Source organism: Myxine glutinosa, chromosome 1, assembly GCF_964187855.1.
Source record: "Myxine glutinosa chromosome 1, kmMyxGlut1.1, whole genome shotgun sequence".
NCBI classification, from domain to species: domain Eukaryota; kingdom Metazoa; phylum Chordata; class Myxini; order Myxiniformes; family Myxinidae; genus Myxine; species Myxine glutinosa.
In genome coordinates this window covers 374,021,478-374,093,566 of record NC_136261.1, presented here as the reverse complement: position 1 = coordinate 374,093,566, position 72,089 = coordinate 374,021,478, and the positions used below count along the sequence as shown (strand labels likewise).

The 72,089-nt window shown below is 46.8% G+C and overlaps 2 protein-coding genes across 3 annotated transcripts in view; both read left to right on the top strand.

Moving 5' to 3' along the window:
• LOC137419374 (semaphorin-3A-like) overlaps nt 1–15,629 on the top strand; it is a 282,479-nt gene extending 266,850 nt beyond the window's left edge. The window contains exons 17-19 of the mRNA XM_078770189.1: nt 2,166–2,233; nt 7,737–7,879; nt 13,073–15,629. Coding sequence (XP_078626315.1) covers nt 2,166–2,233; nt 7,737–7,879; nt 13,073–13,615 — 754 coding nt within the window. The 3' untranslated portion in view covers nt 13,616–15,629. The remainder of the gene's footprint in view (nt 1–2,165; nt 2,234–7,736; nt 7,880–13,072) is intronic.
• Nucleotides 15,630–38,328: 22,699 nt separating this feature from the next.
• Nucleotides 38,329–71,505, top strand: PARP3 (poly(ADP-ribose) polymerase family member 3). Of its 2 annotated transcripts, XR_013621850.1 has the most exons (12): nt 38,329–40,185; nt 47,740–47,920; nt 50,137–50,262; nt 50,353–50,538; nt 51,768–51,900; nt 52,011–52,234; nt 52,336–52,494; nt 52,616–52,696; nt 53,607–53,784; nt 57,447–57,593; nt 70,179–70,774; nt 70,825–71,505. XR_013621850.1 is itself a non-coding variant. In XM_078770188.1 (11 exons), exons 1-11 carry the CDS (start codon nt 38,441–38,443, stop codon nt 70,346–70,348), a joined length of 3,330 nt encoding a protein of 1,109 aa, XP_078626314.1. In that variant the 5' UTR covers nt 38,329–38,440; the 3' UTR covers nt 70,349–71,505. The 2 variants fall into 2 exon arrangements, 1 of the variants encoding a protein (XP_078626314.1); XM_078770188.1 differs by having other exon boundaries at nt 70,179–71,505.
• The last annotated feature ends 584 nt before the right edge of the window (nt 71,506–72,089 follow it).

Genomic DNA, 72,089 nt, shown 5'->3' with positions numbered 1-72,089 from the left:
GCTCGCTGGTAATTCCCTGTGTGTTGCAAGAGGTGACTACCAGGGTTTGCGGCAGGAAGGGCATCCGGCCATAAAACATTCCTTCAAAAAGGGGACCACGGTGCCCAAAAAAGGCCAACCCCTCCTCTGCAGGGAAAAATGGCCTCTAAAAGGTGGTTCTTCTCGCAATCGCTTCAGGGAGATCACGCCTGTTGATTTTGGTGTCGCGTTCCAGTGTATCGATGTAGGTTGTAGCGGTCGAGAGGACCATGAGAAGGTTCCCAGAAAAGTACCATCTTGGCGACTCCGATACTCTGGGGATCTTTCCATACAGTTGCTTGTTAGTCCAGGGTGCTCTCCATCAATTATTGTTAAGTGATGCCCTCAGTAGTTTGGTGGATACACCATCGAGCCGTTTGGACAGAGTGTTGGTCATCGTCCAAGTTTCTGCTCTATACAGGAGAACACTCTCAACTGTGGTGCGGTTTTTGTAATTCGGCAGGCAGTTTCCTCCTTCGGTGTGTGTGTGTATATATATATGTATATATATATATATACACCACACACTACATGGCCAAAAGTATGCGGGCACCCCTTCTAATTAGTGGATTTTGATTGTTTCAGCCACACCCATTGCTAACGCGTATATATAATCAAGCACACAGCCATGCAATCTCCATAGACAAACATTGGTAGTAGAATGGGGCCGTACCTAAGAGCTCAGTGACTTTCAACGTGGCACCGTCATAGGATGCCACCTTTCCAACAAGTCAGTTCGTCAAATTTCTGCCCTGCTAGAACTGCCCCGGTCAACTGTAAGTGCTGTTATTGTAAAGTGGAAAAGTCTAGGAGCAACAACAGCTCAGCCGCAAAGTGGTAGGCCACACAAGCTCACAGAACGGGACAGCTGAGTGCTGAAGCGTGTAGCGCGTAAAAATCGTCTGTCCTCAGTTGCAACACTCACTACCGAGTTCCAAACTGCCTCTGGAAGCAACGTCAGCACAACAACTTCGTCGGGAGCTTCATGAAATGGGTTTCCATGGATGAGCAGCCGCACAGAAGCCTAAGATCACCATGTGCAATGCCAAGCGTCGGCTGGAGTGGAGTAAAGCTCGCCGACATTGAACTCTGGAGCAGAGGAAACACGTTCTCTGGAGTGATGAATCATGCTCCACCATCCGGCAGTCCGACGGACAGGTCTGGGTATGGCAGATGCCAGGAGAACACTGCCTGCCGGAATGCATTGTGCCAACTGTAAAGTTTTCTGAAGGAGGAATAATTGTCTGGGGCTGTTTTTCATGGTTCGGGCTAGGCCCGTTAGTTCCAGTGAAGGGAAATCTTAACGCTACAGCATACAATGACATTCTAGACGATTGTGTGCTTCCAACTTTGTGGCAACAATTTGGGGAAGGCCCTTTCCTGTTTTAGCTTAGGAATGCCGTCATGCACAAAGGGAGGTCCATACAGAAATGGTTTGTCGAGATCGGTTTGGAAGAACTTGACCTGACCTGCACTTTGCCCTGACCTCAACCCCATCGAACACCTTTGGGATGAATTGGAACGACGACTGCAAGCCAGGCCTAATCGCCCAACATCAGTGCACGACCTCACTAATGCTCTTGTGGCTGAATGGAAGCAAATCCCCACAGCAATGTTCTAACATCTAGTGGAAAGCCTTCCCAGAAGAGTGGAGGCTGTTATAGCAGCAAAGGTGGGCACCAACTCCATATTAATGCCCATGATTTTGGAATTAGATGTTTGATGTTCGATGTTCGGGTGTCCGCATACTTTTGGTCATGCCGTGTTTGTATATGTACATATATATGAGAACGCATCTGTTTGTTTGTTCCTTGTACGTTTCCAAACCCCTGCCACAATTTCCCCGAAATGTTCTGTACCGCATTATTTTCACATATTGAAGGTCAGCACCACATTGAAAGATTTCAATTGTTAATGAAATTTATGTTAAAACATGAAATAACAGCGCCATCAGCGACATCGCGGCATACATCACGTAACATATTCCAGCCCCTCATTCACTTTGGCTGTTCGGTGCTGCATCGCTCACTCGGCCGGGAAAGGTATAGAGATTGGATGCGTTTGCACGTTCGGCCGATCTGATGCTTTGCAAAAGTCTAAATGACCCGATCTTCAACTTATGGTTGCACCTCGTTTGTTGTTGTCAGGAGGCTGAGGAGGCAAGACGTTCGTAATGGTGACCCCCTCTCACAGTGCTCCGATCAGTACTTCTCCAGTAAGTTTTTCGGACTCCCCTAATGCACTTGGATTAATTACAGGAATGGAAAGCTGAGAGAAGTGCAAGCTGGCCCACGAATTGCACATTTGTCATTGAGATTGAGAAACTTTAATGTGCTTAAAAGCAACAATCAATACATTGGTCAAATGTAAACTATATTGTTTGGAGATTTACCTGGGGCAAATTCATTCTCTGTTTGGTTAGTATGGGGCCAATAGCAAAACCATAATCCTTTTCAATCCGCAGTGGCACCTGGTGGAAGTTGAGGATTTTGAGAATGTTTTCTCCTTTCTTTTTTTTTCAGGAATGTTTTTTTTTTTACCTGTCTGCCAGTATTTGCTGCTCGTGAACGTCAAATATCTGGTATCTCTCATGTAAAGTAAGTGATGGTTGCCTATGACCTGGACAATCCTGACCAAAGTTGCAGGGGTACCGCGCCTGCGGGCTGCGGCACAACCATGCCTCGGTAATGATGCAACAAGCAGACCCAATTCATAATCGGGCATTCACCAACATAATTGGGCATTCCTGCAATAATTTGCATTCACCAACAAAAACATCACACTTCAATTGGTTGTTGTCCTCAAATATTTCAGGATATCCATTGAAAGACAGTGGTCTTTTTCGTCATCGAATTCAAACCAACTACGTCTTCCATCTTGTCTCTATTCTCATCCACATATATCTGTGGGGGTAAAGGTGTCTCGTTGAAACATTCACTCAATGGTGTTCCTGTAAATCCCAATTGGTATTTGGCTTGTTGATTTGCCAGGATTGAATTTCCCTGGAGTGTGAGGTTGCTTCCACCCTTTCTAGGCATTCACATTACTCATGCTTACTGAGGCCTCCTCAGATGCTCACTCTTAAAATTCACTGTGCAGTGCATCAATTTCATTGATAAATAGTGTCCTTCTTGTTGGAAATAGAGATCTATGCACATTTTAATCAGAGTTACACTCTTAATCTCAACGTCTAACAACCCTGTCCAACCGTTCTGTTCTATTGATGGACGACCTTCAGTCAATATGTCCAGAAATGCATTCGACAGTTTCTCAATAACATTATATTGATATTGGGATGTAATGCTTGGCGTTTACATACAATCACTCATTAGACATCTGAAAACGAATTCAACTAGAACGGCACTCGGTAGAGACCATACCTACGCCTGGTTGGCCATATCACTCAAAAATTAAATAATTATCATATCCAAATCCATATTCAGATCTTCACCAAAATCGAATCGATTCTTCCTTGTCACACACACAACCTGTCCTCCAAGTTTCGTCCAAATCCGTCCACAACTTTTTGAAAAATCCTGCTATATATAGTTTTTTGCCTGATCAATCAATGGTGAAGAATCACTTAAAAATTCTCTGATCCGATTCCAGATTCGAATCTTCACGAAAATGGAAATAATTCTTCCTTGTCACACATCCAACTGGTCCACCAAGTTTCAGCTAAATTCGTCAACAAATTTTTGAGATATCATAGTATAGATCGTTTTTTTGTTTTTTTTTGCCCATTCACTCAATGGTGAAAAATCATTTAAAAAAATTCTCATAACCGGATTCGGATCTTCACCAAAATCTAATCAGTTCGACCTTGTCACATACGCAATCTGTCCACCAACTTTCGTCTGAATTTGTCTGTACCTTTTTGAGATCTCGTGCTATATATCGTTTTTTGATCTATCTCTCAATGGTGAAAAATCGCTAAAAAGTATTCTCGTATCTGCATCCGAAATCGAATCTTCCCAAAATTGAAAGAATTCGTCCTTGTCAAACATCCAACCTGTCCACCAAGTTTCAGCCGAATCCATCCACAACGTTTTGAGATATCGTGCTATATATTGTTTTTTTGCCCGATCTATCAATGGCAAATAATCACTTTAAAAATTCTCGTATCCAGATCCAGATTCGGATCTTCACCAAAATCGAATCAATGCGTCCTTGTCACATGTGCAAATCTGTCCATCAAGTTTCTGCCGAATTTGTCCATAACTTTTTGAAATATTGCGCTATATATCGTTTTTTTGCACTACCACTCAACGGTGAAGAATCACTTAAAAATTCTTGGATCCAGATCCAGATTCGGATCTTCACCAAAATCTAATAATTCCCTCCTTGTCACATACACAGCCTCTCAACCAAATTTCCTCTGAATCCGTTCACAACTTTTTGAGATATAATGTTCACAAACAGACAAACAAACAGAAGAAGGTGCCAGGTGGTAGGTAGCCTGACATATATGACGAAAATCGAGAGAACCTTGACCTTTGAGCATGGTAATTTTGACGATATCTTTCCCACCTGTGGCTCAGGAATGATTTATATCACTGCCAATCGGTAATCCCCTAACACAATATGACCACCGTCACATTTTACGCAAATTATGTCACCGTGACCTTGGTCTACACAGCTCAAAAACAACTGTTGCTAGGAATGTCCGTGTTCCGCAAAGGTTTGCAATTTGATACCTGTATCTTGAAGGGTTTCTGAGTTGTCTTTTTTATCCCTAAAAACCCCCTATACCTTAACATTGGCGACATGGAATCGACATTATACGTCAACGGATTGCCGCCATTTTGGAAATGCATCATCTGGCTCCCAGCCCCTACAGAAATTTTGCTTTTTAATAACGATCAGAATATCAAATCTGCTTGGAATTTGTAGGTCATGTTTTTCAACTCATTTGCGTCAGGTTTGAAGTCATGTACACACACAGCAATCTTGTCAGCTACCCTGTCGCTCACACGGGCCACCCTGTCGATCGATAATTTTTCTGCAGCAACATGGAGCTGGAGTTTCACACTGACCTGACATTGGTTCACGAATTATCAAACAGAGTGACCACTATATTCGTCATGGGTGTGTTTCTGTGTGTCTGTCTGTCCGCAGCATAACTACCCGATGATATCATCCGATCTTGATGAAACTTGGGTGGGAGGTTGATATCATGATCTAGTTGTGTCCTGCCTAGAGTGGGCGTATTGCGCCCATTGTGGGCGGAGCCACGCCCGAAAAAGATGTCTTTTTAGGGGGTAATCGAGTTCAAGCTACATCTTCTCCGAGGGAGTTGGTGGAATCTGACAGGGATTTATATATTTGGTTAGGCCAATGTCATGTGTCTAGCCCCACGGAGCTCGATTTTTCATTTTTGCCCCAAGGTTAAATCTCCACGCATGGCTGGCGGACTTCCTCTCGAGTCGTCGTCAACGTGTGGCCCTGAATGGGTTTCTCTCATCTCCTCTTCCTGTTCAGGCTGGAGTTCCCCAAGGCAGTGTTCTGGGCCCCGTGCTTTTTCTGGTCTTCATCAATGATCTCTCTGACTCTCTCGAAAATCCTCTCTATCTCTTTGCTGATGACTCCACTCTCTGCCGCTCCATTCCTCTTCCCTCAGATCGGCAGTCTGCTGCCTCCTCACTCTCTGAAGACCTGGACAAAATCACAGACTGGTCAAACAAGTGGAACATGTCTTTCAATCCTGACAAATCTCACACTCTTACTATGTCTCTCCGAAAAGATCGACTGGACAACCCTCCCATCTACTTTCTCAACAATCCTCTCCAAGAAGTTCTGTCGCTCAAGATTTTGGGTCTCACTATCTGCCATGATCTTTCTTGGGAAAACCACATTTCCAAGCTGGCCTCCAAAGCCAGTCGCCGACTGGGCATCCTCCGTCGTGCGAAGTCCTTCCTCGGCACACCTGAGCTCCTCACCACATACAAGGCTTTCATCCGCAGCTCAATGGAATACTGTTCTCCCCTATGGGCCGGTGCTCCTGCCTCACACCTAGCTCGGCTTCACGCTGTTGAAACCAAAGCTTTCAGAATTATTGGAATCTCCCGCGATGAAGCTATCTCTGAGGGCCTTTCACTCACTCACCGCAGGCAGGTAGGTGGTCTTTCTGTCTTCTACCGACTCCTCTCCGGCCTTGCACCCCCAGCTCTCTCTGTGCTCTGTCCCCCAAATATTCCTACAGGTCGCACAAGATCTGCCAGCAACCCTCTGATGGTTAAACTGCCGAAATCTCGGCTCTCTGCTCACCTTCACTCTTTCATTCCTCTTTTCTCCCGCCTCTGGAACAAACTCCCTCACTCCCTTCAATCCCACTCCTCCCTCCAGGTCTTTAAAACAGCTGTTCACCACCATCTCTTATCTTCCCCCATCCAAAACCTTGATCTTTTCTACCCCCGCTAATTCACCCCAGATCCACCTTGTTTGAAATTCCAACTTCTTTCCTGGAAGTCCTGGCAGTGTCCATATGTTTTATACCTCTCCCACCTCTCCCACCGCCCCCTTCCCACGCCCCCCCCCCCCCCCAAGCCCTCGCCCTCTCTCAGATCTCTCGATGTCTCCATGTCTCTCGGTCACTGCTCTCAAATGTTGTGTTTGTGTCCTTCCCCCTCTCTCCCCATCTTGTCTACCGCTCCCTATGTTATATGTTTTATGTGTCGGTTTGTCTTTCTGTGTGATTAATGTTCGCTCTTTCACGAGCCTCGACCTTGTATACAAAAAAAAAAAAAAAAAAAAAAAAAAAAAAAAAAAAAAAAAAAAAAAAAAAAAAAAAAAAAAAAGAAAAAAAAAAGGTCAAGGTCACAAGGTCACGAAATTTAGAAAAGTCGATTTTTGATGGTTTTATTACATTGTTCACTTCTTTATAGGATGAAATGTCGTACATGATCTTATATTATCACATACATCATGAAATACAAGTTTTCCAACAAATTTCAGAATCTTCGACCTTTGACCTTTGAAGGTCACAAAGGTCAAATTTTCAAAGTTGTCGGAATCGAACCGAATTTTCGGTATTGTGTAGCTAACTAACCTCATAACTGATTATACATTATTTTCTATCTCATTTCAAGGTCAGTAACCTTCGTTTTGACATTTCCGGGCCTGGCCTTTCTGGGCCTGGCCTGTCCGGGCCTGTTTCGGTTATAGTCCGTCCTTTGTCATTGAATACCACTCGCTCGTGAACCATCGTCGTCTCCCGACTTGTTTTTTTTTAAAGGTCCCATAAAGAAGTAACTCATTGAAATATGCAATAACTTGTAGTATGGTATCTAGCTCCTCAAGTGGGTCATTTATTTATTACGTATTTATGTCGGGAGTCGGGGTAAATTGAGAAAATCCAAATTGAGAAAGGGAAAGGTGGATGATAGGTGAGAAAATAGAGGGTCGGGTAGTGCAAGCTGGGAAGGATCACAGGGGAAGGAAATTTGGGGTTGTGTAAGGAAGGTGAAACACATCCAGTGTTTGTGCATGTAATAAATAGAGGGTCCCAAAAAAAAGATGTGCTGTGTATGAATGTTTATGCACACAGGGGGAATGTGTTGTGATGTGTTGTTTTTGTGTTGTTTATCATTTTGAAACATAGAGAAGCCTACAGTTCTATAAGCTCTGAATTTGAACTTCAAGCAGAACAACCTCACATAATGAAGGGGTTGAAGATGTATGTCTTGTTGAAAGCAATTAATCATTGTTCTTTCACCCAGTGGGAACAGAAATGGACAATGTGGAGGAGCGGCTCGTGTATGGTGTGGGAAACAGCACACTGCTCTTGGAGTGTGTGCCGAAGTCCTTACAAGCACATGTGGCCTGGATGTTCAGCCCGCCTAACGATGAGAACCGAGAGGAGGTGAGGCCTAGTTTCACCAAATGACTTTACAGGCAGTATGGCTGTGTCTCCATCAGAGGGACGACACACATTGATGATTCACCCAGTCTGTGAAACACCAGGATGATAGTGTATAGCTGGCCGAGATTCTAACCAAGACTAGACAGCTTGGAGGAGAGTGTGGGTACCTCGAGGTCATCCTGTCAGCCGAGATCGTACTATAACGCACTGTTAATAACCAAACTGTGATTCCATGTTGTATGTATTACTATTTACTATATGTTAACTAGAACGGCACTCTTCGACGTCACGGCATTGACTGATATGCCTCCGCCCACATCATTACATCATAATAATACTTGTACCAAGTTTGATTTAAATCCATTCAGCTGTTCTCAAGTTTACATTTCTACCTGGCATGACCTCTGACCTTTGACCTCTTGACCACAAAATTTAATCAGTTCATGTTTACATCATTATACACACCTGTACCAAGTTTTAATTTAAATCCCTTCAGCTGTTCATGAGTTATCACATTTTTACCTGACATGACCTCTGATCTTTGGCCTTGACCTTGGGGTCCCCAAAGTCAAAGCAGTTAATCTTTACATCATTATACATAACTGTACCAAGTTTGAATTCGATCACTTCAGCTGTTCTCAAGTTATAGAACTATAACAGACTTTGACCTTTGACCTCTTGCTCCCAAGTTATAATAAGTTAATCTTTACAACATTATACATACCTGTGCCAAGTTTGAATTAGATCACTTCAGCCGTTCTCAAATTATAGACATATTATTGACTTTGACCTTTGACCTCTTGAACCCCAAAATCTAATCCGTTCATCTTTACATCATTCTACTCATACATAAATGTACTAAATTTGGTCAGAATCCCATCACTGGTTCAAAAGTTATCGCAGTAACAGGATTTTTACCGAACATGACGTCTGACATTGGCATTTGACCTCGTGACCCAAAAATCTAATCATTTAATCTTTACATCATTATACGTACCTGTACCAAGTTTGAATTAGATCCCTTCAGCCGTTCTCAAGTTATAGACCTATTACAAACTTTGATCTTTGACCTTTGCTCCCAAAATCTAATCAGTTCATCTTTACCTCATTATACATACTTGCACCAAGTTTGACTTAGATCCCTTCAGCCGTTCTCAAGTTATCACGGCAACGAAAACCTATCAGGGATGGACGGAAGGACGGACAACCTGAAAACATAATGCCTCCGGCGACGAAATGTATAATAAAAGTAGAATCCTAATCCAAAAAGATAACCAATGTCGCTGGATGGTGTAAAAAAAAACAAACAGGCAATTACATACAATAATTATCTTTAAGAGTGAAAACTTTACCTCACGTCTTGTGGAGCCTATTATTCAATTTGTTTATTTATTTTAATCGCTTTTTCCTAATTTTTTTCCGATTTCCCTCTAGATTTCAACATAATTATTTAGATCATGAGTTCCGATCGTGAAATGTGTAATTCGATTTTGAATATCAGCTTTCCATAAGCCTTTGCCATACATTGTTCAATCTCGCCAGGAACCAATCACATTGCAAATAGCCTCACACAGCCAATCTGCGTACCGCTGACGGACGAACGGACAGCCATCTCTGATATATATATATATATATATATATATATATATATATATATATATATATATATATATATATATATATATATATATATATGTATATATATATATATATATATATATATATATACGTATATATATATATATATATATATATATATATATATTATATATATATATATATATATATATATATATATATATATATAGATAGATAGATATATATATATAGGATTTGAATCTGATTCTATCACAGTACGAGTTAGGGAAGTTCAGATATGAACTCCGACACCTGATCCAGGGCCTTTGAGCTTACTCTCATGGGTTAAATTATCGAGCCAACTATAAACTGTCGGATTGGTGTTTCACAGGCCTAGCGTTGTGTAACAGTGTGCCTTGCTCAAGTAGACATCAAACTGGGTGTCATCTTTTTTTGCAAAAGGCTGGATTCAGCATTGCTGAATTTTAAATACTAGCAAAGGTATCCGCCATACTAGCAAAGGCGGGGCTTCAATTGGGAGGCCAAAATGAAAACGCAAAATGTCAGAATTGAAGGCTTTTTTTTATTTTAAACCATTTGTATAAACATCCGTTAAATCATATCACACGCAAATCATCAAAATCTAAACAGTATTTGTAGAATTTCAATAAAAGCCACATCACTGTTCATATCGGTAAATATTATTCCATTGTTTGGAAAAATTAGAAAAATTGGAAATAGGAAAAATTGGGGGAAAATTGGAAAAACAATATAGCCTATTTTACTCCAGGGGGGTCCCAGAATTACCCACCCAAAATTTTGTTGCGATCGGTTCAGCCGTTTTTTCGGTACCTGGAAACAGACAGACAAACAGACAGACGGACGGACGGACATTTGGTGAATTATAGTAAGATTCCAGTGTTTCTCGTGAATAGTTCAGTTAAGTTGAACATCTTATGTCAAGGGGTTTGACAGCATAGGTCACATCTTTAAAAAGTCTTTTGTATAACTCGGCCGGTGTCAGAAATCGAACCGCCAACCACGAGACTCAGAGTGGATGCTCCAACCATATTATGAAGCTGGGTCAGGTTATGACTGAGTCTTTCCTATCTTTCCTGCAAGGTCTTACAAACATGGGAGTTAAAATCTGAACTGCAAAGACCTATTGCTGTAGAACTATTTACAGTCACGTGAAAAAGTAAGTACACCCCATGTAAAGTTTTGACTTTTTCAACATATTTCAACATTCAGCTATTTAATCTTCATTTCAACAATATTGATAGATAAAGGTGATATAATATAACAAATATCATGAAACATTTACATTTTGTAGTCCATTGTATAATTTAAATAAACATAAATGCAAATTTCGCATGTGGAAAAAGTAAGTACACCCTTGGCTCTAATAGGTAGTATTGCCCCCTTTGGCAGAAACAACCTCAAGTAGGCGTTTCTTATAACTGTCTACCAGTCTCTGACATCGACTGGGAGAAATTTTCCCCACTCCTCCATGCAGAATTCTTTCAGCTGTGCGATGTTTGAGGGGTTTCTTGCATGCACAGCTCGTTTCAAATCCCCCCACAACATCTCGATGGGATTTAGATCCGGGCTTTGACTTGGCCATTCCAGAACCTTCCATTTCTTTCTTTTCGGCCATTCCTTGGTGGATTTACTGGTATGTTTAGGGTCATTGTCATATTGCAAGGTCCACCTTCGGTTGAGCTTCAACTTTCCGACAGATGGCCTCACGTTATCCTCAAGCACCCTCTGGTACAATGAAGAATTAATAGTGGATTCTATGATGGTGAGCTGCCCAGGCCCTGATGCAGCAAAGCTGCCCCAAACTATATTACTTCCACCACCATGCTTTACAGTTGATATCAGGTTATTGTGGTCAAATGCTGTCTTTGTTTTTTGCCAAACATGTCTTCTGCTACTGTGGCCAAATAGCTCTACCTTTGACTCATCTGTCCAGAGCACATTGTTCCAGAAGTGCTGGTCTTTGCCTAGGTGTTCATTGGCAAACTTTAGTCTTGGCCTGATGTTCTTTCTGGACAGCAAAGGTTTCCTCCTGGCACACCTCCCATGAAGATCAAATTTGTGCTGCCTCTTTCTAATGGTAGACGCGTGCACTTTGACATCAACAGTGGCAAGAGCTACCTGTAGGTCCCATGATGACATTCTGGGGTTCTTAGAGACTTCTTTCAGCATCTTGCGGTCTGCTCTCAGGCTGAACTTGCTGGAGCGGCCTGGCCTGAACAAGTTGGCAGTTGTTTGGAATCTTCTCCACTTGTAGATGATCTTCCGGACAGTCGAATGATTGATTTCATATTTTTTGGAGATCTTTTAAAATCACTTCCTAGACTCATAGGCATCTATAACCTTCTTTCTGAAGGCCTCAGAGAGCTCTTTTGATCTCGGCATGGTGACGCCGCACACTTCAACAACAAAGAGCAAACCAAACTAAATGTCTGAGGTTTAAATAAGACAGGTTCCTCCAAGATCCTCTCTAACGATATTCTAATCATTTTCACCTGAGCTGGTGCACCCGATTGTAATTTTAGGTGTTTGAAGTTGTGATAAATGTCGGGGTGTACTTGCTTTTTCCACATAAGAAATTTGCATTTATGTTCATTTAAATTATACAATGGACTTCAAAATGTAAATGTTTCATGATATTTGTTATATTATATCACCTTTATCTATCAATATTGTTGAAACTAGGACGTGCCCGTGCCCGTGGGTGCCCGTTCCTTGCCAAAAAAAAAAAAAAAAATGTCCGCCCATGCATGCATGGGCGTGCCCGTAAGTGCGTGATGTGACCGTACAATGAATGTATCGTCCCGACGCCGCAGCTCGGATGGCGCTGCAGTTAATCGGGCCTGTATCGGCAGAGTTATTATAAACGTGTACTACAATCGATCGTACCTTACAGCGTCTGCTCGCCACGTTCACGTCGTCACTATGACTATCCGTAAGTCCGGAAGTGACGTCCTCATTTGACTGTCCGGAAGGTCGCATATCGCAGTTACGATGAATCGCAAATTAGTTTTAATTAGTTTTAAAACATAGTTTAACGCCAACATAGCGCCAACATAGTTTGCCAACGTGAAATAAATGAATACGCTCTCAAATGTGCCGTCCGAGGCAGAGTCTGTTCGCCACGTTCGGCACACGTGATAGCTCGCTGCTCTCTGATTGGTTGAATCGTTTTTTGGACATAGCTCGGTAACTACTTGCCCGATTAATATGAAACCTTGAAAAGGCACATCCTCGGGTCCCCAGCAATATACCTGGCAAGTTTCAAATATATCGGACCCGTGGTTGTCGAGAAACAGCGGTCACAGACACACATACACACACACATACACACATACACACATACACACAGAGATTACTGGAATTATAGATAGATGAAGATCAAATAGCTGTATGTTGAAATATGTTGAAAAGGTCAAAACTTTACATGGGGTGTATTTACTTTTTCACGTGACTGTATATGACACAATATTTATTATTTGCAGAGTAAGAGAGTTTGTAGTTTTTGTGAGCATACGTGAGACTATATACATTCAAGTATTGACTAATAAACTTTCTACCCAAATGTCACACCAGGTCAAGACTGACGACCGGGTGGTGGTCACCCCACAAGGCCTACTGCTCCGCAGCGTGGTTCGGAATGATGCCGGATTGTACGCATGCCGGGCGACAGAGCACAGTTTCGTGCAAACACTAGCACGCTTTCGACTCGAGGTCATCGGAACCGAGCAGCTGGATATCCTTCTGAGGCAACGAGCAAGAGGTGGGGAGGACGACCCTGATGACCACGACGAGAAAGATGGAAAAGGTCAGACTGAGAGGCGAGGTGATTTGGCGATCTTAGACAAGGGCTCGTCGTCGCCTCATGTCTGGTATCGTGAGTTCATGAGATTGGTTAACCACCCTTCTCTCAGCGGTGGTGTTGCAGAAATTTGTGAACGTGCTCGGCTGAGCAAGAAGCAGCGGCCTCATCGTCGACGTAAGGCTCGTGGCAGAGGAGCTCAAAAGCTGGGCCGAGGAAACCTCCTGAAGTGGAAGCACACACATGAAGCACGTAAAAGAAGAAACCGCCGCACACACAGTGGCAACACGAGACCTCCGCGTAGCATCGATGCGTAACCCACCATGACATTGTTCACAGTCACACGTCACGTTCTTCCTTGTGGCTGATAGACTCATCTGAAGGTCCTCGTCTCTAACATCGAAAGGCACTAATTCTCGCTCATTTTCACCCCCTGGTTGTGGATCTCCTTCTTTTGCATCAAAGCTGGGTGTTGAAGGTAATGTTTGATTGCACCGAGGATAAACTTCAAAAATTGGTGAAGGAGTTAGGTCAGTGCTGCCTGCAAATGGTAACTGCGACTTTGTGGATCTGATGGAAGATCAAAATGATTGTCTTTCATCCAAACCGATGTTGCTGTCTGAGCGCTGTGTTAAGCGAAGCATCGGAGGGGATGAAACACCCAGGCAAAGCACAGAGAGCACATCTCTCACCTCGGTGTTGATTTTATTCTTTCTTAGAAAAATAGCTCATCAAAAGTACAATACAGAAAGCCGCCCGGATGTGGAGCACTGGTGGTATCTACTGCTTAGAAGGTTCCAATTGCCAGGTCTCTTCAAACAAGCAAGTTCTCTTTCCTACGGCTGGATGACCGGCCAAAGCAACCCTTGCCTCGTTCGTAATGCAATGTGTTCCATTCCAAGGGGCGTAACTATAACCGAGGGATTACAAGCCGGGAGTACAGGGATGACCAGTTGTACTTCCTCACGGGCTACAGGCGATGTACGAGTACATGTGACGAATGATTATAGGCCTGTTATCAAGGACAGCGTCGAGTTACTCACGTTACGGGCTAATTGTGCGCTACTCCGGCCTTTTTTTCGTGTTGTGGTCCTTCATTTGCTTGTATGCAAATGTCAATTTTCACATTTTATCCCAATGTTCCTTTGCAGAATCACGCAGACCATTGGATAACAACTGTGCTGAGAAATGTGACTGAATTCATTATCATTCCTTGAACTAGATACCAGTTCAGCCTTCATGTTTTGTATCCTAAGTCAGCAGCAACTCTTCAATCCTGGAAGAGCGTCAAGGCGGGCCTTTGCTGCTTCACCATTTTGGCTTCCTCGTGTTTACTGGGGTCGAGGAACATCATGAGCAGACGCCTAGGAAGTCTGTGATCTCACTCGACCAACGCCCACTAGAATGAGAGGAGGAACTCCCTTTTGTCCCGTAGTCAAGGCATCCTTACGGAAGGCGGGATTTCTTGTGAGGAGGCAGGGACGATGCAGGAAAAGTTTGCAGTGCAAACGAGGCACCTGCTTATCCTGCTGGGGATGCCTAAAGCTTTCCCCCAATCGTGGTTTTAATTGTGCTTTCTAGGTCCAAACACTCACCAGCAATATCTATCACAAAATTACTATCCGATCTTTCAATCATAACATTCGATGCAAATAGCTCTTTGTAAATTGGCCAAGAAAAAATTATGATACATCGTTATGATACAGACAATACATGTAGTTGAAAACGCAATACACTGGTGGTCTGCACGTTACGACACAGGATAGTATTTTTATATATTTATTTTACAACGCCAGTCAATAGCCAAACATATCACTGGCCCACCATCTCTGGACAGCACTATAGTTGTGGATATCTACTATTTGGTGATCTTGTCCACCGTTGAACATTTCCTCTAAATTGCGAAACTGTCGGATCCATTGACCATCACATGGATATCACATGGACCATCACATGGACCATCACATTGACCATTGACCATCCGCTCAGAGTTCCGGTCAGAGCTCAGAATTAGTACTCAGAGGTCCGCTTCCTCGTGAATATTTTACCATTTTTGCGTTTGTTTCAACTGGATCTTGTAGAATGTCACCTTGCTATATTATAACTATTGTGATGTCACATTGTATTTTTTTGCCTACCCCCACAATTAGAGGTCATTCCGGCTCTGGCACTTCCTAAAGACGGGAAAAGACACCTGACCTACTGAACTGTCATAATTCCTTTGCGGAAGTACTTGTTAGTCCTGTATTCTTTTCTTTTATTACATCTGTGTAATCATAAACTGATAAAAGAGACCAATGATGACTGAAACCTAACAATCGACTCACAATGAAAGAATATGCCATCTTTTGTTTTTCTTTTTTTTCTTTTTTTTTTGCCATCTTTGTTGGCCATATGACCATATGATGATGGCCATATGATGATGATGGCCATATGACCATATGATGGCCATATGCCATCTTTGTTGGACTCTTATACAGGTCAAAACAAGAACGGCACTCAGTAGACCCCATACCTCCACCAGGCTGAACAGTTTACGGTGTCTCTCCAACTGATAGGCCGGATCTGGATTTGGACCTGAACAAAAATCTATTCGGCTTGTTCTTGTCACCTAACTAACTAGTCCACCTAGTTTAGTCATAAATCGAACATAACATTTAAAAATATCATGCTATATATCGCTTTTCGCCCGATCTCTAAATGGTGAAGAATCATTTAAAAATCAAATAATTCTCGTATCCGATTCCATATTCAGATCTTCACCAAAATCGAATCGAATCGTCCTTGTCAGACACCCAACTGGTCCACCAAGTTTTGTCAAAATCCGTCCACAACTTTTTGAGATATCCTGCTACATATCGTTTTTGGCCTGATCTCCCTATGGTGAAGAATCACTTTGAAAAGGTTGACCTTTGACCTATGTTGACCTTTTGGGCTATGCTGATCTTAAAAATAGTTGGTGGTTGAATTCAGTTTGCTGAAATGTAAATCGTTTTCAAATTTCAAGTCAATCGGATGAAAATTGAGGATTTTAGAAATTTGAAAAAAGTGGTTGAACTTTGGCCTATGTTGACCTTTTGGCCTATGCTGATCTCAAAAATAGTTGGTGGTTGAATTCAGATAGCCAATATGTAAATCCTTTTCAAATTTCAAGTCTATCAGATGAAAATTGAGGATTTTAGAAATTTGAAATGGTTGTTGACCTTTGGCGTATGTTGACCTTTTGGCCTATGCTGATCTTAAAAATAGTTGGTGGTTGAATTCAGTTTGCTGAAATGTAAATCGTTTTCAAATTTCAAGTCAATCGGATGAAAATTGAGGATTTTAGAAATTTGAAAAAAGTGGTTGACCTTTGGCCTATGTTGACCTTTTGGCCTATGCTGATCTCAAAAATAGTTGGTGGTTGAATTCAGATAGCCAATATGTAAATCCTTTTCAAATTTCAAGTCTATCAGATGAAAATTGAGGATTTTAGAAATTTGAAATGGTTGTTGACCTTTGGCGTATGTTGACCTTTTGGCCTATGCTGATCTTAAAAATAGTTGGTGGTTGAATTCAGTTTGCTGAAATGTAAATCGTTTTCAAATTTCAAGTCAATCGGATGAAAATTGAGGATTTTAGAAATTTGAAAAAAGTGGTTGACCTTTGGCCTATGTTGACCTTTTGGCCTATGCTGATCTCAAAAATAGTTGGTGGTTGAATTCAGATAGCCAATATGTAAATCCTTTTCAAATTTCAAGTCTATCAGATGAAAATTGAGGATTTTAGAAATTTGAAATGGTTGTTGACCTTTGGCATATGTTGACCTTTTGGCCTACGCTGATCTCAAAAATAGTTGGTGGTTGAATTCAGAGAGCCAATATGTAAATCCTATTCAAATTTCAAGTCAATCAGATGAAAATTGAGGATTTTAGAAATTTGGAAACAAGTGGTTGACCTTTGGCCTATTTTGACCTTTTGACATCAAAAATATACAGTATTTTCTCGGACCACGAACTCTACCATTTGGTGAAGTTTCGTGAAGATCGGTTTAGAATTGTGACCTGTAAGCAAGTATAAGTGAGCGGACAGACAAACAAACACACATAAACCGGAATGATCAACACACTTGTCAAACAAATATTTTTTGCCAAGTAATAAACAGATAGGGGTGAAAACATAACCTCCATCCACCTTTGGTGGCGTAGGTAAAAAGAGGGAAAGGTCATAATATCGCGAATAGGCAGCATCGGTTCGGAGCAACAACTCTTTTTTTCTTAATCTCTTGTTAAAGACATTTTCATCTTTTTAAGACTGTTGCGTAAAACTATCCAATAATTGTTTGTACAGCATGCTTTATCCAAATCAAAGTGTATCTGAGATTTTTCCTAATCCATGTCTTTAGACTATTTGTTATCTCTCAAATTTGATCTGCTTTGAAACCATTTTTTAAAGAATAATGATCAGTACTTTTGGAATAAATAAGAATATGAATGTGGAGGTCACAAGAGCAGGATGTCATGTCCAAGATTCTTGGAGAAGATCCCGTCTGTGTCATATCTGAGAATTGTTTGTACTGACTGGTGTGCGGCTTCGACAATGATTCCGTTGTTCTTTTGTTCTTTGCAACAAACACATCGGTCAAATAAACCGAAACAACTCGGTCTTTGCCAAAAGACTGTTGTACATAAAAAGTTCCAAATTCCCTTCCTCTTAATCATCAAGTGTTCTTACAAACGTTGTATTTACTATTTTGAAGTACTGTACTATTATTTTGTACAGCAGGAGAAGTTCTTGTAAATACCTAACAATTAAAGTTATGCCCCTTTATCGTTATAATCATTTATTGCACAATCAAAACATACAAGCACAAAACTTGATAATCATGTGAATTAATAATAAAATCCTGATATTATAAATTTGCATCATCGGTTCGTAAGGATTTCCCAGTTTTTCACTGTATTGAAATTATTATAAGCACCCACTCCATACAGGAGCCCCTAGGGGGTACATATTATTATCTTTACGATAATTAATACCATATCAGAGAACCTTCCCTACGAGCGATCTTGTTCCAAGCATTCAACACGTTCTTCTGACACATCCCTTTATTTGGGTGGTGTATAGGCAACAGACCGCTGCCTCGATCGCTCCCTGATATGAAATTAAACCAGGTTACATATATGAAGCGAAAACGTGTACTGCTTATGTGCATATATAATACGTTGTGGTTTTATAGCTCGGATAATTCCAATTGCATGTACACCCTCTCCCCAAAGGAAGAAAATTACCAGATGGGTGTAAAAAAAACTTTTTTTTTCAAAACTTGATGGAATCAACCAAAACTTGCACAGGCACAACTTCAGGGTGGCCTTATTAATCCCTGAAAGTTTCAGTTTCCTCGTTCAAATTCTCTCGGAGGAGCAGATAGATACACATGCTCCGTTCACAAACAAACACAGGGGAGAAAACATAACCTCCATCCACCTTCGGTGGCGGAAGTAAAAAATCGGCAGACTTTGTTAGGCATTTCTGTTACATCGGAACAATAGTGTGACCATCATCATATGAAATGTGTTGTTTTTTATTATTTTAAATACTTGGGCTCATGAAAGCGCTGACGCATATGCACACACACACACACACACACACACACACACACACACACACACACACACACACACGGGTGAGACAAACACTTAACACCGCCACTGAGCTTGGGGGAAGTGCCGTCACTACCGTCACTTCCTTGGATGCTCTGGGTACCAATGACATCTTGCAGTGATCTTGGAAGTAATTTGCTTTTACAATCGGGATGTTCACCTGACCGGGCTCACTTTGCCGGCTGAACTAGTCCCTCCAACTGAGGACGAGTTGAGTCGCTGATTTGGAGGAACGCTCCGATGCAGCTCGCTGTACCACCTGTACCATATTAGAGAAGGCCATCGATTATTTTGTGTGGCATTGGCATTCCAATGGTGTTTTTGTACAGATTTTTTTTAACAACGGATTAGTCTCATTTCCAAAGCGGATCCACTTAATATATTTATGCATGATGCTACCGGCTATAATTTGAAGTGGAAGGTGTACAATTTTTTTTAATCGTAGGGTAGTTTTATTCCTTGGTTTTTATCGTCCTGTAAATTGATAAATCAATGTTTGGCTCTGTGTACGATTCCAGCAAAGTTTGAGGTCAATGGGTCATTAATCATTCGCATCTGAAAGCCTCCGGGAGTCAAGGTCCGACGCAATGCACATTCAGCAAGTCAGCCAAATTCCTCTGTGACGTCATAGTGGTGCCCGTTTGTGACGTCATTTGTTTTGCAACTCTTACGACCCGGTGATTAGCCGTTCGGCAAAGCTCTATGGCCATATTGCATTCACGGTCGGTACTTTGATTACCCATTTGGTTGAGGGAAACTTTACAACCGACATTTGTACAATCGCCCACAATTTGTCTCATCACTGTGAAAGCACTTGAGTGTACTTGGACGTGTAATTGATCAGCATTTCACAGTTTCCCGTCACTAGTTCTTGACGGAAGGACAATTTTGATCATAAATGTTCCATCAAAGGTCCCTGTGTTCTCAGTGGAATGTTTGGATATGCTCTGGGCCTTTGCACCACCCCTGGATATTACATGTGTAGGCCTAGTCACTCTTGTTTTGAAAAGTGTGTGTGTGTATGTGTGTGTGTGTATTATTGCTGTGGCGATGTTTCGCCCACACTACCTTGCTGCGTGTGAAGCCGTTGCCTTTGAGAGAAGGTACATGCTCGCACTACCCTCTCCACTCCCTGGCTCTTCATGTATTTATTTGCTTTGTGTTGGTACAAGATGCACGCGTGACAGGACAGTTGGCGTGCCTCTGGACAGTTAGTGCGTCTCTAGACAGTTGGTGCGTCTCTAGACAGTTGGAGCACCTCTGGACAGTTGGCGCGCCTCTGGACAGTTGGCGATGACGACTCATCTTCTACTGTAGAAATCGAATGTGGTCATTGCTTTGCCATATTGGTGCGGCTCGGATCTTTTGTTTTTCTGCATTTGTAAGGTTTGTGGAAAGCATTCGTAAATAAATCGACGAAAAGAGAAATCGTTTCCTTTCATTGACTGACGTTGCATGCACTCGTCCGACTCAAAGGAAGTCATCGTCCAATGCCGGTTTGCAAACTGTGGTTGCTGACTAGAGGATGCACAAAAGATGTTCTTCCAACGAGGTAAGAGAATGATTTTCATCTTCAATCTCAATGGTTATCATGTCTCTTACCATGATGGCAGCTTTGGCCAACAACTCTCAATTATTGATCTCAGGTGCCTGTAGCTGAAGAACAAGAAGAACCAACTTTAGAGGCAATTTTTCCCTGCAGAGCAGGGGTTTGCCTTTTTCGGGCACCGTGGTCCCCTTTTTGAAGCAATGTTTTACAGCCGGATGCTCTTCCTGACGCCAACCCCGTTAGTCGCCTTTTGTGATACACAGGGAATTACCAATGAACTGGTACTCGATTTGCTGACCTCAGTAGGATGACAGGCTGAGTCAACCCCCCTGGTGTTCATTCAGCGATCGACCGGTATTCAAACCCAGGTTCCTCGGATCCCAAGCCACACCCTAACCGCTAAGCCAACACCAGGCTCCTCAGGTGCCTGTAACTGGGAGTACAAAATGAAAGCTTCCAAGCCAGGGCCATCCATCATAAAATGTGCCTTCCCTAAGATAGATGTTAATCTGGGTGTCCTATCTGTTATCCCTAGCCTATCTGTTGGCTTAACGGTTAAGGTGTCTGGCTTAAGATCTTAGGGTCTTGAGTTCGTGAGCCCCTGTTGTGCTGTTAAATAATACCAGGTGGGTTGATTCAGCCTGCCATCCTTCCGAAGTCTGCAAAACGAGTACCAGCTTACTGGGAACAGTGGCAATGCATCAGCCGCACAGCCACACATCCAGAATATGATGCAACCAGTAGCCATAGGCTACACCCAAAACAACAACAACAACAACAACAGGCATCTACAACTATCAGGAATGCCTCTTCATTGTGGTTGTATCCCCAATACAAGTTGGGGGCCAAATCCTCCCCATTCTTCGCTGCTGCCCAGATTCATCAGGGCAGCATGGTCACGTTCAGAGTGCCGATCGGTCCCCATGGACCAACCCCTTCCCTCTTGTCTGTGTGTGTGTGTGTGTCTCTCGAACTCTGTCATGGCCCTGACATCTTGAAGGTGGGTGTATACCATCCTAGATGTAGTGGATCTCTGGGTTGCTCCTGGGAGGTCGATCGGCTGTCTCCATGCTATGCGGGCTTGTTTGAGGGAACTATCCAGGGTTATACAACAACAACAACAACAACAACAACCGACATCCATGCCAAACATCCAGGGGCGGTCACTGCATCAGCGGCACAGCTGTGCTCCCAGCAAACTTCTTTATTCCCAGCATTGAAGAAGCAATGGTAACAATTCACGTGACATTGTTTATGCGACATGTACCTGGAATACCTGTTGGGTCACAGGAGGTTTGAGCAAACCTTTTTTAGATGGTAAAACTGCCTCTGGATCAGGCACAGCTCACCTTTGCAGGTAAGCAATGTAGGAGTTGAATTGAATTGCAATGTTAACCCACATCGAAGCCATACACAATGGGAGACGTGTTTGAAAACCTGAAGGAGTTCCACTCGCATGTGGAATGTTGTTATGTGGAATAAATTTATGCCCTCATTTAGGGAATTTCCCCAGATAGTTTTCACGGTTTAGTTTAAAATTGTTTAAAGTTTCCCCTGAAGTGTTGTATTCTGTTGTATATTATAACACACTTTTCTTCTTATTGAAAAGGTTGTTTTCGATTTGTTCACCAAACCTCTTCACTTCAAATAAAAATTCAATCTCTTACAGTTATTCCTTCCTACATTCCCTAAACTCACCTGCATTCCACCCCTCCTCCAACGTTTTCAAATGGATATCTGACTCGAAAATTACAAGAAACTCATTTTGCAATAAATATTCGTTTTCCATTAATCATCCAACACTTTCAAAAATCCAAACTCACCCCTCCCCACCTAAACTCCCCCATCACCCATCTCTTTCAAATCTCCCCCCTTGCACCTCCCCTCCTAAACTCCCCCATCACCCTCCTCTCCTAAACTCCCCCCTCACCCCTCCCCTCCCAAACTCTCCCCTCACCCCTCCCCTCCCCTCCTGAACTCCCCCATAACCCTTCTGCTTCAAATCTCCCCCCTCACACATCCACTCCCAAACTCCTCCTCACCCCTCCCCTCCACTCCTGAACTCCCCCATAACCCTTCTGCTTCAAATCTCCCCCCTCACACTTCCACTCCCAAACTCCTCCTCACCCCTCCCCTCCACTCCTGAACTCCCCCATAACCCTTCTGCTTCAAATCTCCCCCCTCACCCCTCCCCTTCAACCCCCCCCCCTCCCCTTCAAATCTCCCCACCCTCCATTTTTCTCCAATTCTCCCCTCTCACCCCTCCTTCTCAAAGCGTCCTCCTCCCCACTTCCACTCCCTTCCAACTCTTACCTCCATCTCCTCCAGCCCTCTTCCTCTTTCTGCCCCTCCTCAAACAACATCTCACTGTACCTCATACAATCACCATCAAACCTTTTGTCCTCCTCATCCTTCCCTTTCTCCTAGCTCTTCTGAATCTCCGACACACTATCAACAGCTCCCCCTACCTACTCCTCCTCTCCCTCATCTTACCCTACCCCCCTGTTGTACTTGTGTGCTTCCCTCTCTCCCCCCATCTTGTCTCCCACTCCCTTTATTACAAGTTTTTTACGTGTCCGTTTTTTTGGGGGGGATTAATGTTAGCTCTTACACGAGCCTCGATCTTGTATACCAAAAAATTTAATGTATTCAGGCAGACGATGACCTCAAAATATTCCTCGGTAACATTCGGCGACATGTCAAAATTTGGCGAAATGTCAGATTTGATAATCCGTGATGAGAAAGGAAATGACAATCCCAAATTCTATCATTATCTTTAGGAATAATATTCAAGCTCTCGCCTGAGGAATGGAACTATCCTCCTGCATTCAAGAAAACATTGCATTTTCTGATTCTCTAAGTTTAATAAACAACAGCTACCTCAAATAAGTATTCTGATACATCTATTTATTACATATGCAGTTATGGTGGAATTTTTATTTAACTCGTTCCATCGTTTTAACTCGTCCCTACTTGCTCCAATTCCAATATTTGTTTCTCTCCAAATTATCTTCCAACTTCTAGTTTTTTTATACTCTCTCCACTCCCTCCCTCTTCTGAAAATCGCAAGTTTCATTTTTGCGGGTTCCAAACTCTCAGCAAATGATGAGGGAGATTGAAGTTGACACCAGATGAGATGCTACCATGCGATATAAACTCAAACGAATGATACAGACGGGATGGAAAGAGACACAACATGATGTTGAACCAGTCCTTCCGCCATACTTCCATGTGAGAGACGAACTGAGCGCTCAGGGAGACCTGAGACTTCAAGGGAGATAGAGTTGTGATTCCCAAGTCAAAAAGGAAGGACATGGTGGAAGAGTTCACTCATCTCATCTGAAAGGGCATGGATGTGTACAAAGAGCTTTACTGGCCCAGAATGCACACGGAGAATAAGGATTTGTTCAGAAGTGCGAGACCTGCAGGTCTTCAGAGAGAGACCAGCCAAAGGAAACACTTCAACCCCATGACATTCCTGATCGGCCTTGGGCAAAAGTGTCGCAGACCTTTTCCACTTAGATGGGAGAATGCACCTAGTGACAGTGGACTACCTCTCAAGCCTCTGGGATATAGACTTCCTGGAAAACACCCTCTCATCGACTATCATACGCAAACTTAAAGGACAATTTGTGAGATATGGAATCCCAGATGTGCTGGTTACAAATAATGGGCCACAGTTCACAGCAGAGGAGTTTGTGAGGTTCTCAATTAAATAGCAGTTTGATCACCTCATTTCCCTCAAAGAGATGGAAAAGCTGAGAATGCGGCGAAGCTTGCAAAGTCACAGCTGAGGAAGGCAAAGGGATTCAGCAAATATTCCAACTTCCAATTTCTGAAAAGCTCATAAAACAAGAGGTACAGAAAGGTGTGGAAGGTTCACTTAGATCAACGAAAAGCAGACAAGCATACTAATACAACAGAGGTGCCAAAGACGTACCACCACTGACAGCTGAAGACACAGTGAGGCTGAGGCCTAGGCAAGCCTCACAACAACGTTCGTCTGAAGTGGGTGACCGGGGAGGGCACTAGGTACTGGAGAAGCAGAAGATATCGTCAGAGGGAAGCAGATGTTGGGATACCAGGGGTTTCGCCACATTCCCAGCAGGATGAAAACATGGCAGATCGTCGGGGGGCCTCCAGAGGACAACAGCCAGTGACTGCAACGAGACCAGGGAGAGAAGCTCATCAACCCAAGTACCTTATGGATTATGTGGAAGAAAACTTTGACGTTCAAAGGTTTAATTGTAGAAAAGTAAAGTTACCGTACAGCAGTAACCACTGAATACCTAATATTGGGGGATACCAGAATCCAAAAGGAGCATTTGGGCAAAGTATGTTGTTTTCTTGGTTTGGAGGGTTGGATTAGTCAATATGAATTTAGTATTTGGTAAATGTTGGACATGTCAAATGCATATGGGACTCAGTAAAGAGAGAACTTAGTTGTAATAACTAGAATATAAGATATGTCACTTCGCTGAGGGGAATACCAATCTTGTAGCTTGAGATAGATTGACGTATGTACGTGAGAATAATTTTTGAGGTCACGTACATCCTCCCCTCCTTGAATCACCATGTCGTATCACTCTGCCCCTCCACCAAGTCGTATCACTCCGCCCCTCCACCAAGTCGTATCACTCCACCCCTCCACCATGATGTATCACTCCGCCCCTCCACCAAGTCGTATTACTCTGCCCCTCCAACATGTGGTATCAGTCCGCCCACTACCAAGTCGTATCACTCCGCTCCTCCACCAAGTCGTATCACTCCGCCCCTCCACCAAGTCGTATTACTCCGCCCCTCCACCATGTTATATCAGTCCGCCCACTACCAAGTCGTATCACTCCACTTCTCCACAATGTCATATCACTCCACCCCTCCACCTTGTCGTATCACTCCGCCCCTCCACCAAGTCATATTACTCCGCCCCTCCACCATGTTGTATCAGTCCGCCCACTACCAAGTCGTATCACTCCGCCCCTCCACCAAGTCGTATCACTCCGCCCCTCCACCATGTCGTATCACTCCACCCCTCCACCATGTCGTATCAGTCTGCCCCTCCACCAAGTCGTATCACTCCGCCCCTCCACCAAGTCGTATCAGACCGCCCCTCCACGAAGTCGTATCACTCCGCCCCTCCACCAAGTCATATCACTCCGCCACTTCTCACTTATGGAGAATGTAGTGCAGAGGGGAAGCGGGAAATCTACAATTTCTACCTCCGCCACCAAAGCTGGATGGAGGTTATGTTTTCACCCCTGTCTGTTTGTCCGTTTGTCTGTCCGTTTGTGAACAAAATATCTCAAAAAGTTGTGAACGGATTCGGACGAAATTATGCAGAGATGTAGCGTATGTGACAAGGACGACATGATTATATTTTGGTGAAGATTCGGATTCGGATCCGGCTACGAGAATTTTTTTTACCTGATTCTTCACCATTGGGATATTGGGCCAAAACGATATAGGCCTATACCAGGATATCTCCAAAAGTTGTGGACGGATTTGGACAAAACTTAGTGGACCAGTTTGTGTGTCTGACAAGGACGATTCGATTCGATTTTGGTGAAGATCTGAATATGGATTCGGATATGAGAAGTGTTTAATCTTCGAAGTGATTCTTCACCATTGAGTGGTATGGCCAACCAGGCAGAGGTATGCTCTCGACTGAGTGATGTTATAGATGCTTATGTAATAGATAGATGGTATAGTGTTTTGACCGACAAGTTTTAAAAGAAACTAAAAATGAACTTTCCCCCTTTAAAAATTGTGTGAATAAATTATTGAAATAGTAGCTGATTTTTTTGTTCGTTGTGTAGCGGTTACCGCTGGATGTACATAATCGCCTTGCACCGGCCAGAACACGGCCAGACGCGCCTCTCCCGGGCATGCCCGGACTCACTGTTCCCGGGCACGCCCGAACCTCCCGGGCACGCCCGGTCTCGTCTTTCCCGGGCATGCCCGCTCTCGCCTTTCCAGGGCTCGCCCAGAGCGTCCGGGCATGCCCGCTATCGCCTTTCCAGGGCTCGCCCAGAGCGTCCGGGCATGCCCGCTATCGCCTTTCCAGGGCTCGCCCAGAGCGTCCGGGCATGCCCGCTATCGCCTTTTCAGGGCTCGCCCAGAGCGTCCGGGCATGCCCGCTATCGCCTTTCAAGTGCTCGCCCAGAGCGCCCGGGCACGCCCAGCCTCGACTTGCCAGGCCGCAGCCAAACACGCCCGGGCAGGTCCAGACTCGCCTTTCCAAGGCTCGCCCTTGATACCCGGGCATGCCCGGTATAGCTTTTGCCGGGCAAACTTCCCGACATAAATGTGTATATATATTGTTGCCCGAAAAACGGGCTTGTCAGAATACCTGAGCTGTTTTGTTTCAATAAAGCAACTCGGATGAATTCCGTCTTTGGTCGCGTCAATTCTTTCGACTCGCGTTGGAGCGCAGTTCCTTCATTGGTGACCTACCGACATGGATACGGCAGTGACGCTTAAACTGCCTACCTTCTGGGAGGCTCACGCGGCTGTTTGGTTCGCCCAGGCGGACTCCCAGTTCGCCCTGCGAGGCATCACCGCGGACGACACCCGCTTCCACCATGTTGTGGCGGCACTCGGTCCCGCCACCGCGGCCCACGCCTTGAGCCTCCTCCAGCACCCGCCGGCTGCTGACAAATACGACGGGCTGAAGACGCTCCTCCTCGGCGCTTTCGCCCTCTCACCAGCTGGCACGTTGATCACGGATTCCCGCGCCCTCGCCAGGGAAGCCGATAAGATCTCCTCGGCGGGCCAGCACATCGGCGCGGTTACCTGGAGCCCGCCGCCGTCCGAGGCGACGCCCACGACGCCCGAGCGCCCTGCGCGGTTGGAGGCCGAACTGCCGGTGCAACTGGCGGCCGCCACGCCACACCGCCCGCTTCCGACACGACGGCCGGGGCCTCCACCTGACCGGGCGTGGTGTTATTACCACGCCAGGTTCGGACACAAGGCTCGGACGTGCCGGCCCCCGTGCACTTTCGGCAGGTCGGGAAACGGCCGGGCCGGCGTTCATTCCCAGCCATGAGCGCCGGCCACTCGGGCAACTTGCTGTTTATTCGGGACAAAGCGTCTGGACGGCGTTTCCTGTGCGACACCGGCGCCCAACTGAGCGTCATACCTGCCTCCGAGCAGAACAGGCTGGACGCAGTTTGCGGCCCCTCTTTGGTCGCTGCTAATGGCTCGGCCATACGCACTTTCGGCCCACGCGTCGTCACCCTCTGCTTCGGCAGCCAGCGCTTTCAATGGACTTTTGTTACCGCCAGCGTCCCCGTGGCTTTGCTGGGCACCGACTTCCTCTGCGCGCACGGGCTGCTGGTCGACGTCAAACGACGTCGCCTTGTCCACGCCGAGACCTTCAGCTCCCTGGCGTGCACAATGAGCAGCTCCGCGCCGACCGAACTGGCGTGCGCCCTCCCGGCAACGAACGAGTTCGCTCGCCTGCTCGTGGAATTCCCGGCCCTCACGCGGCCGACGTTTTCGGCCGTCGCGGTGCGGCACGGGATCGAGCACCACATACCCACTACGGGCCCGCCGGTCTACGCCAGGGCCCGCCGCCTTGACCCAGCCAAGCTCGCCGTGGCAAAGGCCGAATTCGACGCGTTGGAGCACCTCGGCATCGTGCGGCGCTCCGATAGCGCGTGGGCCTCGCCACTGCACATCGTGCCAAAGCCGGGGGGTGGATGGCGCCCGTGTGGCGACTACCGCCGTCTCAATGACGCTACCACCCCCGACAGGTACCCGATCCCGCATATTCAGGACTTTTCCGCCCGTTTGGCGGGACGGGTCATCTTTTCGAAAATTGACCTGATACGGGGCTACCACCAGGTACCTGTCCGGGCGGCCGACGTCCCGAAGACGGCCGTCATCACGCCGTTTGGCCTGTTCGAATTTTTGCGGATGCCGTTTGGCCTCAAGAACGCGGCCCAGGCGTTCCAGCGCTTGATGGACGGCGTGCTCCGCGACCTGCCGTTTCTTTTCGTCTATCTGGACGACATCCTCATCGCCAGCACGTCCTGCGCCGAGCACCTCCTCCACCTCCGAACACTGTTCGGTCGCCTCAGCGAGCACGGCTTAATTGTCAACCCGGTCAAATGCCACTTCGGCGCGACGACCGTTGACTTTTTGGGCCACCGCATCACCAAGACCGGGGCCGTGCCGCTGCCGACCAAGGTCGAGGCCATCACCACGTTCCCGCGTCCCCGTTCCATCATGGCCCTCCAAGAGTTCCTCGGCATGGTGAATTTTTATCACCGATTCGTGCCCCGCGCTGCTCAGCTCATGCGGCCCCTTTACGAGGCCCTCCGGGGCAAGCCGGCCAAGCATGACATTGTTTGGTCCGCGGCCATGGACGCGGCCTTCGCCAGTGCCAAACGGGCCCTCGCCGACGCAACGCTGCTGGCTCACTCGGTGCTCAACGCGCCCATCGCCCTCACTACGGACGCCTCCAACTACGCGGTGGGCGCCGTCCATGAGCAATGGGTGGACGGGGTTTGGCAGCCACTCGCTTTTTTCAGCCGGCAACTCCGGCCGAACGAGTTAAACTACAGCACGTTCGACCGCGAGTTGCTCTGGCTATTCCTGGCCGTTCGCCATTTCCGACACCTCCTGGAGGGCCGCCCGTTCACGGCTTTCGTCGACCACAAGCCGTTGGTCTACGCAATGGCTAAGGTCACGGAGCCGTGGTCGGCCCGCCAGCAGCGCCACCTCTCCGCCGTGTCGGAGTTCACCACGGACATCGAGCACGTCGCCGGCAAAGACAACGCCATGGCCGACTGCCTTTCGCGGGCCAGCGTGAACGCGGTTGACCTCGGCGTGGACTTCACGCTCATGGCGGCTGACCAGACCACCGACGCCTCGGTGCAGGCACTCCGCGTGGCGGACACGGGCCTCCGCCTGGCCGACATCCCCTTCGCGGGCACCGTCCTGCTCTGCGACGTCTCCCAGGGCCAGCCTCGCCCCATCGTGCCCGTTTCCTGGCAGCACCGCATCTTCGCCTCCATCCAAGGCCTTTCTCACCCGGGCCGGAAAGCTTCTCAGAAGCTGGTGTCGGTGCGTTTCGTCTGGCACGGCCTTCGACGAAACATCCGCGACTGGGCCAACGCCTGCACGGCCTGCCAGCGAGCCAAGGTCCACCGCCACACCCAGGCCCCGCTGGCACCTTTCGCCGTGCCTGAACGGCGTTTCGACCACGTCCACGTGGACCTGGTGGGTCCCCTGCCCCCCTCGCGGGGGTTCACCCACCTGCTCACCATGGTGGACAGGACCACCAGGTGGCCGGAGGCCGTGCCCCTCACCTCCAACACCACCGCCGACGTGGCGCAGGCGTTCATCACCACCTGGGTCGCGCGCTTCGGCGCACCAGCGGACATCTCGTCCGACCGTGGCCCACAGTTCACGTCTGAGCTTTGGGGCGTGGTCGCCCGTTCGTTGGGGGTCACGCTGTACCGCACCACGGCCTACCACCCCCAAGCCAATGGGTTGTGCGAGCGGTTTCACCGCTCCATGAAGGCCGCACTCATGGCCAGCCTTCAGGACGACGGTTGGGCCCACCGGCTGCCGTGGGTCCTTTTGGGCCTTCGCACGGCCCCCAAGGAAGACCTCCAGGCGTCCGCCGCCGAGCTAGTCTACGGCCAGCCACTCCGCGTCCCGGGCGAATTCGTGCCTGACGCTACCAGTCCCTGGTCCGCCGCTCGCCAGCGCTCGGACCTCCAGGAGGCCGCCCGACGATTTGCCCCCGTGCCGACGTCCCGCCACGGTGGCCCCCAGTCCTACGTCCCCCCGGCGCTTCGCACAGCGGAGTACGTCTTTGTGCGTCATGACGCGCACCGGGGGCCACTCCGGCCGCCGTACGACGGGCCCTTCCGGGTCCTGCGACGGGGCGACAAGTCTTTCATCGTCGACTTCGGCACCCGGCCGGACCGGATTTCTGTGGACCGCCTCAAACCGGCGCACATGGACGTCGACCGACCACCACGGTTGGCCCTTCCTCCGCGGCGAGGCCGCCCCCCGTCCACGGTTCCCCCCGCTCGACCACCCACCACCACGTCAGACCCCTCCCCACGACCCTCCAGGGGTCGCTTCGGCCGGGTCATCCGGACCCCCCTTAAATTGACCCTGCCGGTGCAGGTCGATTCTGGAGGGGCGTGTGTAGCGGTTACCGCTGGATGTACATAATCGCCTTGCACCGGCCAGAACACGGCCAGACGCGCCTCTCCCGGGCATGCCCGGACTCACTGTTCCCGGGCACGCCCGAACCTCCCGGGCACGCCCGGTCTCGTCTTTCCCGGGCATGCCCGCTCTCGCCTTTCCAGGGCTCGCCCAGAGCGTCCGGGCATGCCCGCTATCGCCTTTCCAGGGCTCGCCCAGAGCGTCCCGGCATGCCCGCTATCGCCTTTCCAGGGCTCGCCCAGAGCGTCCGGGCATGCCCGCTATCGCCTTTCAAGTGCTCGCCCAGAGCGCCCGGGCACGCCCAGCCTCGACTTGCCAGGCCGCAGCCAAACACGCCCGGGCAGGTCCAGACTCGCCTTTCCAAGGCTCGCCCTTGATACCCGGGCATGCCCGGTATAGCTTTTGCCGGGCAAACTTCCCGACATAAATGTGTATATATATTGTTGCCCGAAAAACGGGCTTGTCAGAATACCTGAGCTGTTTTGTTTCAATAAAGCAACTCGGACGAATTCCGTCTTTGGTCGCGTCAATTCTTTCGACTCGCGTTGGAGCGCAGTTCCTTCAGTATCCTTTTAACAAGTAGGGCGACTTGCTTTGTGATGCTTTAAAAGGCGGTGTATAATCAGAAATACTGTTTGATATGGCATAATATAACACTGTTGCATTAATAAAATGGAAATGTAAAAAATATATATATTGAATGTAGCAAGCATTTTCTGAATGTAATCGATATGAGAAACGGGATTGAATGAGACGGCAGTATTATAAGTGAAGAAGAAGATCTAGGAGCTTGCATTTTTGTTTTAGACTTTTAGTGTAAATTGAAAGCGGCCCATCTCCATCTATCTCAGTACGGTATGTTCACTTTACACAACTGTATCATACTGTTTGCAGATTCCCTAGTATCCCATTGATAAAAATATGTCGATAAGAAATAAGAATTGATGTCGAGCATATTTTCGGCGTACAAATCCACTTATACTTATAGGACAATTGTTTGCAGACGGACTCACGCACGCACGTCAATAGCGAGCTCCTTTTATATATAGATTATGAAACAATCGTCCATCCAAAGAGAAGAGGAATATTAGTGCCGTTCTAGTCATTATAACGTTATAATTTCCCGCCTTTTCTGATGCTCGTACGTAATAAATAGATTTTTCAGTCACAATTCAAATCCGCTGTGACCAAAACGGCCCGGCTTACCAAATATGGTCACGGCTTGAATTCAAATTGCCCACCGTGACTTAGAATCGATTTATCATGAAACATGAGAAAGAAAAAAATCCGATTAATTCGCCGGAAGTGGCTGAACCCTCGCACAACCTTCCGACAAGCACTTTTCCCGTCACACCAAACTAATTAATATTCATGAGCACGAACGCGGAAGTATCGGCACAGCCTCTGCCTACGTCATACGTCATGCAAACCCCGTGCTCGTAGCCGGAACTGCTCCGGAAGTTCGGCACACCACGGAGGGGAAGGTTGTAAACACAAACAAAGCGAAAACTCTTCGACGTTTTTATTTTGCGTCATCGTGTTGTGAGGGGTTCACGTAGTGACGTGCGGAAGAGTGCAAGATCTGTGCGTAACGTATCCCGACTTCACGCACTACATTCCCGTTGCACAGCGTTGTCCTCGTTTACGTGGAAACTGTACGTATTGTGCACTTGCTGTAAGTGTAGGCCTACAGACTATCGCACGTACGACCGCGAACTCTGTTTACGTCATACGTGAACAATGAACAATACAAACGGCGTCAGAGAAACACAATGATGTGTTTTACATGAGATGGAAATATATACAATAATTACTTTATTGTGCTTTGTACGTGCATCACGTGTTGGACAGAGACACCAGGAGACAGCAATGGACAAATGGACAGAGTATATGGGATTCGAACCTGCAATATCCGATGGGAAGACCAAGCAGATCAATCTTGTCGTTCTTTGAAAAATTTGTCCTGCACAGAGGATCGCTCTTCAATGATGGACAGATTCAGCCTGCTGGTTGCATCATTGTTGACGCGATTGTACGACTGACATGACTATGAGGACCATGTACATTACGGCAGGCTGACACTCCCCCTCTCCCACCGGCGGAGTTTGGGGGGAAGCAGAGGGGGGGGGGAAGCAGAGGGGGGGGGGGATGGGCAATGCCCCCACCTTAAGTTTTTTTCAGTGGTTTACAATTAAGATAAAAACATCCTGTATTTAAACATGAATAACAATAATGAACGTAAACTGTATTTGTGATTTCACGTACACTGTAACAACACTAACAAACGGTAATTTTGGAAGTCAGACCGAGCTACCCATTATTAATACTAGTGTGACTCGGTGCGCTCCACGCGCCTCACCACAAGGAGTTTCAGAGGGATAGGCATATTTGACCATTTCGGTGTCTTTTAGGTCTTCAGGGTCTTTTGGGTCTTCATTGTGTTTTGGGTCTTCAGAGTCGTTTGGATCCTCTGAGCCTTTGAGGATATTTTGGGCCTTTGAGGTGTTTTGGGTCTTCTGGGTCTTTGGAGTCTTCATATTAAGCCCTCCCCCCCCCCCAAATAGAGAAGTGTCAAACTACACTTACGCCTCTCCCTTCCACCCCTCTCCCTTGCTTCCCTCTCCCTTCCTCCCCTCTCCCTTCCTCCCTTTTCCCTTTCTTTCCTCTCCCTTCCTCCCCTCTCCATTGCTTCCCTCTCCATTGCTTCCCTCTCCCTTGCTTCCCTCTCCCTTGCTTCCCTCTCCCTTGCTTCCCTCTCCCTTGCTTCCCTCTCCCTTGCTTCCCTCTCCCTTGCTTCCTTCTCCCTTGCTTCCCCCTCACTTGCTTCAATCTCCCTTGCTTCCCTCTCCCTTGCTTCCCTCCCTTGCTTCCCTCTCCCTTGCTTCCCTCTCCCTTGCTTCCCTCTCCCTTGCTTCCCTCTCCCTTGCTTCCCTCTCCCTTGCTTCCCTCTCCCTTGCTTCCCTCTCCCTTGCTTCCCTCTCCCTTGCTTCCCTCTCCCTTCCTCCCCTCTCCCTTGCTTCCCTCTCCCTTGCTTCCCTCTCCCTTGCTTCCCTCTCCCTTGCTTCCCTCTCCCTTGCTTCCCTCTCCCTTGCTTCAGTCTCCCTTGCTTCAGTCTCCCTTGCTTCAGTCTCCCTTGCTTCAGTCTCCCTTGCTTCAGTCTCCCTTGCTTCCGTGTTCCGTCTCCCTTGCTTCCCTCTCCCTTGCTTCCCTTTCCCTTGCTTCCCTTTCCCTTGCTTCCCTTTCCCTTGCTTCCCTCTCCCTTCCTCCCCTCTCCCTTGCTTGCCACTCCCTTCCTCCCCTCTCCATTCCTCCCCTCTCCCTTGCTTGCCACTCCCTTCCTCCCCTCTCCCTTGCTTGCCACTCCCTTTCTCCCCTCTCCATTCCTCCCCTCTCCATTCCTCCCCTCTCCATTCCTCCCCTCTCCCTTGCTTGCCACTCCCTTCCTCCACTCTCCATTCCTCCCCTCTCCCTTCCTCCCCTCTCCATTCCTCCCCTCTCCATTCCTCCCCTCTCCATTCCTCCCCTCTCCATTCCTCCCCTCTCCATTCCTCCCCTCTCCCTTGCTCGCCACTCCCTTCCTCCCCTCTCCATTCCTCCCCTCTCCCTTGCTTGCCACTCCCTTCCTCCCCTCTCCATTCCTCCCCTCTCCCTTGCTTCCCTCTCCCTTGCTTCCCTCTCCCTTGCTTCCCTCTCCCTTGCTTCCCTCTCCCTTGCTTCCCTCTCCCTTGCTTGCCACTCCCTTCCTCCCCTCTCCATTCCTCCCCTCTCCCTTGCTTGCCACTCCCTTCCTCCCCTCTCCCTTGCTTGCCACTCCCTTCCTCCCCTCTCCATTCCTCCCCTCTCCATTCCTCCCCTCTCCCTTGCTTGCCACTCCCTTCCTCCCCTCTCCATTCCTCCCCTCTCCCTTCCTCCCCTCTCCATTCCTCCCCTCTCCCTTCCTCCCTTCTCCATTCCTCCCCTCTCCATTCCTCCCCTCTCCATTCCTCCCCTCTCCATTCCTCCCCTCTCCATTCCTCCCCTCTCCATTCCTCCCCTCTCCCTTGCTCGCCACTCCCTTCCTCCCCTCTCCATTCCTCCCCTCTCCCTTCCTCCCCTCTCCATTCCTCCCCTCTCCCTTGCTTGCCACTCCCTTCCTCCCCTCTCCATTCCTCCCCTCTCCATTCCTCCCCTCTCCCTTGCTTGCCACTCCCTTCCTCCCCTCTCCATTCCTCCCCCCTCCATTCCTCCCCTCTCCCTTCTTCCCCTCTCCATTCCTCCCCTCTCCATTCCTCCCCTCTCCATTCCTCCCCTCTCCATTCCTCCCCTCTCCATTCCTCCCCTCTCCCTTGCTCGCCACTCCCTTCCTCCCCTCTCCATTCCTCCCCTCTCCCTTGCTTGCCACTCCCTTCCTCCCCTCTCCATTCCTCCCCTCTCCCTTGCTTCCCTCTCCCTTGCTTCCCTCTCCCTTGCTTCCCTCTCGCTTGCTTCCCTCTCCCTTGCTTCCCTCTCCCTTGCTTCCCTCTCCCTTGCTTCCCTCTCCCTTGCTTCCCTCTCCCTTGCTTCCCTCTCCCTTGCTTCCCTCTCCCTTGCTTCCCTCTCCCTTCCTTCCCTCTCCCTTGGTTCCCTCTCCCTTGGTTCCCTCTCCCTTGGTTCCCTCTCACTTGCTTCCCTCTCCCTTGCTTCCCTCTCCCTTGCTTCCCTCTCCCTTGCTTCCCTCTCCCTTGCTTCCCTCTCCCTTGCTTCCCTCTCACTTCCTCCCCTCTCCCTTGCTTCCCTCTCCCTTGCTTCCCTCTCCCTTGCTTCCCTCTCCCTTGCTTCCCTCTCCCTTGCTTCCCTCTCCCTTGCTTCAGTCTCCCTTGCTTCCGTCTCCCTTGCTTCCCTCTCCCTTGCTTCCCTCTCCCTTGTTTCCCTCTCCCTTGCTTCCCTCTCCCTTGCTTCCCTCTCCCTTGCTTCCCTCTCCCTTGGTTCCCTCTCCCTTGGTTCCCTCTCCCTTGCTTCCCTCTCCCTTGCTTCCCTCTCCCTTGCTTCCCTCTCCCTTGCTTCCCTCTACCTTGCTTCCCTCTCCCTTGCTTCCCTCTACCTTGCTTCCCTCTACCTTGCTTCCCTCTACCTTGCTTCCCTCTCCCTTGCTTCCCTCTCTCTTGCTTCAGTCTCCCTTGCTTCCGTCTCCCTTGCTTCCCTCTCCCTTGCTTCCCTCTCCCTTGCTTCCCTCTCCCTTGCTTCCCTCTCCCTTGCTTCCCTCTCCCTTGCTTCCCTCTCCCTTGCTTCCCTCTCCCTTGCTTCCCTCTCCCTTGCTTCCCTCTCCCTTGCTTCCCTCTCCCTTGCTTCCCTCTCCCTTGCTTCCCTCTCCCTTGCTTCCCTCTTCCTTGCTTCCCTCTCCCTTGGTTCCCTCTCCCTTCCTCCCCTCTCACTCTCAGCAATTTGCACTTTCTCTGAACCATCCTGCCTGACAATGATCTTTCTGTGCATGAAGATGAGCCCTGCCCTTTCATTTCAGATCATTAACACATGAATGCTGATGACCATGGGAAATTTTCACAATCATAGGTCACAAACTCGTTTTTCCAAAGAGCTACAAATTCAACCTTAGTCTTGGCAGCATAACATGTCCATGTCCATGTCCATGTCCATGTCCAGGCATGGAGTCCCTCGCACGACCTCCTTTAACCTTTCCTCAGGATTGGTGTAAACTGGGTTGAAGTGGCTGCTGCCGTTCTCCCCTTGTAAATCACGTGATCATAGCCTTAAATAAAACGAGACGATGAAAATAAGGACTTGGTAATGGGGACATTAAATGTGATGACGTTTTGCGATTGATCTTATGGCTTTAAATCACGTGGCTCATAATCTTCAGTGATAGACATTTTTACCTTTGACCTGACTCATCTGGGTTCGATTCTCGACCCGGCGATCAACTGTCTGATCGGGGGATCGCAAGGCCGTGCGTTGCGTCACGATGTGCTCCGTTCAACGGATCGATGTTAAACTGGGCGCCCCGTCTGCCAGCATTAGCTATACTAGGACGTGCCCGTACGTGGGTGCTTGCCCGTACGTGCGTGCAAAAAAACATGCGTGCAAACAACAACAACAAAAAAACAACTTTGAAACCACGTGGCAGTAACGACCACAGAACCCCCCCCCCCCCTCTATTTACATGAAATGGTTTGGTCCATTCGCAAAGCCAGTAACGACCACAGAACCCCCCCCCCCCCTCTATTTACATGAAATGGTTTGGTCCATTCGCAAAGCCAAAGCGTACGGCTTGCGAGTACGGTGACCATACCTTGGGAACCACTTGTCCGATTAATTTCAAACCTTGAAAAGGCACATCCTCGGGTCCCCAGCAATATACCTGGCAAGTTTCAAGTATATCGGACCGGTAGTTGTCGAGAAACAGCGGTCACAGACAAACACACACACAGACAAACACACACACAGACACACACACACACACATACACACAGAGATTACTGGAATTATAGATAGACTAGGGCATGCCCGTACTATATATATATCTAAAATTATATCCCCCCCCTCTATTTACATGAAATGGTTTGGTCCATTCGCAAAGCCAAAGCGAACGGCTTGCGAGTACGGTGACAATCCCCCCCCTCTATTTACATGAAATGGTTTGGTCCATTCGCAACGACCACAGAACCCCCCCCCCCCCCCCTCTATTTACATGAAATGGTTTGGTCCATTCGCAACGCCAAAGCGAACGGCGAAAACGCCATAGCTCGGTAACTACTTGTCCGATTAATTTCAAACCTTGAAAAGGCACATCCTCGGGTCCCCAGCAATATACCTGGCAAGTTTCAAGTATATCGGACCCGTGGTTGTCGAGAAACAGCAGTCACAGACAAACACACAGACATACACACATACACACACACACACACACACACACACACACACAGAGATTAGTGGAATTATAGATAGATTAGTCCGGCAGATATGTGAAGAATTGTGGTAGAATTGTGCCTTTGATGATACAAGCATGAAACTTGGCACACAGTTAGGGCATACCCTTACAGTGAAATTTGGATGTAGGGGCATTCCAGATTTCTCCTTGGCCCAAAATGGCGGCCATTTTACAATAGCTATATTAGTCCGGCAGATATGTGAAGAATTGTGGTAGAATTGTGCCTTTGATGATACAAGCATGAAACTTGGCACACAGTTAGGGCATACCCTTACAGTGAAATTTGGATGTAGGGGCATTCCAGATTTCTCCTTGGCCCAAAATGGCGGCCATTTTACAAAATGGCGGCTAAGAAGGACATATTTACCTATTATTTCAGACTTGTCATTTGTGCTGCTATTGAAACACAATGTAATGAGCATATTATAAATTGTCATGTACATGCTATGCAATACCTTCATACTGGGTTCAAAATTGGAATCTACGGTGGCCTATAAGGGGCAGAACAAATGGTTTACCATTGCAATAGACAGGACTGGTCTAGCGGTTTAATTATTTAACTTTGCATGACTATCTGATTTCTCCTGGGTGTAATTTTGGTTCAATACCTTTATATGAACAACTTTGATGTAGCTTTATGAACTTTCCTATCATAGACGAGGTGACTATAAGGAACAATGCAAGGCTAGTGAAAAGTTACGAAAGCGAATTACTATATTTATGATAATAATGTATGTATTTCTTTTTCAGATGATAACTCGACTGCACTGCACCTTCGCTCATTGACTGTAGTAGCTACCTAGATTTGGTTCCCAATTTGTATATTGATTGAATGGTGGTGGTGGATAATGCTTAATTGACAATGGCCAACAAAAATTTCAAGCTATTAGACCCCCAAAGCCCTAGTACATCTGGAACAAACATGCCTTATCTGACAGATTGGGAGAAGTGTGTGTTATGTCAGGAGGTCACCGATGAGGCCCTTGCCTGTCCAGCTGATTCCAAGCGAACCACAGGGTCCGGATACCAAACTCTTGCAGATTATCTCCTCACCTTCAGCCAGATGGGCTGCCTGCCAAAATCTCTAGAACTGTCCCGCCTGGACGATGGTGAAGGTATCCAGTCAACCTTCCAGAGCCACAAGGCTAAGTGGCATGATTCATGCAGACTGAAATACAACAAAACTGAACTGCATCGGGCACAAAAAAGAGAAACGTCTAGTGAAGAAACCGCAAGTGTCTCAAGAAAGTACACCCGTCACAGAGTACATGTAGACCACACACAGCCACAGCCTGAAAAGTGTTTCTTTTGTGACAAACCAGCGGGTACTAATTCTCTGCGAAAAGCTTCCACCTTCGACCTCGATAAACATGTCAGGACAGCTGCCCTGAAACTAGGAGATCAGGCACTTCTTGCTAAACTGAGTGCAGGTGACCTTATAGCACAAGATGCACAGTACCACGTGAAGTGTCTGGTGTCACTTTATAACAAAGCAAGGGCCACAAGCACAACACTGAATGAACAAGATGATATCAATCACGGTATAGCACTTGGAGAGCTAGTGTCCTACATCGATGATGCCCGCACAGATGCTCTTGTGACACCAGTGTTCAAGCTGGTAGACCTAGCAAGACTATACACCACCAGGCTGGAACAGCTTGGAACAGTCTTGACCAGGCGTGTCCACTCCACCAAACTCAAAGATCGAATCATGACATATTTTCCAGACCTAGAGGAGCACATGTCCGGTCGAGATATTCTGCTTGCTTTCAACCAGGATGTTGGCTCAGCCCTTCAGAAGGCATGTGATCACGACACTGACAGTGATGGAGTTTGTCTTGCTAGAGCCGCAAATATAGTTCGTAGAGACATGTTGAAAATGAACTCAACATTTAGTGGTTCATTTGAAGCCCACTGCCAAGAACATTCGGTACCTAATTCGCTTGTATCACTAGTTTCTATGATCTTGAATGGTCCTAACATCCAAGAGCAGTCAAGCCACTCGTCGGTATCAACACCTACTCTCACAATCTCACAACTCCTTATGTTCAACAGTTACTCACGCCGCAGAGAGAGTAGCAGTACTACCACGTCCACGAGGCACAGTCACAATCGGGAGACTCCCCTGCCTGTGTACCTGGGCACCCTTATCCACACAAAGACTCGAAAAAGAGACCTGGTTGATACTATGTTCAACCTGGGTCTCTCGATCTCCTATGACAGGGTGCTTAGCATCTCCACGGACTTGGGGAACAGAATCTGCCGTTTCTTCCAAAATGAGGGTACAGTTTGCCCCCCTGAGCTAAAAAGTGACCTCTTCACAACTGGGGCAGTGGATAACATTGATCATAACCCCAGTTCAACAAGTGCCCACGACTCCTTCCATGGCACTGGCATTTCACTTTTCCATCACCCAAATAGCGATAGCCGTGGAGTTCAACGGGTAAACCCAGATGACACATCAACAACAGATGCACACCTGCCACAGTCATACACCATCGTACCTCCTGTTGTTCTGGGTAAATGTGACCCACCTGTACCCAAGCTAGCGGGTCCCAACAAAAGCAACTGCCAACTCATCCCTGAAGCAATGCAGATTGAGTACAGGTAACTGATTATTGTGTTTGAACTGTGGACAGTTATATGTGTACCTAAATAACCAAGATTTGTTAACTTGTGTGGACTTGTTTGTTCTTAATTGTGTTCATTATCTTGCATTTTGACAGGTGGCTGGAGCAGATGGAGAAGACAGTGCTATCTGACACACCACTTAAGGGAGACGAGACAGTATCATGGGCTGGATACCATGCCAGCAAGCAGTCTATTCCAGAAGAACCAGAGTGTAGTGTGGCCTTAACTTCATTGCTGCCTCTCTTCTATGACCAGGCAAAATCTGTGGCAATGATTCGTCACTCCATGGATGTCATCAAGAAAGCAATCGATATTCTGAATCCAGGTCAGATCCCTGTAATCACACTTGATCAGCCACTGTACACACTTGCCAAACAGATCCAATGGAGATGGCCAGAAACACACGGAGAAGATCACTTCGTCATGGTCTTTGGTGGACTCCATATTGAGATGGCAGCATGGAAAACCCTCGGTGACCTTCTGGATAGCAGTGGGTGGACAGGCGTTCTGATGCTTGCAGGGGTTGCTACAAGTGGTACTGCTGATTCCTTCCTGAAAGTGACCCATGTGACACGCACACGACGAGCACACCAAGTCACAGCCAGTACTCTCTTATCTTCTCCTGAAGGAAGCCTACAGCCAGTACACCAGTGGACTAGATGAGGGACAGGATACGATACCACTAGATGACTGGTGCGGTGAACAAGCCAATGCAAGTCCACAGTTTCAGTTCTGGTTCCTAATTATGCAGCTAGAACTGGCAGTCCTGATCTATGTGAGATCCGTCCGTGAAGGAAACTTCCAACTGTACACTGATGCTCTGACCAAGCTTGTACCATGGTTCTTCGCCTTGGGACATACAAACTATGCCAGGTGGATCCCAGTTCACTTGCGCGACATGGTGACACTTGCAACAAAGCATCCAACTGTATACGCACAGTTTCTGGCAGGAAACTTCACCATGAAGAAGACTACACGTGCATTCTCTGCCATAGCCTTAGACCAGGCACACGAGCAAAATAATGCATTGGTGAAAGGTGATGGAGGGGCTGTAGGTCTTACGGAGAATGCTGCAGCTTTGCGCCGATGGATGGTGTCTGGTCCAGAGATGGCCAAACTGATCTATAAGTTCGAGGCCACAACAGAAAAAAGAATTAGGAAAACTGAACTAAAACACCATGAACAGACAAAGCACACGCAGGTAGCCTTTGCTCGAGATGTGAGAGCACTCACCCGTGTCATAGGAGAGATGGGGAACCCATTCTGTGACGACAGCAAAGATCTCTTGGTGCTAGACAGCAGAGACCTGGCAGACCCAGCAGTCATCAACACCCTTTACCAGATCGAGAAGCTGGGAAAAGAACAGTATGACACATATGTGAACGAGAGGCTTGTACATCAGACAAAGCCTATCACTGACCCAATAAAAAGAAACAATCTCCCTCTCTTCAGCCGACCCCCAGTCAGAGAGAAGTCAAGAACAGAGTTGAAGGTGGTATCTCTGAAGAATGACTGCGTTCTGTTCTCCAGGCTGTTTATTGCATCCCAGACACGGAATGGAGATCTTGATGAATTCTTTGCACATGAAAACCAAGCTTGTCCCCCTGCATTGTCACAAATGGGCAAAATCCGGCTTGGAACCAAGTCTGATCTGGTTGGGTGCTTAGAAGATCTGATCACCTCACGGGAAAATGATGATGTAAGCCCCCCTGTTGAAGTCATGATCCTGGATGGAGCAGCCATCGTGAACATGCTGGCACCTCGTAATGCGAAGACCTTCTCTGAGTATGCATCACTAGTATTCTTGCCATACATCACATCTCAGATACAAAATAAGAGCAGGGTTGATATTATCTGGGATGAATATTTCCCAGACAGTTTGAAAGCCGACACCAGGAAGACGAGGGGTAAAGGCACCAGGAGACGAGTTGAGCCATCTAGTTCCATCCCTCGAAACTGGCAGGCCTTCCTTCGCATAGACGAGAACAAGGTGGAGTTGTTTGACTTTCTAGCAACGAGGATAGCAAACATTGAGACTGACAAGCAAATCGTCACCACAAACCACAAAGAAGTTTTTTGTACACAGCCACGAGATGTTACTGGTCTTTCCCCGTGTAGTCACGAGGAGGCAGATACAAGGATACTACTCCATGTCCAAGATGCAGTCAGACAGGGCTATACCAAGGTGTCAATCCGCACAGTGGACACAGATGTTTTGATCCTTGCAGTGGCAGCAACTGGATATCTTGACATCGATGAACTCTGGGTTGCTTTTGGCACAGGGAAGAATTTCAGGCACTTGGCAGCTCACGAGATGGCTGTGGCACTGGGACCAAACAAGTGCCGAGGGTTGCCATTCTTCCACGCCTTCACTGGGTGTGACACCGTGTCCTGCTTCGGCGGAAAGGGGAAGAAAACAGCATGGGAAACATGGAAAGCCTATGATGAGGTCACCTCAGCTTTCTGTGCACTGGCTGCCACACCAACCATTTCAACTGCAAATGACAACATGGATCCACTGGAGCGTTTTGTTGTTCTGCTCTACGATCGAACAAGCAGCCAGGAACATGTTAACGATGCCCGCAAGCATCTCTTCACCCAGACTGGTAGATCAATAGAGGCTATCCCACCAACGCAAGAAGCCCTCAGACAACACATCAAGAGAGCTGCCTACCAAGCCGGCTTTTGTTGGGGCCAGATGATGACTTGCGCACCTGAGCTCCCATCGCCAAGTGAATGGGGTTGGAAACAGAGTAATAACGGCTGGGGGATATATTGGACAACCCTCACAGAGGCAACTGAGGCATGCCGACAATTGATTAGATGTGGATGCAAGAAGGGTTGCAGGAAACAGTGCAAGTGTGTTAAGGCCGCACTCCAGTGCTCAGCTCTGTGTCACTGTGCAGGGGAGTGCACACGATAGTATACAGGAGGAATAACACACCTGTTACATATACACAAACATGTGGAAGACTGTTTTGTAGACTGTTTTATAGTGAAAGTCACTTCCACAGCGTTAATGTGGCATTTTCACTTCATTTCCATTGTGTTTCTGGAGTTTGCTCAAAATAGCTCAAAAAGTAATTATTTTTGTAAAGAATAAGGACCAAATAAATGTTATGTGAGTTTGTTGACATTTAATTATGATCTTACAACCTGTTTACGTGAAAAAAACATCATAGGTGTACTTGAGCAATAAGTAAATCTAGTTTTATAGACATCGGTACTGTGTATCTTATTATCCGTAAACGGCCATTTTTAAAATGGCCGCCATTTTGTCCCTAGGAAAAGATTTGAATGCCCCTATATCCAAAAATCTTCCTAGTAGTATGCTCTATCAGTGTTCAAAATTTCATGCTTGTATCACCAAAAGCACAATTTTTTCACATATCTGCTGGGCTATATAGATAGTTGTTTCGTTGATTCATCAAGTCGTGGCCGACTTCTGGTGACGTTTACGATCAGATTTCTCCAAGCATCCCTGTCCCGACGTCCCGTACTGTTTCCCGAAGATCTGGCTGTGTTCTAATGTACAGGGTGGTCTAATTTCTTCTTCAAGCATTATTTTGTTGGGCCTGGTGTTGGCTTAGCGGTTAGGGTGCCGGCTTGGGATCTTAGGATCCTGGGTTCGAATCCCGGTCGATCGCTAAATTAACGCCAGGGGGGTTGACTCAGCCTGTCATCCTTCCGAGGTCGGCAAATTGAGTACCAGCTTGCTGGTAAATCCCTGTGTGTCGCAAGAGGCGACTAACAGGGTTGGCGGCAGGAAGAGCATCCGGCCATAAAACATTGCTTCAAAAAGGGGATCACGGTGCCCGGAAAGGCCAACCCCTGCTCTGCGGGGAAAATGGCCTCGAAAGGTGGTTCAAGTATTATTTCGTTGACATTAAATATCCCACGGTGTCCTTGGCGAAGAGTTGGTGAATTATCGCCGCCACTCTGAATAAATTACAAATTCCTGTCAAAATCACCTTCAGTCCAATGCCAGACCTGCCCAGTCAGGTCGTGAAACAATCGAGCCAAAATATTTCTCAGTTGACCCCCAACACAAAGGTGGGATATTATTGGAGCCCATTAAATAATTATTAGTATATTTGACTTATAAAACAGCAGCATATAACCAGGTTCCAGCACTCTGTTGTAAGGGAATTTGTTCCCAATAGTGTGGAATATTTAGGGAGTTTGCTCGGAATATCCTATGACAGCATGGACCAATGGAAATTCCGCGTAATATATAATGTGACTAAGTACTCAACCCCTTTCCTTTTCAAGTCCTCAACCACTCTCCCCCTCCCCCCTCCGCCCTCCAACCTCCTCACACTCCGAGCCCCTCCCAGCTCTAAGTGTGCAAGCCACCTCCCCACCCAAAATCCTCCTCTCCAAGCTCTCTGTGCCCTCCCTGCCCCCCACCTCCGCACCAACTCTTTGTCCTCTCATCCCCCTTTCTTCTTCAAGTCCTCAATCCACCTCCTCCACCCTCCAACCTCCTACCAGCCCCAAGTGCTCAACCCACCTCCCCACCCAAAATTCTCAAACCCCCTCACCAAGCTCTCTGTACCCTCCCTGCCCCCACCTCATGCCAACTTTCTGTCCTCTCATCCCCCTTTCTTCTTCAAGTCCTCAACCCCTCCCCGCCCCCCCCCCCTCCAGACCTCCAGGTAAAACCCAACCCCAAGTCATCACTAACTGTTAAGCCATTAACCGTTAAGACTGCTAAGTTTTCTCGGTGAAGCAAATCAAAGAAAAGTATCTATATTATAATAGCCGTAGATGATTCTGTCTGTCTGTCTGTTGGGTGTCTGTCCGGGGTGTGGCTTACTCGGTTTGCAGAGTAGCTCCACCCATTCTGGGAGTGGCTTCATATAATTATAAACAAATATCCACCATTTTATTAACTCGCACAGCTTTGAGGCCTGTTTTGTAGGCCCGTGGTGTCTTGCTCTCTCTCCCAGTTTTATTTCAAATCAAATTCGATATATCATTTCATTTTTCACAGTCGCTAACATAGTTTTAGACTCGGTTGAAAAAAAAATGGGAAGAAAATCCGATGAAAGTTGCCGTTTATAGAACGAAATGAATTCTCAAACGCCTGTAACTTCAAGGCCATTGAGTCTCTCTCACGCCTTTATCTCCAATCTAACTCACCATATGATTTCATTTTTATCGATGGTTTCAGACTCGGTGTCAGCAATAATTGAGAACATTCCACACACGCGGGAAAATGCAGAGATATATTTTTTAAAATCGCGTCATGGTGTATCATACACCGCCCAACATGACACCGACGGCAACGTGTCAATATATATTTAAAATTCGCTTTTGCTTTTCCGTTAAGATATATTACTTTTTCGTTTGATGACAGTCGTCACAAAAACGTCAACAATGATGCCGACATATATTTCTTCGTTTTTATTTCATTCAACATTATTAGCCGGAAGTAAAATATGTTTCAGGAAATTACCGAGAGATATTTCTTCGTTTTTTTTATTAGTTATGTGCGCATACACTTTAAATAGGTTTATTTGAAATCTTTAATTTTCCACAATATAATTTACTTGCCATTTATCATTTGATGATTACGAGACGCTTCCTCTTGAGGATCGTGACAATTCATGCGCTGCGTGGAAACTTCTATTTCCAAAATGAATGAGACGATCGATGAAGAACGCAGACTTGAACAGGATGTAGCAAGAAAGCGAATGAGATGGGCGAACGAGTCCGTCGACGAACGTCAATGCAAACTTGCGGGGTCACCCGTGGGAATCCCACGGGCATGGATGTGTGTGACATTTCGACATATTGAGTTAGATGCTGCACATTCATTTTTACAAAATGGTTACTGGCAAGTCATCAGATCCAGAAATGGTGTAATGATTCACTCGCCTCTCCAATCGCTCCTCACTCGCCTCTCCAATCGCTCCTCACTCGCCTCTCCAATCGCTCCTCACTCTCCTCTCCAATCGGCTTTCCCGTCTCGTTTCTCTCGTTTCACTGTGCTTACCAGCATCCCACGCTCTTAACGGCTGTGATAGTACCTCCTCACTCTTCAGGATAGGCAAGCGAACTGCCTACAGCAAGCTCTTGCAGAACATTGGAGACTTGCTACCACTGTCACAGCTGGGTCAGTCCAGTGATGTATCCGAGGTACTCCTCACTGCCTCAAAGTATGCACTACTGCTGTATGGATCGAAGAGCAAATCGTGCCACTCTCCGGACCAGCTACGCTATGATTATGCATGCAAAACTGATAAGGCTGCACGTCTCTTCCCACCCACCGATGATGCATTTGAACAACACGTCAGACGCGCCAATTACCAGGTGGCAATATGGGTTCACAGTCACGTAGCAAAGCCAGTTCTTTGGAAGCCTGATGGCCATGGATCACAGCTGAGAGATAACAAACTCGAGCCCGTCATGTTCAAAAAAGAAGCGGCCCCAAAAGAGGTTCGGGATCTCACACATCTGTATTGCATGGATGAGGACTGTTCACAGACCAGAGCCTGTCAGTGCCTCAGCGGGGCTGACATGCACTGAATTTTGCTCCTGTAATGGTGATGGTTGCCCAAACACAGACAATTCTCTTATCTTCAGTGACAGCAGCGATGATGACAGTGACTGAACATAGTTCGACTTCATTCAGAGCATCATCAGAATGACATGTATATACTACTGCGATTTCTGGATGTTGGTAAAATATTAGGGGGGTGACGTTAGATTTAGACAATATAATTATCAGTATCATTGATATTAACATTTTGCTTAATAATGTGATATACACAAATGAACAGGGGAAATTTGAACATAAACTTTATGACTGAAGCTAATATTTCTGAAATTACAATGTATTTGTCCCACTTTATCGATGAAACCGAAGTGAATTTACAGCATTTAATTTCAACATTTTGTCATTTCTATCCAATAAAAGTTATTTGTTAAGCCTCAATCCTATTTTATTGAGTGTTTTTTTATCTTCCTGCACATTTTAATACCACATTTGTGCATATAGCATCAATATTGATGCCTATAAAGGCAAAAAACCTGTTACGTCAAATCGGCTCTTGGCGTCAACATCAGCACCTATTATATATATATATATGTAAATGTGATTCTCGGAGTGATGTGCAATGCTTTCATATTCACAACCATGATTTTCTAACTCCCCAGACATCCCCCTTGAAGAAAAAATAGGTTGTGTTTTGTTCTAAGATGCGGAGGGGTACTCGACCCAAAAGCACCCTACACCGCTCGCCTATATGGGGTATTGAGTGTAGATTGATGAGGGAAAAAATGAATTTAAACGATTTCAGCAAAAGGCTGCAACATAACAAAATGTGAAAAAAGTGAAGGGGTCTGAATACTTTCTGAATGCACTGTATGGGCTGTGGTTGTGATGTCTACCCCATTCTGTCACAATAACACAACCTGCATTTATATAAGTGCTGTATGTAGATATATATTTCCACCGTTTGTTTAAAAACGTACTACCAGTTATACTGTACCAGACGTTAATACCAGAATGCTCTCTTGCAGAGACCACATGCCTCCAAAAAGGAAGGGAGCCTCTAAGTCAGCAAGAGCTAAAAAAGTAAAGGTCGAAGATGCAGCTGGTAGTGATGAAAAGAAGAAGATTGAGGCATTGAAGAAAGCCCCTGAGGTGAAGAGTAAAGCAAAGATAGATTCATGTTGCACACTTGATGCTGACAACAGTGAGGTGAGTTTGAAAATATATATATATATATATATTACGTTCATGGGGGTGTAGAAAAAAGAATACCGTAGGAGAAGTCGAACTGTATGAGAAATAGTATGGACCGTGTAACGTGTCGGAGCATTTCGATGTATTAAGTAGGGAGACTGTAGCTTTTGGTTGTTTAATTGTGCATCATATGTAGGATGATTCAATGCTAATTAGTGGTAGGGTTTAAGGATAATTTTTCCCCAGTACATGCCTTCCCTCTGTAATTTTCCCTTAACGTTTTTGCCGACACAACCCTTCTTTTTTTTTTTTTTTCTTTTTTTTTGTATACAGAGTCGAGGCTCGTGAAAGAGCTAACATTTATCAAACAAACAAGCAAACAAAGTATATAAAAAGGGGAGCGGTCGACAAGATGGGGAGAGAAGGGGAGGAAGCACACAAACACAACATTTGAGAGCAGGGACATCGGGAGATGTGTGGGAGGGAGAGGGCCTGGGGGTGGGGGGGGCAGGATAGGTATAAAACGCAAGGACACCAAGGACTTCCAGGAAAGAAGTCGGCACCTCAAAAAGTGGATTTGGGGTGAAATTAGCAGGGGTAGAGAAGATCAAGATTTTGGATTGCGGAAGATAAGAGATGGTGGTGAACAGCCGTTTTAAAGACCTGGAGGGAGGAGTGGGATTGAAGAGAGTGAGGGAGTTTGTTCCAGAGGCGGGAGAAAAGAGGAATGAAGGAGTGAAGGTGAGCAGAGAGTCTTGATTTTGGCAGTTTAACCATAAGAGGGTTGCAGGCAGATCTTGATTTTGAATCAAGGATCCCTTAAATTACAACGACCACCAGCAAAAGCCAAGAAAGAGCCGGACAATATACGCCCACCCCATGGACTTAATAAGGGGAAGGCCCCGCCTGGAAGGGTTGGAGAATCAGTGGGCGGTTGGGAATGCTGGCAGGCCATGCCCCGAGCGACGCGATTGGCTCTCGCAGTGAGAGGAAGAAGAGTGCGCATCTTCTGCTTGAAAAAGAAGCTGGCCATTTTGTGTGCTGCCAGATTTCTGTGTGCACTTCGAGGAGAGCAATAAGCCTTGGCTGCGTTGGCGGCATTCAAAAGGGGTGGTCTATTCCTGAACTCAACAAGGAGCTGGAGGCCGCGATGTGCTTGCCCAGGCAGTGGAGGAGAAAGGGGGCTGTCTTCACGAGCTTGCCACAGGCTCGATAGCGAGCGCCTTCAACGCGCGGCGGCTCCGCCATTTTTAGCACCCCATGTGGGTGCCTCAAGATCGCTGGTCTTACAGAAAGGCCCATTGGGACAAGATATGTGCCGGCACAAAAGGAGATTTTTGTTTTTATTTTATTTTTCCCCTGTTGTGTTTTGTGAGTCGGTCTTTGAAGTACCTCTGTAGGAATTCGTTTTTACCACAACCTTTATTTCCATCCTCGTTGATTTTCATTGAATCAATTGTGTGCATTTTATTGTCATGTTTATTTGTTGTGGTGTCGCAATAAACGCGTGTGCTGTGTTCAGTTAAACATCTCGCATCCCTTCCTTCCCACTCGCGCTAAAAATAACCGGCATTTTGGGAAGTCGCCTCGGAAGTTAAGGCTGGTTCGGCTATTTGTCCTTGTGTGATCTTAATCGCCGGGCGGCGCTACTATTTATGTATATATATATATATATATATATATATATATATATATATATATATATATATATATATATATATATATATATATATATATATTGTGTGGTGTGTGTGTAGTGTCTGTTGTGTCTTGTTCTGTCACTGGTCAACAACCCTGAAACTTTTGTGAAATCGTACTGAACTTCCTGTCTGCACCTACCCCTCCTGTGTGTGCTGTGGGTGTCTTTTTTGAAATTTCCTTTTTTTTTTTTCAACTTAAATTGCTTATAAAAATGTAATATCACCAATATTACAAATAAATTTGTACAAAAGAATGTTTGTATTATGACTGGTGTAAATCATGACACCACAGCAACTCAAGTTCAGTCAGGTCATTATCCTCGGTTTAAACAAGCCCGTGCCTTTGCAGCAACGTGTGGCGAGGCGAGCGTAGCGAGCCGATCCACCCGAGTTCTTAATGACTCCAGATACTTGTCGATTAGAAATCCTGAAATTGTTTTATTCATTCAGAAATTGAACGAAGGATTCGTTCTTTGAAAATTAATCTTCCTCACATTCATTCTCCCCCTCCCTTGTGTTTTATACCCACAGATTGTCGATGATTTTGACTGCATGTTGAACCAGACAAACATCAACCAAAACAATAACAAATTTTACATCATTCAGCTGATTTTTTCCAACAAAGTCTACCACATGTGGAACCGCTGGGGTCGTGTGGTCAGTATGGGAGTACGATTTGCAAGTATTCATGATATCGCTTTGTTTGCCAGTTACTGTAAAATAAATATTTGTACTCGTGACTTACAGGGTGAAATAGGTCAGAGCAAGTTGAGTTCCTTCGCATCGCTGGACATTGCGAAAAAGGACTTTGTGAAGAAGTTTAAAGACAAGACGAAGAATGACTGGGATAAAAGGGAAAATTTCAAGGCCTTCCCTGGGAAGTACACAATGATTGAGGTGCAAAGAGGAGAAGAGGGAGAGGAAACAGTCGAGGTGAGCATTTTGAATTTAGTTTTCTGGAGGCATTTGATTGCAAGACTTTGTGTAAACTTGGCTTCTTTTTTTTTTTAAATACAAAGTCAAGGCTTGTGGAAGAATAGAACACACAATGGATCAGGATGCAATAGAAAAAAGGAACAGCACAAAGAGAGGGTGGAAATACATGAACAGCAGGTGTCAAAATAAAGGGAGACTTGGAGAAATATGGGATGTGGGGAAGAATGAGGGCAAGGGGAGGATCAAGATGGATACAGGAGCAAAGTCTCAGGATCGAAAATCTGGACATTTAGAAGGAGGTCAGCTTGGGCGGTGGGGGATGGAGTTGATGGAAATCGAAAATATCATAGTTTTGAATGGGGGATGATTTGAGATGTTGGTAAACAGCTGTCTTGAAGACCTGGAGGGAAGAATGACATTAAAGTGAAAGTTGGTGCCACAGTCAGGAAAAAAGAGGAATGATTGAGTTTAGGTGAGCAGTGATTCTGGATTTTGGGGGTTTCACCACTCCATCAAGCAATGGAAGATGCCCAGATGGTGGTTGCCTTTGGAGGCCAACACGAAGAGAGGGTTGCTGGTGGACCGGGTTCACCCTGTAGAAACCTGTGGGTGGGGTTGGCAAAGCGCACGGTAAGGGCAGTGGATGAAAGACCAGAAAGTAGGCGGTAGAAGACAGAGAGACCACTGACCTGTCTATCATGGCACCATGATAGGCCCATATACTCAGCTTAATTGTGGGAGATTCCAAAGATCTTGAAGACTGTGGTTTCTACATCATCAAGCTGAGCAAGGTGTGAGGCTGGGGCGCCAGCCCAGAGGGGAGAGCAGTACTCCATCAAGCTGCGGATGAAGGCCTTGTAGGTAGATAGGAGTTGAGTTGTGCCAAGGAAGGACTTTGTACAATGGAGGATGCCCAGTCAGCCTCTGGCTTTGGAGGCCAACTTTGAAATGTGGTTAACCCAAGAGAGATCATAGCTGATAGTGAGACCAAAGAGTTTGAGTGACTGAACTTGTTCAATAGGATTGTCAAGAAAGTGGATGTGGGAGGGCGGGGCAAAGGGGTTGCCAGATGTGCCTTTCAGACAGAGACAGAGAGACATACAGACAGAGAATATATGAGAGTGTGAGATTTGTCAGAATTGAAAGATGTATTCCAAGTGTTTGACCAGTTTGTGATTAGACTTTATATATAATCGGTGACCTCTTAGTGCTTTCTCCTGGCTCAGGTGGACACCGTAAGCGGTAAGGTCGTGAATAGGATCACCAATAAGTGTACTTTGGATGAGCATACGCAAAAGCTTATCAAACTCATATTCAACAACGACATGTTCAACGATGCCATGCAGCAGATGAATCTTGGTGAGCGAGTTGGCTCGAGCTCCTTTGTGCAACATAACCACTTCAAAGCTTACTTCCTTACTTTTGGTCATCTATTGTACATATTACCATCAATATTGTCTCATCTCCAGATATTAAAAAGATGCCACTTGGTAAACTCAGCAAGAATCAAATTGCCAAGGGTTTTGAAGTCCTGGAGGAAATAGAAGAATCCATGAAAACCTCTTCTGGTCAGAAAAATCTTGCCGACCTGTCGTCGCGTTTCTACACAGTCATTCCGCACAATTTTGGACGTAGTCGGCCAAGTGTGATTGATGATGCACAGGTCATCAGGATGAAAAAGGACATGTTGCTGGTATGCATTACACCTACATTTACAATGTCATGCTTACCATAGTATGCTGATGCCTTTATGAAGTATTACAAAGATGTTATTATGCCTGTTCATCCTCGAAGGTGCTGACGGATATTGTGCTAGCTCAGAGCTTAAAAACAGAAACCGAGGAGAAAGAGATCAAGGAAGAGACGCAGATGGTTCCACATGATGACGACCTCAAATATGAGTTGCTGAAATGTAAACTCGAACTCTTGAAGGATGATGATCCACAGTTTCAGGTTAGTGCTTTGAGGATGTTGAAGGCTTTCTTGAATTATTCCTCATAATCATTGTTTATCACAAACCATGTGTATGTACATACATACTACATGCTGTGCTACATGCACTTTTGATCCGCAGGTTATTACGAAGTATGTAGAAGCAACTGCGCCACCTTACCTGAAGTTCCTTCAGGCCTGGGTAGTCCGTCGAGAGGGTGAGGTCAGTCTGGTAGTTGTCATTAAGGTTGAACAATGTTTATGCCTGCGCCCCTGAAGGTGGCCAGACATTGTTTTCGGGTTGTCCGTCCCTCTGTCCGTTTTTCTCAGCAACCACATGTCCGATTGAGACTAATCTTTTAGGGTAGGAATGACACCCATGCATAATGGTTTTTTATGATAATTGTGACGTTATAGGTCACGTGGTATGGCAGCCATCTTGAATTAAACACAAATACTTTTTAAAAAATGATTTCTCAGAAACCGCTGAATGGAAAATTTTGAAACTTGGCACATTGTCAAGTACTCCCAATGGGATTTTATAATTGTCATCCAACACCATTGTTGCATATAGTTTGAAAATGATGTCATTGTAGGTCACGTGATTCGGCAGCCATCGTGGATAGAAAACGAACCTTATCTGATCAACACGAAACTTCACAAACGTGATCCCCTCCCCTTACATATGCAGAGCTTGTATTTTTGTTGTCATCTGTCACATGGTATGGCGGCCATATTAGCTTGAAAACCGATATTTTAAAAAATCCCTTCTCCGAAAACTCTTCACCGATCGATGTGAAACCTGTCTTCTGGTAAAAATGTGATACTTCAAAACAGCTGAAGGGATTTAAATCGGGCTTGTTTATTTTTAGGACAGTGATCGAGGGCATAGACTACCTTTTGTCATGGGCATAGACTACGCGGAGACATTTTGGCATTGCTCTTGTTTGGTCATATTTTCATGCTTCTTGAAAGTGATTTTACGAAATAATCAATATTTCAGTTTCAAATGATGAACGAGTACGTTCTGATAATGGGAACACATTTTTACAGCTCACCACTTCTCCCCACTGTGCCCCCTCCTGGTAAACATTCAAGGAGATGTTCAGTTTGCTTGTTTTCGCTTTATTTAGGAAGAGCGATTTAAGGATCACAGCAACATTGAAAACCGCCGGCTGTTGTGGCACGGCACCAATGTCGCCGTGGTGGCAGCCATCCTCAAGAGCGGACTGCGAATTATGCCGCATTCCGGTGGCTGCGTTGGCCGAGGCATTTACTTCGCCTCTGAGAACTCTAAGTCCGCCGGTTATGGTAAGGTTATTCATCAGGCTTTGACATGTCCAATAAGTTTCCGTTCAGCTCGTGGTGTTATTCATATAACGTCAAAATATCATCGACGTAGTCGAGGCCATGACGGCAATCAGAAGCAAAAAGACTGGATTCCTCCTATTTTACATTGTACAGACTAGCAACGGTACCCGCCCTACGGGTGGGGCTTCAATTGGGAGGCCCAAACGAAAAGGCTAAATATCAGAAATTGAAGGGGTTTTTTTTCTTTTAAACGATTTATATTAACATCCGTTAAATCTCGATCGGTGCAGACGTTTGTGCGGCACCCGGGAAAATAACGTCATGCGGGAGCAAGTATCAGCAGGATGTGGGAGTCCACGTTTCTGATCCTCCGTCATGCCGAAGTAGCCCACCACTTCTCCAAGCATTCCGCTCTTCAGAACCGCCATGAGAGATTTAAGCTTGATTCTGAAGACGCGTGCAGTTAGTCCTCCCGATGTCGTATGTACTCCCGATACGTGTTTCCTTCATTGTAAAACCTACCAAATCGACAGTTAAAATGATTTTGAGCCGATAGGTGTTACGGCCTTGGCAAGATCGATGGAGACAACGATCTGTTAGCATATTCACCGCCCAAATAGCTATGTGGAATTCTCTCATGTTGAGATTAAACTCACGTCATTTGAACTTTTGCCGAGGTCATTATTTACTGTTAATGATGTTTATATACGAATGATGTTTAATTATGTTTATATTGGTTTTGGGTCGTCCTTTCCGCATATCTCGTGGGATTGTGAGTTGGAGAGACGGTCGTGATGGCGGGGAGGGGTTAGAATTCTCTCAAGCAGGGATTCAACCCGTGTCCTTATAAAAGGTCCTTATCCGAGGTCACCGAGTCTGATCGGTGCAGCTGTGCAGCGATCGGTGCAGCCGTTTGTGCAGCACCCGGGAAAACAACATCGTCACAATGGAAACATCGTCACAATGTTATGCGAACGTGAATGTTATGCGGGAGTCCAAACCTGAGAATGCTGGAGACCAAAGTTGAAATTGGAAAAACAATATAGCCTATTTTACTCCTGGAGATCCCAGGATTACCCACCCAAAATATCGTTGCGATAGGTTCAGCCGATTTTGTGGTACCTTCGAACTACAGACGGACAGATGGATGGATGGACGGACAGACAGACAGACAGGCGGATGGACATTTGGTGAATTATAGTAAGATAATTGTTTTGCACAACATGGATAACAGCCACTACTACAACTGAATACATACAATGTGCTTCATTGGTAGCTGCTTCGGGTACATTAGGCTTTAATTGCCCAGCAGAGGTACAATTTGTGATGGTCTTTCCCTCGCGGTCCCCATGTGCTGTTTTTGTCTTTCCCTCGCGGTCCCCATGTACTGTCTTTGTCTTTCCCTCGCGGTCCCCATGTGCTCTTTTTGTCTTTCCCTCGCGGTCCCCATGTACTGTCTTTGTCTTTCCCTCGCGGTCCCCATGTACTGTCTTTGTCTTTCCCTCGCGGTCCCCATGTGCTCTTTTTGTCTTTCCCTCGCGGTCCCCATGTACTGTCTTTGTCTTTCCCTCGCGGTCCCCATGTGCTGTTTTTGTCTTTCCCTCGCGGTCCCCATGTACTGTCTTTGTCTTTCCCTCGCGGTCCCTATGTGCTGTTTTTGTCTTTCCCTCGCGGTCCCCATGTACTGTCTTTGTCTTTCCCTCGCGGTCCCTATGTGCTGTCTTTGTCTTTCCCTCGCGGTCCCCATGTGCTGTTTTTGTCTTTCTCTCGCGGTCCCCATGTACTGTCTTTGTCTTTCCCTCGCGGTCCCTATGTGCTGTCTTTGTCTTTCCCTCGCGGTCCCCATGTGCTGTTTTTGTCTTTCCCTCGCGGTCCCCATGTACTGTCTTTGGCTTTCCCTCGCGGTCCCCATGTGCTGTTTTTGTCTTTCCCTCGCGGTCCCCATGTACTGTCTTTGTCTTTCCCTCGCGGTCCCCATGTACTGTCTTTCCCTCGCGGTCCCCATGTACTGTCTTTGTCTTTCCCTCGCGGTCCCCACGTGCTGTTTTTGTCTTTCCCTCGCGGTTGTCAGCTCTTTCACGAGCCTCGATTCAGTATAGAAAAAAAAAAAAAGAAAAAAAAAGAACGATGAAATATGTATCTTTTGGCCGCTTTGATTGTTTTTTGACATGGATTGAGGTTGATGTGATAGCGACTTCCTATAGATAAATATCTCCATTCCCCCAGTTTCCTCCTACTCTCCACATACATGTTGAGAAAAGTAATTACAATAGAAAGGAAGTGGGGAGGAGAGAGAATAAACGGTAAATTAACTTGGGAAGAAATAATCGCAAGGGCAAGGGAGGAAAATTGGGTTTGCTTTTTTTTGTACACAAAGTCAAGGTTCATGAAAGAGCATGAAAGCAGAACAGACAATGATGCAACAGAACAAGAGAAACAGCAGCAAGAGAGGGGGGAACTACACCAGCAGTTGGGTTGAGGGACAAAATAGACGAAGACAGACAAACAAGGGATACGGGTAACAATGAGGAGTAGGGGAGGATGCAGGGGGTGGACGAGATGGATGCAGAAGCAAACCCTTGGGTGAGGGGGAGGTTGAGGGTTAATGGTTGTAGAAAAGATCATGGTTTAGGATGGTGGGTTATCTAAGATGGCGGTGTACAGCTGTGCATTGAAGATGTGGAGGGAGGAATGAGATTGAAGAGAAGCACGGAAAGAGCAGAGGGTGCAAGACCAGAAAGGAGGCAGTAGAAGATAAGCGACCACTGACATGTCTGCGATGGCAAAGTGATAGGCCCATAGACTCAGCTTCGTGGTGTGGGACACGTCGTGCATGTTGCAGACAGTTTAAATCACACCAGTTTTGCGGAATGTGTTCACAGCCTCCTAACACACCATGATGTATCAACTGAGATGGGGTTTTCCCCACAATTCCCAAGGCTCATGGAAGAGCTGTCACACACAAATCACATGCACACAGCGCAGAGGACAAAGGACTTGACATCAGCCAAACAGGGTAGTTGAACTTACAGGAAGTTACTTCTCGGATCACACTGGATGCCGGTGGCGCCATCTTCTGGCAGCACTTTGGTCTCCGGAGTCGGCGAGGCACTTTTAGGAGCAAATCTACTTGCCCAAGGGATGGCAACCCATGGGGCTTGTCCATGTTATATCTCCTACGTGCCGAGCATGAGCACGGACCATTTTTAAAGTCTTTGGCATGACTCAGCCAGGGTCGGGTACGAACCACTGACCTCCAGGCCTCAGAGTGAACATTCCAATTGTGATGCCACCGAGTTTTGTTGTGAATGTGGTAAAGGATCTGAAGTAGCCAATAGCGTTCTGCCATGAACACGAAATACCTGTGTCCGTGAAAGCTAGCGTGTCAGTCCATAGGCGAAATATACATGGATTGGTGGTAGTTAATACGAGTATGTTTTCCCCGCAGATGGAAATTTGATGTAGCTTCCATTTTGAGTGGTTAGGCCTTTGTCAGAGCAACCAAAAATTCACCGCTCTGATGGCAGACCAGCACTAAATGTCAGCCACAACTGCTTTCTCATGGAGTTAAACATAACTCTTGCCTGAATGAACTGTTAGGTGATAAAATCCATTGTTCTTTACCATTAATGCACTTCCCTAATATTTCCGTTCCTCTGCAGTTGGGTGCACGTCTGACCGTCTCGGCTTGATGTTTCTCGGTGAAGTTGCTCTGGGCAAGGAGCAGCACATCATGCAGGGGGACTCGTCACTTAAGAAGGCACCAAATGGCTTCGACAGCATTGTGGCACGGGGTAGAACAGAACCTGGTGAGTTTCGGTGGAGGTGGGTGTGAGTAAAGGAACCAAGATGGAAAATCAAAAAAACCAAACCAACATGGAAAAGTAAAGTGAATGTGGAAAGTCACCATTTCTTGTGCTGATTGATACCTCAAAAAGCCTGTGTGGACAAACAAGGGATATGTACAAATACATACGTACATGCAGCAAAATAATAATTTATTCAAATTATTTAGCAAAACCTTAAACAAGTTTAAAGAGAGTCTCGAGTCGTCATAGTCTCCAGGTGGACAACTTTATTTTGTGTTTTACTGCATTTTTTTATTATATACTAGCAAAGGTACCCGGTGTTGCTAAGCAACGCAGAGTCGCTTTGTGATGGGCATATTAAGAGAGGGGTGGGGGAGAGAAGAGTGGGGGGGGGGGGGAGGGAATAAGGAGGAGCAATAGAGGGGATAGAGAGAGAAGGGAGGTAAAAGGGGAGGAGAGGAGGTGTAGAGGGGGGGGAGGCAGAGAGGATTGAGGAGAGAGATAGAGAGGGTTGGGGAGTGAGACAGAGAGGAGCGTGGGAGAGAGACAGAGAGGGGGCGGGGGAGAGAGACAGAGTGGGGGCGGGGGAGAGAGACAGAGTGGGGGCGGGGGAGAGAGACAGAGTGGGGGCGGGGGAGAGAGACAGAGTGGGGGCGGGGGAGAGAGACAGAGTGGGGGCGGGGGAGAGAGACAGAGTGGGGGCGGGGGAGAGAGACAGAGTGGGGGCGGGGGAGAGAGACAGAGTGGGGGCGGGGGAGAGAGACAGAGTGGGGGCGGGGGAGAGAGACAGAGTGGGGGCGGGGGAGAGAGACAGAGTGGGGGCGGGGGAGAGAGACAGAGTGGGGGCGGGGGAGAGAGACAGAGTGGGGGCGGGGGAGAGAGACAGAGTGGGGGCGGGGGAGAGAGACAGAGTGGGGGCGGGGGAGAGAGACAGAGTGGGGGCGGGGGAGAGAGACAGAGTGGGGGCGGGGGAGAGAGACAGAGTGGGGGCGGGGGAGAGAGACAGAGTGGGGGCGGGGGAGAGAGACAGAGTGGGGGCGGGGGAGAGAGACAGAGTGGGGGCGGGGGAGAGAGACAGAGTGGGGGCGGGGGAGAGAGACAGAGTGGGGGCGGGGGAGAGAGACAGAGTGGGGGCGGGGGAGAGAGACACAGAGTGGGGGCGGGGGAGAGAGACACAGAGTGGGGGCGGGGGAGAGAGACAGAATGGGGGCGGGGGAGAGAGACAGAGTGGGGGCGGGGGAGAGAGACAGAGTGGGGGCGGGGGAGAGAGACAGAGTGGGGGCGGGGGAGAGAGACAGAGTGGGGGCGGGGGAGATAGACAGAGTGGGGGCGGGGGAGAGAGACAGAGTGGGGGCGGGGGAGAGAGACAGAGTGGGGGCGGGGGAGAGAGACAGAGTGGGGGTGGGGGAGAGAGACAGAGTGGGGGCGGGGGAGAGAGACAGAGTGGGGGCGGGGGAGAGAGACAGAGTGGGGGCGGGGGAGAGAGACAGAGTGGGCGGAGGAGAGAGACAGGGGGATCATATATACAGTCACATGAAAAAGTAAGTACACCCCATGTAAAGTTTTGACTTTTTCAACATATTTCAACATACAGCTATTTGATCTTCATTTCAACAATATTGAAAGATAAAGGTACAATGGCAATGTACAAAAGAGCGCGCACAGCTGTAAGGACGAAGGACGGGAACAGTGGTGAGTTTGAGGTGAAGGTGGGAGTGCATCAGGGGTCGCTACTAAAAATTTAAATTTTTTTTAAAAAGGCTTGGATAAAATGCCAACAAAGGTGATATAATATAACAAATATCATGAAACATTTACATTTTGTAGTCCATTGTATAATTTAAATAAACATAAATGCAAATTTCCCATGTGGAAAAAGTAAGTTCACCCTTGGCTCTAATAGGTGGTATTGCCCCCTTTGGCAGAAACAACCTCAAGTAGGCGTTTCTTATAACTGTCCACCAGTCTCTGACATCGACTGGGAGAAATTTTTGCCCACTCCTCCATGCAGAATTATTTCAGCTGTGCGATCTTTGAGGGGTTTCTTGCATGCACAACAACAACAGGCATTTTTAGGCCATTTTCCCTGCAAGAGCAGGGGTTAGCCTTGCGGTCCCCATGACGATGTTCTCCATTTTGCCCTATTTTCTGCATCTCCCCTTGTTAACCCCCTTGCCCGCATTTCTTCTTCGACCATCTTTAGCCAAGTCTTTCTCGGTCTTCCCCGTCCTCTACTTCCTTCTACATTCATTTCCATCACTCTTTTCAACCAGTCACTTTCATCCTTCCTCAACACATGACCAAACCATCTCAACCTGTTTCTCTTCACAGCATCCATCACAGGCTCTATTCCCATCATCTTTCGCAATTCATCATTTGTCTTCCTCTCTCTCAACGATACTCCGCACATCCACCGAACCATTCGCATTTCCACCCTTTCCAGCCTTCGTTGCTGCTCTACGTTCATTACCCATGTCTCACTCCCATAAATCATAACACTTCTCACACATGCAGCATACACCTTTCCCTTCAGCTTCAGCGACACTCCCCTCTTCGTCAGCATGCCACTCAGTTCCCGAAACTTCTTCCATGCACATCTCACTCGAGCAACCGTTGCCGAGTCTGATCCACCTTCTCCATTCAGCATGTCTCCAAGGTAACAAAATGTTTTCACACCTTCCAGCTTCACGCCATCTCCAAGATCCAACTCAACATTTCCTCCATCTGCAGCTCCCTCTGTGCACACCTTACACTTGAATGTAGCTGCCACACTGGTTAATGACCCTCGCAAACCAATACATTTTTGATGAACCCACTCAGCGCACATTGTACATTGAATAGAATTCACTCAGACACCCTTCCTGCACACAGCACACGGCCACTTCCCAGTTCTTTCCACCTCACCACATGCTTTACCACTTGCCATCACCTTCCTTTTTCCGATATTCACCTTCAGACCTTTTGTCTCCATACATTCCTTCCACTTGTTCATCGTCTCCTTCAGTCCATCCATACTTTCTGCAATCAACACCAGATCATCTGCATACAACAACTCCCACGGTAAACCCTCCTTTACGTTCTGAGCCAGCACCTCCATCACAGCTACAAATAGTAGTGGACTTAGTACCGACCCCTGATGCACTCCCACCTTCACCTCAAACTCACCACTGTTCCCGTCCTTCGTCCTTACAGCTGTGCGTGCTCTTTTGTACATTGCCATCACTACTCTGATCAACCATTCCTCCACTCCTAACTTCCTCAATGCCCATGTCACTACTTCACGTGGAACCCTATCGAATGCTTTCTCCAGATCAACAAATCCAAGAAACAACTTCTTCCTCTTCTCCATATACTTCTGCAACTGCCTCACAATAAAAAGCGTGTCTGTCGTTCCTCTTCCTGGCATAAATCCAAACTGCATTTCGTCAATCTTCACTTTCTTCCTTATCCTCCTCTCCAACACCCTTTCCAATACCTTCATTCCATGCTCCAATAACTTTATCGCTCGATACGAGCCACATTCCAGAGGGTCACCTTTCCCCTTGTAAGAGGGACGAGGGTACTCAGTTCGAAATTCACTGGAATGCGGCCTTCTTTCACCACCAGATTGCAGATCTCTGTCATTCTCTTCACACCCCAATTTCCCGCTGCCTTCAACATATCTCCCACAACTCCCGTCGGCCCTCCCGCTTTTCTACTCTTCATTGCTTTTATCGCTTCCTCAACTTCCTTCTCGGTTATCTTCTCTGCCGGTCCTAAAACTGGGTTACTCTCTATGTTGCCATCCCATTCATTCTCTGCATTCGATAGTATTTCCATATATCTCTTCCATCTTCCTTTAATTCCATCTGGGTCCACAACGATTTGTCCCACTTCATCCTTCAAGCAACTCACCCCCATCACATCACACCTCTCTTTCGCTATCTGCTTTGCAATCCTGAATACCGCTCTCTGACCCTCTTCCGAATCCAAGCGTTCTCCGAACATTTTCCTACATGCCTCCTGTGCCTTTGCTACCTCTTTCTTTGCAGCCTTCTTGGCTGACTTATAACTTTCATGCTCTGCCTTTTCTGCCCCCATACCCTTCGCCTTCTGCCACTCCTTGAACTTCTTCCTCTTCTCGTCAATCTTCTTTCCAACTTCATCATCCCACCACCATGTTTCCGAGTGCCTCGGTGGTCCTTTTGTCCATCCACATACCTCACCAACGGCTCCCAAAAGACTATCTTTCATTGACATCCAACCACTTTCAAGCTCAACCACATCATCCTCCACCATACTCAGCCTCTCTTTTAATGCCTCCCTCACTGTCACCTCTTTCAACCTCCACACCTTCATTCTCGGTTGGTACTTCACCCGCCGAGCTCTCCTCGCACCTTTCACCCTTATGTCGCAGACAACCAAGTGGTGCTGTGAAACAGCCTCCTCCCCCGGGATCACCTTTGTGTCCCGGAGGTGCCCCCTATCTCGACTACGCACCAGCAGGTAGTCAACGGTTGTCGTCGACCCACCTGACGTGTATGTAACAAGTTTATTATCCTCTTTCTGGAACTGAGTATTACAAATCAGCAAATCAGCTCCATCAGCAAACTCCAAAATCCTTTCACCTTCTCCATTTCTCACACCATATCCGTAACCCCCATGAACTCCCTCAAAACCATCCATACTCCTTCCCACATGTCCATTTAGGTCTCCTCCTACCATAACAACCTCCTCATCTTTCACGTTTTCCATCAGCTTCTCTATAGCACACCAGAACTTGTCCTTCTCTTCATCGCTCCGACCAACCTGCGGAGCATATCCCGAGATGATGTTCACCAAGAGCTTTCCAATCATCATTTTCACCATCATCAACCTTTCACTCACTCTAGTCACACTCACCACACTGTCTACAAACTCTTCAGAAAACAGGACACCAACACCATTCACGCCCTCCGGGCACCCTTGCCACACAAACTTGTATTTCTGTCCCTGCCTACCCTTCACCATTCTCGCACCACTTCCCTTCCATCTCGTCTCCTGCACACAACATATGTCCACTCTTCTTCTGACCAATACTTCCACCACTTCTCCTGATCTCCCTGTCATTGTCCCTACATTCCATGTCCCAAATCTCAGAAACCGATCTCCACGTCGGGCATCAGACGTTTCGTCGTCATAAATGGAATGATTTCCACCCTTGCTTCGATCGGGTTCCCCACCTTGAGTTTTGACGAGAGGGAGTAGGGTCCACCACGGGGTACTTCGGGCTGTACCCTGCCCATATGTAGTCGTAATTGTCATGGTTCTCTTTTTGAGGCAATGTTTTTATGGCCGGATGCCCTTCCTGACGCCAACCCTTTTAGTCGCCTCTTACGACACGCAGGGATACCGTGTACCTATTCTAAACCGGGGTGCACACCTTGCTTGCACAGCTCGTTTCAAGTCCCCCCCACAACATCTCGATGGGATTTAGATCTGGGCTTTGACTTGGCCATTCCAGAACCCTCCATTTCTTTCTTTTCAGCCATTCCTTGGTGCATTTACTGGTATGTTTAGGGTCATTGTCATGTTGCAAGGTCCACCTTCAGTTGAGCTTCAACTCTCCGACAGATGGCTTCACATTATCCTCAAGCACTCTCTGGTACAATGAAGAATTCATTGTGGATTCTATGATGGTGAGCTGCCCAGGCCCTGATGCAGCAAAGCTGCCCCAAACCATAATATTTCCACCACCATGCTTTACAGTTGGTATCAGGTTCTTGTGGTCAAATGCTGTCTTTGGTTTTCGCCAAACATGTCTTCTGGTACTGTGGCCAAATAGCTCTACCTTTGACTCATCTGTCCAGAGCACATTGCTCCAGAAGTGCTGGTCTTTGCCGAGGTGTTCATTGGCAAACTTTAGTCTTGCCCTGATGTTCTTTCTGGACGGCAAAGGTTTCCTCCTGGCACACCTCCCATGTAGATCAAATTTGTGCAGCCTCTTTCTTATGGTAGACTCGTGCACTTTTACATCAACAGTGGCAAGAGCTACCTGTAGGTCCCGTGATGACATTCTGGGGTTCTTAGAGACTTCTTTCAACATCTTGCGGTCTGCTCTCGGGCTGAACTTGTTGGGGCGGCCTGGCCTGAACAAGTTGGCAGTTTGGAATCTTCTCCACTTGTAGATGATCTTCCGGACAGTCGAATGATTGATTTCAAATTGTTTGGAGATCTTTTTAAATCCCTTCCCAGACTCGTAGGCATCTATAACCTTCTTTCTGAAGGCCACAGAGAGCTCTTTTGATCTAGGGATGGTGACGCCGCACACTTCAACAACAAAGAGCAAACCAAATAAATGTCTGAGGTTTAAATAAAACAGGTTCCTCCAAGAACCTCTCGAACAATGTTGTAATAATTTGCACCTGAGCTTGTGCACCTGATTCTAATTTTAGGTATTTGAAGTAGTGATAAATGTAGGGGTGTACTTAGTTTTTCCACATGCAAAATTTGCATTTGTGTTTATTTAAATTATACAATGGACTACAAAATGTAAATGAAATGAATGAATGATCGTTTTAACGCCATTTTCCCCGCTAGAGCGAGGGTTAGCCTTGCGGGCCCCATGACAATCATGGTTCCCTGTTTGAGGCAATGTTTTTATGGCCGGATGCCCTTCCTGATGCCAACCCTTGGTCACGCTCTTTCGATGCGCAGGGATATGGTGTACCTATTCTAAACCGGGGTACACACCGGGATCATTCATCCCAGAAAGCTGGTACTCAATTTGCCGACCTCGGAAGGATGACAGGCTGAGTCAACCCCCCTGGCGTTAATTCAGCGATCGACCGGGATTCGAACCCATGATCCAAGGATCCCAAACCGGCACCCTAACCGCTAAGCCAACACCAGGCTAATGTTTCATGATATTTGTTATATTATATCACCTTTATCTATCAGTATTGTTGAAATGAAGATCAAATAGCTGTATCTTGAAATATGTTGAAAAGGTCAAAACTTTACATGGGGTGTACTTACTTTTTCACGTGACTGTATGTGTGTATATCTATATGTGTGTCGATCTATCAATCTGTCTGTCTGTCAGAATGGCGTTGTGTATTGTCTTTGCAATGCAATTTTGCATTCTCTGTTTCTTTCTATCTATCTGATGTAAGAATGTGTGTTCGATGTAAGAATGCACTTTCACTTTTGTGAGAGGGTTGGGAGTGGAGTGGGATGGCGAAGGACAGGGAGTTGGGGTACGGAAGTGTTGGGGAGAGCAAAGTTGGGATAAATTTGGGAGGGAGAGGTTGAGACCTTTTGTGGGGGGTGGAGGGAGGGGAAAGATTGAAACTTTAAGGAGGGAGAGCTGAGGACTTTCAGTCGGGGGTGGAGGGAGGATGTTGTCGGGGTTGAGGAGGTTGAGGAGTTGTAGCACAGGGGAGGAGTGTGGATGGCGTTGAGGGCTTGAAGTGTGTAGGGCAGGAGGGGCATTAATCCTTTGGGTTGGGAGGGGGAGGTTGATGACTTGGGAGTGGGGCTTGATGAATTGGGGTTTGGGAGGAGGGCTTGATTATTTGGGTTGAAGACTTGAGGCTGGGGAGGGGGGGGGGGGACAGAGAGGTTAAGGGCTTACTCACAAATAAATAAAGTTTCTCCCATTCTTCCTTGCAGATTTACTCAAGCTCTGTTAATTTGTATGGGGAGCATCGGTGAACAGCAATCTTCAAGTCTTTCCACAGATTCTCAATGGGATTCAAGTCCGGACTTTGGCTGGACCACTCGAGAACTTTCAAGTTCTTCTGGTCATTCCAGTATTTATTTATTTATTTATTTTTTTTTTGTATACAGAATCGAGGCTCGTGAAAGAGCTAACATTTACTTCACAAACAAATCAAACAGACAAACAAAATATATAAAAAGAGGGAGCGGTAGACAAGATGGGGAGAGAAGGAGAAGCACACAAACACAACATTTGAGAGCAGGGACATCGGGAGATGTGTGGGAGGGAGAGGGCTTGGGGGGAGGAGGCGTGGGAAGAGAGGGGGGGGGGGGAGTGGGAGAAGTATAAAACACAAGGACACCAAGGACTTCCAGGACAGAAGTTGGTATTTCAAAAAAGTGGTTTGGGGTGAAATTAGCAGGGGTAGAAAAGATCAAGGTTTTGGATGGGGGAAGATAAGAGATGGTGGTGAACAGCTGTTTCAAAGACCTGGAGGGAGGAGTGGGATTGAAGAGAGTGAGGGAGTTTGTTTCAGAGGTGGGAGAAAAGAGGAATGAAGGAGTGAAGGTGAGCAGAGAGTCTTGATTTTGGCAGTTTAACCATAAGAGGGTTGCAGGCAGATCTTGTGCGACCTGTAGGAATATTTGGGGGACAGAGCCCAGAGAGAGCTGGGGGGGGCAAGGCCGGAGAGGAGTCGGTAGAAGACGGAAAGACCACCAACCTAACCTGCCTGCGGTGAGTGAGTGAGAGGCCCTTGGAGTTAGCTTCATCGCGGGAGATTCCAATGATTCTGAACGCTTTGGTTTCAACAGCGTGAAGACGAGCTAGGTGTGAGGCAGCCCAGCCCAGAGGGGAGAGCAGTATTCCATTGAGCTGCGGATGAAAGCCTTGTATGTGGTGAGGAGCTCAGATGTGCCAAGGAAGGACTTCGCACGACGGAGGATGCCCAGTCGGCGACTGGCTTTGGAGGCCAGATTTGAAATGTGGTTTTCCCAGGAAAGATCATGGCAGATAGTGAGACCCAAAAGCTTGAGTGACAGAACTTCTTGGAGAGGATTATTCAGAAAGTGGATGGGAGGGTTGTCCAGTCGGTCTTTTCAGAGAGACATCGTAAGAGTGTGAGATTTGTCAGGATTGAAAGACATGTTCCACTTGTTTGCCCAGTCTGTGATTTTGTCCAGGTCTGCAGAGAGTGAGGAGGCTGCAGACTGCCGATCTGAGGGATGAGGAATGGAGCGACAGAGAGTAGAGTCATCAGCAAAGAGATAGAGAGGATTTTCAAGAGAGTCAGAGAGATCATTGATGAAGACCAGAAAAAGCACAGGGCCCAGAACACTGCCTTGGGAAACTCCAGCCTGAACAGGAAGAGGAGATGAGAGAAACTCATTCAGGGCGACACGTTGACTACGACTAGAGAGGAAGTCCGCCAGCCATGCGTGAAGATTTCCATGGATACCAAAGGAGAGTTTGGTGAGCAGAGCGGGGTGCCAGACCGTATCGAAGGCACGTGATGTGTCAAGGGAGACAGCTCTAATTTCCTGTTTGGCATTGAGGACCTCCATCCATTGTTGATAAAGCAGAAGCAGCATGTCCAGAGTAGAGTGACCAGGTCTGAAACCAAATTGATGATCAGAGATCAAGCCATTGGAGAAGAGGAAAGATTTCATATCCGAAGCAATGATGGATTCCATGACTTTGCCGATAATTGGGAGAAGGCTGATTGGTCTGTAGTTGCTAGGATATGTTTTTGCACCTTTTTTTTGCAAAGCGGTGATGTTGGCTGATTTCCAAGCAGATGGCAGATGACCTTGAGCAAAAGAGAGGGTGAAGAGAACAGAGAGAGGGAGTGAAAGAGCGGAAGAACAGGATTTTAGGACCCGTGGGCTGATGCCGTCAGGTCCAGTTGCAGAATCAGAGTCGAGGGTTGACAGAAACTTTTCCACCTTGTCAGGAGGAAAGGACACAGAGTCCAGGTGCAGCTGGGTACGACTGGGTATGGTGGGTACAAAGAGGGATGGGTTTGGGACACAAGATTTAGAGGCAAACACAGAGTTGAGGCATTCAGCTTTTTCATGTGCAGAGTCAGCCGTGTAGCCGTTTGAGGTGAGGGAGGGGATGGAGGGGGAACAAACACCAGAAACAGATTTTACCAGACGCCACCAGGATTTGGAAGAGGGAGACAGGTTTGAGAGTTCAGTCTTGGGAGAGGAAAGATATTGTTTCCTGGCTCTCCTGAGGGTGAACACACAATTGTTTCGGGCTTTGTGAAAGGAAATGAGATTTCCTTCCGTTGGATTTGCTTTCCAGGAGAAGAAAGCAAGTTGTTTCTGGGCAACAGCCTCACCACAAGATTCCGTGTACCATGGACGGGAGGAAGGGTATGACAACTGAAGACGAGATGGGATAAATGTGTGCATGAGAGAGAGAGCAATTTACTTTGGAAGAATTCCCAGGATGAGTTGATGTCAGAGGCGGTAGAGATGGGAGACCAGTCCAGATGATTGATGGCTGCTTGAAGACCGTGCCAGTTGGCCTGAGTGAAATGCCAGACTCGTCGACACTGAGGAGGCTCTCTGAGAATGGTCAGAGAGATGTCCACTTTAACAAGCACATGATCAGATGAGCCGATTGGAGCAGAAGAAGAGCAGCAGACATTTTCAGGGAAGTTAGTCATAACCAAGTCCAGAAGAGAAGATGCACCATTGACTGAGACCGGTTTGGGAAATTGACAGATTGTGTCAGTCCCAGTGAGTCGCAGAAGTAAAATGTAGGGGTTGCTTGGGGTCATTGTCCAGTTGGAATGTAAATCTTTGCCACATTCTAAGGTCTTTTGCACTCTGAAACAGTTTCTTCCTGAGGATTTGCCAGTATTTGGCTCCATTCATTGTTCCCTCTATCCTTACTAGTCTCCCAGTCCCTTCCACTGAAAAACATCCCCATAGCATGATGCTGCCACCACTATGCTTCATGGTAGGGATGGTGTTAGACGGATGATGAGCTGCACTCTGTTTCCGCCAAACATAGCGCTTTGCATTCATACCAACGAGTTCAATTTTTCAATTTTTGTCTCATCCTACATCAGCCTGGTGTTGGCTCAGCCTGGTGTTGGCTTAGCGGTTAGGGTGCCGGCTTGGGATCCTAGGATCCTGGGTTCGAATCCCGGTCGATCGCTGAACTAACGCCAGGGGGGTTGACTCAGCCTGTCATCCTTCCGAGGTCGGCAAATTGAGTACCAGCTTGCTGGGATGAATGATCCCGGTGTGTACCCCGGTTTAGAATAGGTACACCGTATCCCTGCGCTTCGTAAGAGGCGACTAAGGGTTGGCGTCAGGAAGGGCATCCGGCCATAAAAACATTGCCTCAAACAGGGAACCATGATTGTCAGGGGCCCCGCAAGGCCAACCCCCGCTCTAGCGGGGAAAATGGCCTTAAAACGATCATTCATATATTCATTCATTCATTCATTCAGACACAGAATATTTTGCCTCATGTTCTCACAGTCTTTCACATGCCTTTTTGCAATCTCCAGACATGCTGTTGTGTACCTTTTTCTCAGGAGTGGCTTCCGTCTGGCCACTCTCCCACAAGGCCTAGATTTGTGAAGAGCTGCAGAGATTGTTGTCTTTCTTGTAGGTTCTCCTGTCTCGTCAAAGGAACTCTGTAGTTCTGTTAGAGTGGTTATTGGTTCGTGGTTACCTCCCTGATCAAGGTCCTCTTGCCGGGTTGCTCAGTTTGGTCCGAGGGACAGCTCGAGGAAGAGTATGGGTTGTTTCATATTCTTTCCATTTCCTAATGATGGAACTCTCTGTGCTCTTGGAAATTTTCAACACTCTAGAAATTGTTTTATACCTTTCACCAGGTCTTTGCTTCCTCACAATTCTATATTGGAGTTCTAGGGCCATCTCCTTGGAGTTCAATGTGGAGTTTCTGCTCTGACATGCACCGTTAACTGTGGGACCTTATATAGAAAGGTGTCTGTCTTTCTAAGTCATGTCCAGTCAATTGAATTGGCCACAGGTGGACTCCAATCAAGTTTTAGAAACATCTCAAGGATAATCAAAGGAAATTGGATGCACCTGAGCTCAATTTGGAGTGTAATAGAGACGGAGTTGAAAATTTATTGACTCAAGACATTTCAGCTTTTCATTTTTAATTGTTTTGTCAATGTTTCTAAAAAAAAAAAATCCACTTTGACATTATGGGGTATTTTGTGTACATCAATGACAAAAAAAATCTCAATTTAATCCATTTTAAATTCTGGCTGTAACACAAAATGGGAAAAATGTCAAGGGGTGTGAATACTTTCTGAAGGCACTGTATTGTGTCATTATTATTCAACTAGCCGAAACCCGTGGAACATCCACGGAAGGGAGGATGTGGTGTATGGGTAGAGTGTACCATTATGGATGGCATAGGGGATTTGCTTGTCCGAGTAAGAGTTAGGAAGAAAGATGAGAATGAAGAGTGCGTATATGAACAACGATCGCCGACACCGGCACAAATGCATGCTCTGGATTGTCCACTCAGTGGACGGCTTGCTTTCGCCTTCGCCTGTCCAATCAGCGGACGGCTTGCTTCGCCTTCGCCCAGCAGACGCCAATACGATGGCGTCATAAGATGGCGTCGTATCGGCAGTTAATCGGATGCTTTTGGGCCCCAACGTCGGCTAATTCAGATTTTTCGAGTATGGCTGTACGTGATAAACAAAGAGTGCGGTTCGTAGATCGTAAATCCATTAGTGCCGTGGGCATCGGGTCACTGGGTGCGGCGTAAAAGGGATAACAAAGTCGAGTCCTTACGCTATTATTATATAGATGAATATATTTGACATTAGCCATTCTCAAACATTGCAACACACATCCTGTATTGTGCTTGACTTGCGTTGTCCTCGTTTTCCCTTTTAGATCCAAAGCAAGACACGGTTCTCAAGCTCGACGAGAAGAAGGTCATGGTTCCACAGGGGAAACCCGTGGTGGTCTCAAAATTCAAGAAGAGTAGTTTTTGTCAAAGCGAGTACTTGATTTACAAAGAGAGTCAGTGTATGATTCGTTATCTGCTTCTGTTTCAATTCTAGAAACGCTCGTGCTCTAACTTTTCTGGCATTGGAGTGAAAAGCCATTGTTCCTATCTCCTCTATTTTTATTGTCTGAAAAGTAGTACAAACTTATTGGAAAGCGTATTTAGCAAGAAAGGTTCTTGACTTATGCTTGAGCTTTATCAACTATGTCGTTCCTCCCACTCCTGACTCTTACTCCTTCCTATGCGCATTCTTCCATGTCTCCCTCCGTTATGTCCCTCTGCCCTGCCACCATTGTGTTTCCCTGCTTTCCACTGTGTTCTATAACTGCTGTTCCATTCTATGTTTCTGCAATTCTATGAGCCTAAACTTTGTCTGCAGGAAAAGGTAAAGCTGGTGGGGATATTTTGTTTTGAATATGTCAGAATGTAGTTGTTTGTTTGTTTTCTTATATCGAGTGTCTCGCTACCTATTGAAATTACTGTGTTTACCTTAGCACATCTTTGACTTTCTGTCCAATGCAAAGCCTAAAGATGTGTTTATCCGCTCCAGTCCACCGCTGGAACCAGGCTGAGTGAGACGATGAGGCCATGCCATGACGGCTTGGAAAATGTCTATACCTAAACATGTTCACTCTTGGGAGTTGCATCACGCATGCGTTTGCATGATGCTCCGCACACTTGCTTCAATGAAATAGCGTGATTTTCACTACAAGTTGATTTGCACTCGCAATTATATAAAGATATAACCTTATATCTCTGAATGTTGCCAGATGCTCGAACGAACGACCAACTCCAGTTCTTTCTCCTCTTTCTGCCGATTCAGAGTCTAAGGTGTCATAACACAAATTATTCCTTAGTCCCACTTGCACTGTTGATCTTCGTCATCTTTGATTTTTTTTTTTTCCTATTGTCACTTGTGGTGCTTCGACGGTTTCTCCAAGCATTGCTTTTCTTACTTTGAATGCTCTCCGTTTACCTCGGCCATGTTTTGAACGTTTGATCCACGACGTGTGTATCTTGCCCAATATCGCACTTACCTACTTGCTTTTATGCCGGAACTCCCAATTCGAAAACGAATGATCCGATCCGATTTTTTTTTTTTTTTTTTTTGGATACAAGATCGAGGCTCCTGTAATGCTCTGCCTGATTACCCTCGCCAGAGGGTCTGTCTGTATGTTTGGCCGCACAGAATAAAGATGATTTTCCCTGCAACTGTTGGTCCCATTGACAGGAAAGTGAAAAGCCCTCGGAGTTAGCTTCATCGCGGGAGATTCCAATGATTCTGAAAGCCTTAGTTTCGACAGCATGAAGCCGAGCTAGGTGTGAGGCAGGAGCACCAGCCCAGACGGGAGAGCAGTATTCCATTGAGCTGCAGATGAAAGCCTTGTATGTGGTGAGGAGCTCAGGTGTGCCAAGGAAGGACTTCGCATGACGGAGGATGCCCAGTCGGCGACTGGCTTTGGAGGTCAGCTTGGAAATGTGGTTTTCTCAGGAAAGATCATGGCTGATAGTGAGACCCAAAAGCTTGAGTGACAGAACTTCTTGGAGAGGATTGTTGAGAAAGTAGATGGAAGGGTTTTCCGGACGGTCTTTTCGGAGAGACATCGTAAGAGTGTGATTCATATTAAGAGTCATTGCAAGCAAAACTTCAGTCAGGGTTTATCCTTTGGCTCGACTTTTTTGATATACTTTAGGAGGGAATTTATTGAACGTTTCTATGGTACATCCGGAAAACGTAACACTAAACTTGGGAATGGTTTTTGAGGAGTTTGCACCTTTGTGGTGCAAATGTTAGC

Excerpts from the sequence above, each read along its gene's own strand:
- PARP3 (XM_078770188.1), top strand. The coding sequence starts at position 38,441 with ATGGCCAACAAAAATTTCAAGCTATTAGACCCCCAAAGCCCTAGTACA. Across the intron at positions 51,901-52,010 it reads CATGCAGCAGATGAATCTTG|ATATTAAAAAGATGCCACTT; the intron begins GTGAGCGAGTTG and ends TCTCATCTCCAG. Across the intron at positions 52,697-53,606 it reads TAGTCCGTCGAGAGGGTGAG|GAAGAGCGATTTAAGGATCA; the intron begins GTCAGTCTGGTA and ends CGCTTTATTTAG.